The following is a 71,710-nucleotide window of genomic DNA, read 5'->3' as shown; positions in this document are numbered from 1 at the left end:
TGGACAGGTTAGATGCAGGAAGAATGTTCCCAATGTTGGGGAAGTCCAGAACCAGGGGTCACAGTCTAAGGATAAGGGGTAAGCCATTTAGGACTGAGATGAGGAGAAACTTTTTCACCCAGAGAATTGTGAACCTGTGGAATTCTCTACCACAGAAAGTTGTTGAGGCCAGTTAGTTGGATATATTCAAAAGGGAGTTAGATATGACCCTTACGGCTAAAGAGACCAGGGGGTATGGAGAGAAGGCAGGAGTGGGGTACTGAGGTGAATGATCAGCCATGATCATATTGAATGGTGGTGCAGGCTTGAAGGACCAAATGGCCTACTCCTGCACCTATTTTCTATGTTTCTATGTATCTGCGTACTAACTTTTTGTGTTTCATGCACAAGGACCCCCAGGTCCCTCTGTACTGCAGCACTTTGCAATCATAATTTGCTTTTCTATTTTTTCTGCCAAAGTGGATAACCTCACACTTTCCAACATTATACTCCATCTGCCAAATTTTTGCCCACTCACTTAGCCTGTCTATATCCCTTTGCAGAATTTTTGTGTCCTCCTCACAACTTGCTTTCCCATTCATCAGCAAACTTGGCTACATTACACTTGGTCCCTTCATCCAAGTCATTAATATAGATTGTAAATAGTTGAGGACCCAGCACTGATCCCTGCGGCACCCCACTAGTCACTGTTTGCCAACCGGGAAATGACCCATTTATTGCGACTCTGTGTTTTCTGTTAGTTAACTAATCCTCTATCCCTACTAATATATTACCCCCAACCCCGTAAACTTTTATCTTGTGCAGAAACCTCTTATGTGGCAGCTTATTGAATGCCTTCTGGAAATCCAAATACACCACATCCACTGGTTCCCCCTTATCCACTCTGCTCGTTACATCCTCAAAGAACTCCAGCAAATTTGTCAAACGTGATTTTCATTTCATAAAACCATGCTGGCTCTGCTTGATTGAAACATGCTTTTACAAATGTCCTGCTACTGCTTCCTAACAATGGACTCCGGCATTTTCATAATGACAGATATTAGGCTAACTGGTCTATAGTTTCCTGCTTTTTGTCTGCCTCCTTTTTTAAATAGGGGCATTACAATCACTGCCTGAAAGGGTTGTAAGAGGCAGGAACTATCACATTTAAAAAGTACTTGGATGTGCACTTATAGAGCCTCAACCTACAGGGCTATGTACCCAGTGCTGGAAGGTGGGATTAGGCTGGGTCATTCTTTTTCGACTGGCACGGACATCCGAAAGACGGCACCTCCGACAGCGCAGCACTGCCTCAGCACTGCACTGGGAGTGTCAGCCTGGACTTTGCACTCGAATCTCTGGTGTGGGACTTGAACCCACAGCACCTAAATCTAGGCTGACACTGCAGTGCAGTGCTGAGGGAGTGCCGCACTGTCGGAGGTGCCTTCTTTCGGATGAGACGTTAAACCGAGGCCCCGTCTGCCCTCTCAGGTGGATGTAAAAGATCCCACGGCACTATTTTGAAGAGGAGCAGTGTGTCCCCAGTGTCCTGGGGCCAATATTTATCCCTCAATCAACATCACTAAAACCGATTATCCGGTCATCATCACGTTGCTGTTTGCAGGCGCTTGCTTGTGCACAAATTGGCTGCCGCGTTTCCCGCAATACAACAGTGACTGCACTCCAAAAGTAATTTGTTGGCTGTGAAGCACTTTGAGACGTCGGGTGGTCGTGAAAGGCGCTATATAAATGCAAGTTTTTCTTTTAACCTTCTGATTCAGAGGCGAGAAGTACAGGACTGGGTTGACTGGACTGTCATACCTGCTGAATGCCTGAGAGATGAGAGTGCTACCATTGATCCAGACCTGATACCTGCACTGGGCTGCAATGGCCAAGCGCCTCCCCCCACTTTGCTGCCTTTCACCGCAAGGGCCGGGGCCCCCTGAAGTGTCAAACCCAACTGATATGCCTTTAGCCCTGCAGCAGTGCTTGCAAATGGTCTCTCACTCCCCCACAGGCCCCCTTGCCTGCTACTCTGGCTAAAATTTCCGCATGCATTAACCAGAGCCGGTTGCATTGACTCACCTGCAGGCACCAGCGGCTGCTGCAGCAGGACGAGAGCCGGCAAGCAGCCGTACACCAGCGGCCACATCCTCGCTCCTGCAGCCCCTGTCAATCAGCCGACGGGCTCCCGGGGTCGCAGGGCCCGCCCCCAGCCCGCTCCCCATTGGTCGCCTTCTCTGTCCATCAGCCCCGCGCCTCTCCTCATTGGCCAGCTCAAAGGAGAGCCCCCCCACCATTGGTCAACACGGCTGCCAATCATGTGTAGGGCGTTCTGTTCCTGTGCCAGACCCTGATTGGTCCAGTGACAGGCAGTGGGGCTGAATTCTGATTGGTCACTCTGCTCTGTTTGGGATTGGATAGTACATATATGACAATGGCAGCAAGTGATTGGCTGGTTGAGCTGTCAGTCACACCAGACTCTTAACAATCTAGCCACTGGTTGCCTGAGGATACAAGGTACCTGGGCCCTTGTTCCGCCCACTGACCCACAGGACCAGGTACGCCTTCACCTGGGCTACATATACAGACCCCCGCCCCACTCGCCAATGACCCTGTCCCCTCAAGCTTAGGTCCCAACCCTAGCCTAGTCCGCCAATGCCTCGTACAATCATAAAAATTTACAGCACGGAAGGAGGCCATTTCGGCCCATCATGTCCGCGCCGGCCGCCCAATCATTATAGGCAGTCCCTCAGAATCGAGGAAGACTTGCTTCCACTCTAAATATGAGTCGTTTGGTGGCTGAACAGCCCAATACGAGAACCACAGTCCCTGTCACAGGTGGGACAGACAGTGGTTGAAGGAAAGGGTGGGTGGGACTGGTTTGCCGCACGCTCCTTCCGCTGCCTGCGTTTGCTTTCTGCATGCTCTCGGCGACAAGACTCGAGGTGCTCAGCGCCCTCCCGGATGCACTTCCTCCACTTAGGGCGGTCTTTGGCCAGGGACTCCCAGGTGTCGGTGGGGATGTTGCATTTTATCAGGGAGGCTTTGAGGGTGTCCTTGCAACATTTCCTGTGCCCACCTGGGGCTCGCTTGCCGTGGAGGAGTTCCGAGTAGAGAGCTTGCTTTGGGAGTCTCGTGTCTGGCATGCAGACAATGTGGCCCGCCCTGCGGAGCTGATCGAGTGTGGTCAGTGCTTCGATGCTGGAGATGTTGGCCTGGTCGAGGACGCAAATATTGATGCGTCTGTCCTCCCAGGGGATTTGCAGAATCTTGCGGAGACATCGTTGGTGGTATTTCTCCAGCGACTTGAGGCGTATACTATACATACAGAGCATATGTATACAGTAGACACCTCAAATCTCCCCCCCCCCCACACACCCCCAACAGTCAACACATTTTTAATAACAATAATAACAACAACCCCGCCAACGGATAAAATTTAATAACAAAAACAAGAATAAGGCACCTGTCCCCCCTCCTCGCCCCCTACCTGCGGCCATGCTTCCCTCTGCCTCCACCCCCCATTGGTCTGAAACCCCCCCCCCTCCCTTTGCCACTTACACTCCACCTTCTACCCGCATTGACATCTTGCAACAGGGCACCCCGAGCGCTGCTGCTGTGGGGGTGGGGGGGGGACAGGAGGGGTAACAGTGGCAGAAGCAACTGCTTCCTGCTGACTCGCACCTGTTGGCATGGGTGGTCATCATCGGCGGTCCCTCGGAGTCGAGGAAGACTTGCTTCCACTCTAACAGTGAGTTCTCAGGTGACTGAACAGTCCAATACGGGAATTGCAGTCTCTGTCACAGGTGGGACAGACAGTGGTTGGAGGAAAGGATGGGTGGGACTGGTTTGCCGCATGGGTGCCTAGGGGTGCAGCGCCGAATCTCGAGACCACCGTCTGCCGCATGGCCTCGACGGAATTGGCCATTCTCCGCATTGCCACGACCATCTGCCCCACGTCCTCCGAGATACGCGCAGTCAGTGCGGCAATGCTATTGGTCAATCCACCCAGCGCCTGGAGGAGCTCTCGACCAATGTCGACGCTCGCCCTCGACAGTGAAACCCTGTCCAGGTTGGACATCCGCCTGTCGTTGCGCGTGCCTACCTCGCCGAGCCAACCTCCGCGGGGTCAGCGTCGGCACTGGACCACTCGGGGTGCCCCGCTGCAAGAGGCTTGGCCCTGCTACTTCCTCAGTTGGCGAGGATGTGGCCGCAGGAACGTTAGACCCTTGAGTTGAGCAGCACGCTTGAGGTTTGTCATCCTCCTCGGCTGTCTCTCCTCCATGGTCAACACGGCCTGCACCAGAAGTGACGAGGCTCCACGTTCCTGCATTGCTCCTGGGCAGCCTGGGGAGCTAGAAAACATCATTGAGGTTAGTAGAAGCGAAGGGGAGGCCAGGGTGACAGGAGACTGCTTGCAGGCATATGTAGGAGGAGCCACACTACTGCAATAAATATCACCGACAGATGTCACTTATAATTAACATCATGAGTATCCAGAAGCTGCATGGCATTACAATGAGATTTCATGATCCCATCATTAATTACATCAATCATATATTATACTGAAATGGCATTAAATTACTTGAAATTACCACTGGTTTATACATATTACTCACATGGCGCAACAATGGGATCTGCACCACCACGGGTGGCCGAGCGATTATGAGTACCGACAAGTCCTGAGGCCCGCTTCTCCGGGTCGGTTAATTGGTATAGGTCCGTAGGCCCTCCTCCTGTGTGCCTGCACTCAGCCCGATTCTTAGATATCTTCCTCTGCAAAGATGACAAGAGCATGGCATAAGCTAATTGCCCAGGTACTATTACAGATATTACTAGATAATAATGTACATAATATTGTGTTGGCTTATGTTGCTTTAATTCAAAAAATAATGTGCAGGATTCTGGTTAAATTTTAACAATAATTAGGTTTATTAAACATTTGTACAGTTGTACTTAACATAAATAAAATATTTTGTATCAAACTTTAAACTTTTCAATGAAGAAAATGAATGAAAGGATGTACTTGCTTTGGAGGCAGTTCAGAGAAGGTTCACTGGGTTGATTCCGGAGATGAGGGGGTTGACTTGTGAGGAAAGGTTGAGTAGGTTGGGCCTCTACTCATTGGAATTCAGAAGAATTAGAGGTGATCTTATCGAAACGTATCAGATTATGAGGGGGCTTGACAAGGTGGATGCAGAGAGGATGTTTCCACTGATGGGGGAGACTAGAACTAGAGGGCATGATCTTAGAATAAGGGGCCGCCCATTTAAAACTGAGATGAGGAGGAATTTCTTCTCTCAGAGGGTTGTAAATCTGTGGAATTTGCTGCCTCAGAGAGCTGTGGAAGCTGGGACATTGAATAAATTTAAGACAGAAATAGACAGTTTCTTGAACGCTAAGGGGATAAGGGAAGAGGGCGGGGAAGTGGACCTGAGTCCATGATCAGATCAGCCATGATCTTATTAAATGGCGGAGCAGGCTCAAGTGGCCAGGTGGCCTACTCCTGCTCCTATTTCTTATGTTCTTATGTCCTTTTTACAGAACACACAGATATTATAATCCACAATTAGTCATCGCCCATGCTATTCAGCGTTAACGTTATACACTAATCCGTTTTGCATGCAATTGATGCATGGTTATATCTACGGTCGGAGAATACATTTAACAAGATTGTGGTTGGGAACTAATGCATGACACCAAGATTACCCAGCTTAATTACAATCTGGCAGATTTACATTTTAATTAATGAGTCATTGAATCATTACAATCATAAATTTAATCATTTGATACTTACTCTTGCAGACCCAACCAGGTCGTTCCAGCGCTTGCAGCACTGGTTTCGCTCTCGGTCATCGTGGGCCACTGATGATACAACCTCAGCGACCTCTGCCCACATTCTGTGGTGCATGTGGGGGGTGGGGGGGGGGGTTCCCACGACCACCCTGGGTTAATTTGCCTCACCGAGTTTCTACCTCATGTACAAGGGCAGCATTTGCTTCGTCTGAAAAGCATTTTGATTCCCTTCTCCCTGTAACCTCCTCCAGTCCTATTTTTTTACACAGCATGTTGTCACGATTTGTAGGGCTCTGGGGAAAGAGCAGGGGAAGTGGGTCTAATTGGATAGCCCTGCCAAACAGCCGGCACTGGCATGTTGGACCAAATGGCCTCCTTCTGTGCTATATAGTGGGTACGGTAGCATAGTGGTTACGTTACTGGACTAGCATGCCAGAGGCCTGGACTATTGATCTGGAGATGTGAGTTCAAATCCCACCACGGCATTTGTGGAATTTAAATTCAGTTAATAAATAAATCTGGAATAAAAGGCTAGTATCAGTAATGGTGATCGTGAAACTATAGGATTGTCGTAAAAACACATCTGGTTCACTAATGTCCTTCAGGGAAGGAAATCTGCCGCCCTTACCCAGTCTGGCCTCTATGTGACTCCAGACCCAATGTGACTCCAATGTGGTTGACTCTTAACTGCCCTCTGAAATGGCGGCTCACCACCTCCTTCTCAAGGGCAATTAGGGATGAACATAAATGCTGACCTTGAATGAATACATTAAAAAAAACTACTAATTATAGGCTCCTTTCCTGACCGACCAGCCCCAGCCCTCCATCCTCATCTCCAATGCCAAGTTTCATAGAATTACGTTGAAATTACACGGCAATAGGCCACCGACCCAAACAATTCCACATCTTCCACATGAGCAGCAGTCTGAATCCCATGTGCCCCCATTGTTCCAACACTCCCTTTCCGTCAACCGTCTCTCTAACCTAATCTTAAATGTCAACGTCAGCTCCTGCGATCCAGCAGCTCGCCCCCTGCCTCACCAGCACCATCTCGGCACCCAGAGCGGGAGCAACAGCGAGGGGAGTGCGGCTGAAGAAAGTGCAAAAACTTTTCTCAAACTTTGGGGAACGTTTCAGCCAAACACTTCTCCTGTTTCCTACCAGCGTGATTCAGGGCAAGGAACCGCTCAATGCTGGGCAGTGGCCATTTATATTTCTAACATAGATTGAGTAGATTGAGTAGAATGGTCCTATACTCTCTGGAGTTTAGAAGAATGAGCGGGGATCTCATTGAAACCTATAAGATTCTGAAGGGGGTTGTCAGGGTGGATGCTGAGAGGTTGTTTCCCCCAGGCTGGAGAGTCTAGAACCAGGGGCCTCAGTCTCAGAATAAGGGGTCAGCCATTTAAGACCGAGATGAGGAGAAATTTTGAAGAGGAGCAGGGGAGTTATCCCCCGTGTCCTGGACAATATTTATCCCTCAATCAACATAACAAAAACAGATTATCTGGTCATTATCACATTTCTGTGTGTGGGAGCTTGCTGTGCGCAAATTGGCCACTGCATTTCCCACATTACAACAGTGACTACACTCCAAAAGTACTTCATTGGCTGTAAAGCACTTTGAGACGTCCAGTGGTTGTGAAAGGCGCTATATAAATGCAAGTCTTTTCTTTTTGTTTTCACTCAGAGGGTGGTGAATCTTTGGAATTCTCACCCAGAGGGCTGTGGATGCTGAGTCGTTGAGTATATTCAAGGCCGAAATCGATAGATTTCTGGACTCTAGCAGAATCAAAGGGATATGGGGATCGGGCGGGAAAGTGGAGTTGAGGTCGAAGATCAGCCATGATTTTATTGAATGGCGGAACAGGCTCGAGGGGCTGTATGAGGGGTGACCTAATAGAATATAAGAGCAGCTGGGTTATGCTTGAACTGTATAAAACACGAGTTAGGCCACAGCTGGAGTACTGCATGCAGTTCTGGTCACCACATTTCAGGAAGGACGTGATTGCACTGGAGAGGGTACAGAGGAGGTTTACGAGGATGTTGCCTGGACTGGAGAATTTTAGCTATGAGGACAGATTGGATAGGCTGGGTTTGTTTTCCTTGGAACAGAGGAGGCTGAGGTGTATAAAATTATGTGGGGCCTGAATATAGTGGATAGAAAAGGCCTATTTTCCTTAGCAGAGGGGTCAACAACCAGGGGGCATAAATTTAAAGTAATTGGTAGAAGGTTTAGAGGGGATTTGAGGGGAAATGTCTTCACCCAGAGGGTGATGGGGGTCTGGAACTCACTGCCTGAAAGGGTGGTAGAGGCAGAAACACTCACCACATTTAAAAAGTACTTGGATGTGCACTTGAATTGTCGTAACCTACAGGACTACAGACCGAGAGCTGGAAAGTGGGATTAGGCTGGATAGCCTCTTGTCGGCCGGAACGGACACGCTGGGTCGAAATGGCCTCCTTCCGTGCTGTAAATTTCTGTGATTCTATGAAGTCTAAGAAATGATGAAAGGTTTTGATAGAGTGGTTACAGAGAGAATGTTTCCCCTTGTGGGGATGGGCACAACCAGAGGCCATCAATATACGATAGACACCAAGAAATCCGATGGGGAATTCAGGAGAAGCTTCCCAGAGAGTGGTGAGAATGTGGAACTCGCTGCCACAGGGAGTGGTTGAGGCGAATAGTATGGATGCATTTAAGGGGAGACTGGACAAGAAAATGAGGGAGAAGGGAATAGAGGGTTATGCTGACAGATTTAGATGAGGAAAGACGGGAGGAGGATCGAATGGAGCATAAACACCGGCATGGACTGGTTGGGCCACATGGCCTGTTTCTGTGTTGTTTATCCTAATTCTTATGTTCTAATGTTCCACTCATTTCCACTTAATTAATTAAATTGAATTGCCCTATTTAAGATGATTGGCAAAAGAACCAGAGGGTTGATGAGGAGATTTATTTTTACTCAGTGAGTTACGATTTAAAAGGGTGGTGGAAGCAGATTCAAAAGGGAGTTGCATATAACTTGAATAGGGAAAAAAATACAGGGCTATGGGGAAAAGCAGAGTAATGGGGCTAATTGCATAGCACTTTCAAGGAGCCGGTACAGGCATGATGGTCTGAATGGCTTCCTGATTCCATGAATTCTTAATCTAGTAGTGATTCAAAATGGATGGGCTAAAAATGGCTTTTAAAAAAATCATCAAAGAAAAGAAAGAAGGACTTGCATTTATATAGCGCCTTTCACAACTTCAGGGCGTCCCAAAGCGCTTTACAGCCAACTAAGTACTTTTCGAAGTGTGTTCACTATTGTACTGTCGGAAACACAGCAGCCAACTTGTGCACAGCAAGCTCCCACAAAGCATCGTTGGGGTCAAAATCCTGGAACTCCCTCCCTAACAGCACTGTGGGAGCACCTTCACCACACGGACTGCAGAGGTTCAAGAAGGCGGCTCACCACCATCTTCTCACGGGCAATTAGGGATGGGCAATAAATGCCGGCCTTGCCAGCAATGCCCACATCAAGAGAATGAGTTAAAAAAAATACCCATAAATTCTAGGGTCATAAATTCATAAATTCTTAGAGGGCTGGACAGGGTAGATGCAGGGAGGATGTTTCTCCTGACTGGGGAGTCTAGAACCAGGGGTCACAGTCTCAGGATAAGGGGCCGACCATTTAGGACTGAGATGAGGAGAAACTTCTTCACTCAGAGAGTGGTGAATCTTTGGAATTCTCTACCTCAGACAGCTGTGAAAGCTCAGTCTTTGAGTCTATTCAAGATAGAGATCGATAGATTTTTGGATATTAAGGGAATTGAGGGATATGGGGACAGTGCAGGAAAGTAGAGTTGAGGTCAAAGATCAGCCATGATCTCACTGAATGGTGGAGCAGGCTTGAGGGGCCGAATGGCCAACTCCTGCTCCTAATTCTTGTGTTCTTGTGTCCTTGCTAGTTGGCACACTGTTTCCGTGACAAACTGGGACCGATGACAGATTCTGCTTTAAGCATTCAGGAAAGTTTCCAGACTTTCCACTATGTCCATTTATTCAACGGCAACATCATTTGTAGGCTATTATGTCGAAGTTGACTTGAAAAAATGAGCCAATTTCATTAGAACACAGCATGGGTGATTTGATAGAGGCGTTTAAAACTATAAAGGAATGGGAGACAATGGATAAAACTGAGTGTTGCAGTGATTCAGGGACCATAGAGACAAGACTAAATGTGAGAGATTTAGGATGGAGGACAGGAGAACCTGGTGCACACCAAGGGCTAGACTTTCGGCACATCCTCGTCCATTTAGCGCCCATATAAGCATTGAGATTCAGTTTATCGCCCATGTTTGATGATAAATGGAAACTAGCGCCCAATAATCGCCGAGCGCTACTTTTGGCATTTCGCCCATAATTCGCCCAAATGGTCGCTCGCCCAAAAAGAGGCTCAAGAAAAGCTGCGCTCACCTGACCTTAACCCAGGGGTATGGACGCATTTTGTAAATCGGAGGAAGTTTAATAAAATGCTGCTTGACGTGGATGGGAGCATTGAAGTAATTTATGAGTGATTTTAAGGACGTTTTTGAATCTTGCCAATCATCTAATTACATTGTGGTTAATTTCCAGTTTATATTGTATTTGTTGAGGACAATTTAAGAAGACAGATTAGGGCATTTATAGTGACGGGGTCTGTAATTTCTCAACCAGTATTAGTCACTAATCACGTGCTGCAGACTGAAGATGGGAGAAGGTTCATTGAAGAGCATTATGTGCCCGATCAAAGAGATGGCAGACAGCTGAGGAGGAGGAGACCTTACACCCAACGCATTTACAGGGATAAGCGATCATACCTGTACTTGTCCGATAACACGTGCTTTAGGAGGCTGAGCTTCTGAAAGGAGGTCATCAGTGAGATACGGCAGCTAATTAAGGGAGATCTGAAGCCTGCCAGCACCATCAGGACCGCACTGCCCGTTGAGGTCAAGGTTACTGCGGCACTTTCCTTCCACGCATCGGACTCCTTTCAGGCCTCAGCTGGTGATATTTGTTGCATCTCTCAGCACGCCCGCCACACATTGTTGCATTCGACAGGTGACTGAAGCCCTTTACGCACGCAGGATGGACTTCATAAACTTCCCTATGACTGTGTCCCCTGGTTCTGGACTTCCCCAACATCGGGAACATTCTTCCTGCATCTAACCTGTCCAGTCCTGTCAGAATTTTATGTTTCCACGAGATCCCCTCTCATCCTTCTAAACTCTAGTGTATAAAGGCCCAGTCGATCCAGTCTCTCCTCATATGTCAGTCCTGCCATCCCTGGAATCAGTCTGGTGAACCTTCGCTGCACTCCCTCAATAGCAAGAACGTCCTTCCTCAGATTAGGAGACCAAAACTGAACATAATATTCCAGGTGAGGCCTCACCAAGGCCCTGTACAACTGCAGTAAGATAATGCGGCAATGTTGCCAGTCAACCCACCAATCGCTTGGAGGAGCTCTCGACCAATGTCGACGCTCGCCCTCGACACGGACACCATGTCCTGGTTCACATCCGCCCGTCTCAGCGCGTGCCTACCTCACCGGCCCAACCTCCGCGGTGTCGGCGTGGGCACTGGACGACTCGGAGTGGCCTGCTGCAAGCCGCTTGGCCCCGCTACTTCATCCGTTGAGGATGTCGTGGCCACAGGTACCACAGACGACCCATCAGGCTCATCCTCCTCCTCCTCGGTCATATCTTATTCTTCCCCCGTGGTCAGCACGACCTGCAGCGATTGGGGTCATGCTCCAGGGGCCTCCCGGTGCGCCTGGGGAGCTGGAAAACAAAACTGAGGTGAGTAGAAGAGAAGGGGAGACATGAGAAGGCATATGTACGAGGAGCAAAACTACTGCAAGGAATGTGAACGAGAGACGTTACATATCATTAACATGAGAGTACAGAAGAGCACAGAAGCTGCATGGAGAACATTAATCATTCATATATTATAATAATCAAATGGCATTAAATTACTTTAAATTACCACTACTTTACACATTACTCACATGGTGCAACAACGGGATCTGCACCACCAAGGGTGGCAGAATTATTATGCCTGCCCACTAAGGCTGCAGTACGCTCCTCCAGATCAGTCAGAGGGTGCAGGTCAGCAGGCCCTCCTCCGGTCTGCCTCCACTCCGCCTGATTCTTAGATATCTTACTCTGCAAATGTGACAAGAGCATGGCATCAGCTAATTGCCTAGATACTATTACGGAAACACAACAGATATTGTAATCCACAATTAGTCATCGCACGTGCTGTTCATCGTTAACGTTAACGTAATATGTTAATATGGTTTGTATCCAATGGATGCATTGTTATAACATCAGAGAGAATATTTAATAAGATCGTGTTTATGAACATATGCTTAACACCCTCCCTCTCACGTACAATCCCCAGGAAGGGCCCCACCACGGGCCGTGCCATTTAGTGCCTGAGGGGAGGGAGACAGTTTATTTGAATCGATGGAGGTCCCCAAGGTTGGGGGGGGGGGGGGAGGAGGGTGGGAATCAGGACCGCTGGTAAGCTCGGCAATGACAGGACTGTAATGGGAGGGGGCACCGTGTCCATGGGCTGTGCTCAGAGACCTCCGTGTGGCCGGAGCTAATGTCTCAAAGTGTCCCAAGGCAGACAGTGAGCCAGGGCCGTTCTCCTCCAGTCCAGGCTGGGTCACTGTGTGACTGACAGCAGCCGGAGAGACTCGCACAGTCTGGGGAAAGATGACCAGACCCCCCCAGTGTTCAGTCGTGCCCCCATCCATCAACATCACCAAAAAGGAGACGGTGCCCAAGTTAAGGAGTTGTGCCTGGCACACAAGCAGCGATATAATTTAATAATTCTCCTTCTAAACTAAAGTAGCAATTCCGAGTGTTTGCGGTCTGTCTGCTTACAGTCATTTCTTTTATTATGTCTGTAGTGTACCTATGAATGAGGCAATGTGTTGTACTCAAACTGTAGTGACCTCGGTCCTTTACTCGTAACTCCAGAGTGAGGCAGCCTCATGGTGGCTCCCCTTTTATACAGCCCCTGTCACCAGGGCAGGAAACCCCGGTCTCCACCAGTTGCACCCTCTGGTGGTGCCAGCATAGTATATACACAGTGTAAACCTTATTGATAGTGCATCAGGTAAACAAGTCTCCATCTTATGTAACTATACAGTGACTACACAGAGAGTATATCTATAGTCTGCATATATAACATCACTCACCCCCAAGTCCTTTGTGCCAATTACCTTTGCACTATGTGCTCTGGCTTAGCTCTCCCCAGACCTAAGTACCAATAGCCCTTGCACCTTGGCTGTGCTTTGGCTTGGCTCTCTCCCTGTTAACCCCCAAGTCCTTTTGCCACAACGTCGGGTAGTGGTTATCAGTTTGGATGGTTCATTGATGCAGTGGAGGTTCCAGTGGGTTCTGGGTGTGATCCATGTGTGATACACCCATTCCTCACCCCGCCCCTCCCCCATAGTGAGATCATGAAGCTGGCCCGTTACATTAACATACAGGATCAGACACAGTGCAAGTACAAAGAAAGGAAGAAATAAAATTGTTTTTTTAACAGTTTGTACCGTGACACCATGGCTCAGTGATTTACATTTGTTATGTTTTATGGTCGTGCGCCAGGATTGGGTCGATAGCATTCATGGTTCAGTCATGGTCAGTACTGAGGTAGCAGTACAGGTATGCGAGGACGCTAGTTCCAGAGCAACCGGACAGAGTCTAAATCATCTGATGGCAGCGTTGCGCCCCCTGCTAGCGGGGTGGGCTTGGTTCGCTCACCTTGCCAGGACTCAGGGCCTTTGCCGTTGCCTAGGGGTGGCCAGAGCTACAGATGTGTGTGGCCTCCCTGTCCTCCTTTGAGGGCTGCTGAATCTTCTGCCTGTTCTCTAACAGTGTTGGGAACCTGGCTGTTCCAGGTCCCGTTTGGGGAACTCGTTGGTTCTGACCTTTCGCTCCCAGACATGGCCGAGGTAGTGACTGGGTCTGGGGGCTGCACCGTCTCCAACTGGGGGGTGGGTAACGGCGGCCAACTGCGCGTATTGGCGCCGTTTTCATTTCCGGGTCTGTGGCGAATACTGCCATCGGGTGCCTGCAGCGTGGGATAGACCTGGGGCAGGGTATCAGGATCAGTGCCTTCACCCTCCTGAGGTCACTTCGATGGTATGAGACGTGAATTGGCTAGCATAGACTGGTGAATGATACTTAAAGATTGACGGTGGATAGGCAATGGCAAACATTTAAAGATGAACTTCAACAATTGTACATCCTTGTCTGGTGTAAAAATAAAATGGGCAAGGTGGCTCAACCGTAGTGAACAAGGGAAATTAGGGATAGGGTTAAATCCAAGAAAGAGGCTTATAAAGCACCAAACCTGAGGACTGGGAGAAATTTAGAATTCAGCAGAGGAGGGCAAAGGGTTTAATTAGGAGGGGGAAAATAGAGTATGAGAGGAAGCTTGCAGGGAACATAAAAACTGACTGCAATAGCTTCTATAGATATGTGAAGAGAAAAAGATTAGTGAAGACAAATGTAGGTCTCTTGCAGTCAGATTCAGATGAATTTGTAATGGGGAACAAAGAAATGGCAGACCAATTGAACAAATACTTTGGTTCTGTCTTCACGAAGGTAGACACAAATAACTTTCCGGAAATACTAGGGGACCGAGGGTCTAGTGAGAAGGAAGAACTGAAGGAAATCCTTATTAGTCAGGAAATTGTGTTAGGGAAATTGATGGGATTGAAGGCCGATAAATCCCCAGGGCTTGGTAGTCTGCATCCAGAGTACTTAAGGAAGTGGCCCTAGAAATAGCGGATGCATTGGTGGTCATTTTCCAACATTCCATAGACTCTGGATCAGTTCCTATGGATTGGAGGGTAGCTAATGTAACACTACTTTTTAAAAAAGGAGGGAGAGAGAAAACAGGGAATTATAGACCAGTTAGCCTGACATCGGTAGTGGGGAAAATGTTGGAATCAATTATTAAGGATGTCATAGCAGCGCATTTGGAAAGCAGTGACAGGATCAGTTCAAGTCAACATGGATTTATGAAAGGGAAATCATGCTTGACAAATCTTCTAGAACTTTTTGAGGATGTAACTAGTAAAGTGTACAAGGGAGAATCAGTGGATGTGGTGTATTTGGACTTTCAAAAGGTTTTTGACAAGGTCCCACACAAGAGATTAGTGTGCAAAATTCGAGTACATGGTATTGGGGGTAATGTATTGACATGGATAGAGAATTGATTGGCAGACAGGAAGCAAAGAGTAGGAATAAACGGGTCCTTTTCAGAATGGCAGGCAGTGACTAGTGGGGTACCGCAAGGTTCAGTGCTGGATCCCAGCTATTTACAATATATATTAATGATTTAGACAAAGGACTTGAATGTAATTGTTGTGTATCTGTAAAGCATGCGCTCCCATGTTCCGCCACCAGGGAGCTCATCCCCTGAAGTCCCAAGGGATCCCAGCATCCCTTGGGAGCACTGTATATAAGCCGGCCCCTAAGGCCTGTTCCTCACTCTGGAGTGTCTTATTAAAGACTGAGGTCACTGTTACTTTAACCTCCCTGTGTGCAGCCTCATCTGTGTTAGGAACACAATAGTAATATCTCCAAGTTTTCAGATGACACTAAGCTGGGTGGCAGTGTGAGCTGTGAGGAGGATGCTAAAGGCTGCAGGGTGATTTGGACAGGTTAGGTGAGTGGGCAAATGCATGGCAGATGCAGTATAATATAGATAAATGTGAGGTTGTCCACTTTGGTGGAAAAAACAGGAAGGCAGAATATTATCTGAATGGTGACAGGTTCGGAAAAGGGGAGGTGCAACGAGTCCTGGTGTCATGGTACAACAGTCATTGAAAGTGGGCATGCAGGTACAGCAGGCGGTGAAGAAGGGAAATGGTATGTTGGCCTTCATAGCGAGAGGATTTGAGTATAGGAGCAGGGAGGTCTTACTGCAGTTGTACAGGGCCTTGGTGAGGTCATACCTTGAATATTGTGTTCAGTTTTGATCTCCTAATCTGAGGAAGGACACTCTTGCTATTGAGGGAGTGCAACGATGGTTCGCCAGAATGATTCCTGGGATGGCAGGACTGACATATGAAGAAAAATTGGATCGACTAGGATTATATTCACTGGAATTTAGAAGAATAAGAGGGGATCCCATAGAAACATATAAAATTCTGAAGAGATTGGACAGGTTAGATGCAGGAAGAATGTTCCCAATGTTGGTGAAGTCCAGAACCAGGGGTCACAGTCTAAAGATAAGGGGTAAGCCATTTAGGACCGAGATGAGGAGAAACTTCTTCACTCAGAGAGTTGTGAACCTGTGGAATTCTCTACCACAGAAAGTTGTTGCAGCCAGTTCGTTAGATATATTCAAAAGGGAGTTAGATGTGACCCTTATGGCTAAAGGGATCAAGGGGTATGGAGAGAAAGCAAGAATGGGGTACTGAAGTTGCATGTTCAGCCATGATCATATTGAATGGCGGTGCAGGCTCGAAGGGTCGAATGGTCCTGCACCTATTTTCTATGTTTTTATGTTTCTATGTTTTAGGTTGTTCCGGTCGGATCATTGCCACACAGTCGTGATGGATGGTCTGTGCCTCAGGTGCTGCACTGGTCTGTTGTCTGGTGCCTGGCCCAAGCGAAGGTGAGATTTTGCTTTGCCTCTGAGCATGGGGGACATCGATTGCTGGAGTGAAGAGGTCTTCCTATTTCCACTGGATCTTCCCCATCCACTTTCTTCCGAGTAGCGTTGGACCATCACCTGCAACAATCCACAGAGGTAACTTGTGCACCGCGCCATTATGGATTACACTTACTTCTGCACTACCCAGGACTGGGATCAGCTCCTTGGTGCAGGTGCACAACTTTTCTTTATTGGAACCAGCTCGGGTCGTATTTCGTTCCATAGCCTCTCAAATGTATCCTGGCTCATCACTGACTGGCTCGCTCCCGTGTCCACTTTAATGAAGACTGGAACGTCGTTTATCTCGACTTCCATCTTCACTGGAGGACAATCGGTGGTGCAGGTATACACTCCATACACTTCTTCTTGGGGCTGAGCTGCCTCTCTGGCCAAATCATTATATTCCCCGCTGGATTCAAAGTCATCTACCGACTCCTCTGCTAGACGGTGAGTCATATTTCTTTTACACATATGCTGGAGGTGGCCCTTCGTGTTACAGGCTTTGCATACGTACTCAGCAAACCGACACTGGTGAGCCCTATGGTTTCCTCTGCAACGCCAGCATGGTGCTACTCGATTAGCACCCCTCGACGGACTCTGAGTTCTGGAACCCTGAGCTCTGTGCTCTCTGCCCTGGGCAAAGCTACATTCTACAGTCTTGCCTGTGAAAGGCACCATTCTGTGTCCAGTACTTGCCGGGTTTAAGTCCAAAGGATGAATAATTTGCTTGGTGTTGCAGGTCGAGGTCATGAACACCTGACTGATGCTGATGGCCTTCTGCAGGTTGACTGTGGTGTCGGCAGATAATAGCTTGTGAAGGAGGCCCTCGAGGCCAATTCCTATAACGATGATGTCTCGCAATGCTTCGTTGAAGTGTGTGCCAAAATCACACGGTGCCGCAAGTCTCCTGAGGTCGTCAGCATATTTTGCAATCTCCTGGCCCTCAGGTCTGCGGTGAGTGTAGAATCTGTGCCTGGCCGTGAGGATGCTCTGTTTTGGTTTTAGTTGGTTGTGAATTAGTTCAGTCAGCTCATCCTATGTCTTATCCTTGGCCTTCGTGGGTGCCAGCAAATCCCTGACGAGGCGGTAGACCTCGGGTCCACAACTGGTCAGCAGTACAGCCTTGTGCTTCACTGCCAATGTGTCCGTCTCCCCTGCCAGGTCTTTTGCTACGAAATATAGCTCGAGTCTTTCCATGAAGGCATCCCAATCATCACCCTCTGCGAAGTCTTTTAGTGTGCCAAAGGTAGCCATAATCTCGTGAAAGTCCATATTCTCGTCGGCAGTTATTATGTCTGTAATGTACCTATGAATGACTCCACGAGGCAATGTGTTGTACTCAAACTGTAGTGACCTTGGTCCTTTACTCGTAACTCCAGAGTGAGGCAGCTGCATGGTGGCTCCCCTTTTATAAAGCCCCTGCCACCAGGGCAGGAAACCCCGGTCTCCACCAGTTGCACCCTCTAGTGGTGCCAGTATAGTATATACACAGCGTAAACCTTATTGATAGTACATCAGGTAAACAAGTCTCCATCTTATGCAACTATACAGTGACTACACAGAGAGTATATCTATAGTCTGCATATATAACACCTTTGGCCCCAATTTTCAATCAAAGTGTTTAAATAGTAATTAATACCGTTGATTAAGTTTAAGGCATCTCAGCAACATTAGAGGAAAAGGGCGCAGGTTCCGCCAGTCCAAATCTTACAGGGAAGATACCTAAGATTACCCAGTTTAATGGCAATCCAGCAGATTTACATTGTAATTAATGAGTGAGTGCATCATTACAATTATAAATGTAATAATTTAATACTTACTCTTGCCGATGCAACAAGTCTGTTCCAGCACTTGCGTCACTGGTCTGGCTCTCTTCTATCGTGGGCTACCGATGAGACTATCGCGGCAATATCCGCCCATATTCACTGGTATACTCTTGGGGAGCTGGGGAGGGGGGGTTGGTTTCCCATGCTCACCTCGGGTTAATTGGACTCACTGAGTCTCCACCTCGTGGACTAAGGCCTCGTTCGCCTCTTCGGAGAAGGCTTTCGCCCTCCTTCTCCCTGCAACCTTCTCAACACTCTCTCGACTCCTCATGCTCCAGCTCCATGGTAGCTGATTATTCTTTGTATCAATTCCTTCAAACGCAAGACTCTACAAACCTTCCTTTTCTCTCTTCCTCCCTTTGCCTTCTGAGCATGCGCAGATGACCCCTGACCTCCCGAATAGCAGGAAAAGTTCTTTGCCTGAACAAAAAGCGCATTCGCAGAACGGCCATTGCTATTGACGCCAGCCTTGCATGACTCAATACATCGCTATCACCCATTTCACATCGCTACTGCTATCGCCCAAATTAAAAAGGCAAAACTAGCGGTCTTTAAAATTGGCGATATTCCAGCGATCCTGAAAAATAAAAAAAAGCACTAACGCCGGAAATCATAGAACCATAGAGGTTTACAGCACGGAAGGAGGCCATTTTGGCCGGCCAACAAGAGGCTATCCAGCCTAATCCCACTTTCCAGCTCTAGGTCCATAACCCTGCAGGTTATGGCACTTCAAGTGCACATCCAGGTACTTTTTAAATGTGGTGAGGGTTTCTGCCTCTACCACCCTTTCAGGCAGTGAGTTCCAGACCCCCACTACCCTCTGGGTGAAGACATTTCCCCTCAAATCCCCTCTTACCAATGACTTTAAATTTATGCCCCCTGGTTGTTGACCCTTCGGCTAAGGAAAATAGGCCCTTTCTATCCACTATATCCAGGCCCCTCATAATTTTATACACCTCAATCAGGTCTCCCGTCAGCCTCCTCTGTTCCAAGGAAAACAAACGCAGCCTATCCAATCTGTCCTCATAGCTAAGATTCTCCACTCCTGGCAACATCCTCGTAAATCTCCTCTGTACCCTCTCCAGTGCAAATATCGCCCATTTTTGGGCAATAGCGATCATAGTGGAATGTCTAGCCCCCAAAGGTACTGAGGCTGTGGCTATTGAAGTTTCCTGTTCCCCTTGTGTACAGATCCCTATTGCCCAGTGTACAGATCCCTATAAATTGATATGAGTTGGTGCTCAAGCACTCGGGAAGGGAAATTTATCAGAAGTTTAAGGATAGAAAGAAAAAGGGGAAACAAAAAGGAGACAAAAACAAAAGACAGAAAAGAGATGAGTAAAAGTGGAGGGCAAAGAAACCAAAGGCAAGAAACAAAAAGGGCCACTGAATATAATGGGGCTGCAGGAGGGGTAAAAACTAAAAATCATGGTTTAAAAAGTAGGATGAAAACACTCTACCTAAATGCACGCAGCATTAGAAATAAAGTAAATAAGTTGACGGCACAAATCATTACAAATGGGTATGATTTGGTGACCATTACAGAGACATGGTTGCAAGGTGGCCAGGACTGGGAATTAAATGTACAGGGGTATCTGACGATTCGGAAAGATAGGCAGGAAGGGAAGGGAGGTGGGGTAGCTCTGTTAATAAGGGATGATATCAGGGCAGTTGTGAGGGATGATATTGGCTCCAATGAACAAAATGTTGAATCATTGTGGGTGGAGATTAGAGATAGTAAGGGGAAAAAGTCACTGGTCGGCGTAGTTTATAGGCCCCCAAATAATAACTTCATGGTGGGGCGGGAAATAATCAAGGGAATAATGGAGGCATGTGAAAAAGGAACAGCAGTAGTTATGGGGGATTTTAACCTACATATCGATTGGTCAAATCAAATCGCAGGGGGTAGCCTTGAGGAGGAATTCATAGAATGCATACGGGATTGTTTCTTAGAACAGTATGTAACAGAGCCTACAAGGGAGCATTTTGGATCTGGTCCTGTGTAACGAGACAGGAAAAATAAACGATCTCCTCGTAAAAGATCCTCTCAGAATGAGTGATCACAATATGGTTGAATTTGTAATACAGATTGAGGATGAGGAAGTTGTGTCAGAAACGAGCGTACTATGCTTAAACAAAGGGGACTACAGTGGGATGAGGGCAGAGTTGGCTAAAGTAGACTGGAAACAAGGACTAAACGGTGGCACAATTGAGGAACAGTGGAGGACTTTTAAGGAGCTCTTTCAAAATGCGCAACAAAAATATATTCCAGTGAAAAAGAAGGGCGGCAAGAGAAGAGATGACCAGCCGTGGATAACCAAGGAAATAAAGAAAAGTATCAAATCAAAGACCAATGCGTATAAGGTGGCCAAGGTTAGTGGGAAACTAAGCAACAGCAAAGAATGACTAAAAAAGCAATAAAGAAAGGGAAGATAGATTACGAAGGTAAACTTGCGCAAAACATAAAAACAGATAGTAAAAGCTTTTACAGATATATAAAACGGAAAAGAGTGACTAAAGTAAATGTTGGTCCCTTCGAAGATGAAAAGGGGGATTTAATAATGGGAAATGTGGAAATGGCTGAGACCTTAAACAATTATTTTGCTTTGGTCTTCACAGTGGAAGACACAAAAACCATGCCAAAAATTGCTGGTCATAGGAATGTGGGAAGGGAGGTCCTTGAGATGATCACTATCACTAGGGAGGTAGTGCTGGACAGACTAATGGGATTGAAGGTAGACAAGTCCCCTGGTCCTGATGAAATGCATCCCAGGGTATTAAAAGAGATGGCGGAAGTTATAGCAGATGCATTTGTTATAATCTACCAAAATTCTCTGGACTCTGGGGAGGTACCAGCGGATTGGAGAGCAGCTAATGTGATGCCTCTGTTTAAAAAAGGGGGCAGGCAAAAGGCAGGTAACTATAGGCCAGTTAATTTAACATCTGTAGTGGGGAAAATGCTTGAAACTATCATTAAGGAAGAAATAGCGGGACATCTGGATAGGAATAGTGCAATCAAGCAGACGCAGCATGGATTCATGAAAGGGAAATCATGTTTAACTAACTTACTGGAATTCTTTGAGGATATAACGAGCATGGTGGATAGAGGTGTACCGATGGATGTGGTGTATTTAGATTTCCAAAAGGCATTCGATAAGGTGCCACACAAAAGGTTATTGCAGAAGATAAAGGTACGCGGAGTCAGAGGAAATGTATTAGCATGGATAGAGAATTGGCTGGCGAACAGAAAGCAGAGAGTCGGGATAAATGGGTCCTTTTCCGGTTGGAAATCGGTGGTTAGTGGTGAGCCACAGGGATCGGTGCTGGGACCACAACTGTTTACAATATACATAGATGACCTAGAGGAGGGGACAGAGTGTAGTGCAACAAAATTTGCAGATGACACTAAGATTAGTGGGAAAGCGGGTTGTGTAGAGGACTCAGAGAGGCTACAAGGAGATTTGGATAGGTTAAGCGAATGGGCTAAGATTTGGCAGATGGAATACAATGTCAGAAAGTGTGAGGTCATCCACCTTGGGAAAAAAACAGTAAAAGGGAATATTATTTGAATGGGGAGAAATTACAACATGCTGTGGTGCAGAGGGACCTGGGGGTCCTTGTGCATGAATCCCAAAAGATTAGTTTGCAGGTGCAGCAGGTAATCAGGAAGGCGAATGGAATGTTGGCCTTCATTGCGAGAGGGATGGAGTACAAAAGCAGGGAGGTCCTGCTGCAACTGTATAAGGTATTGGTAAGGCCGCACCTGGAGTACTGCGTGCAGTTTTGGTCACCTTACTTAAGGAAGGATATACTAGCTTTGGAGGGAGTACAGAGATGATTCACTAGGCTGATTCCGGAGATGAGGGGGTTACCTTATGATGATAGGTTAAGCGAATGGGCTAAGATTTGGCAGATGGAATACAATGTCAGAAAGTGTGAGGTCATCCACCTTGGGAAAAAAAACAGTAAAAGGGAATATTATTTGAATGGGGAGAAATTACAACATGCTGTACAATGTAAACAGCTGGGGCCCCAGCACAGAACCCTGCGGTACCCCACTAGTCACTGCCTGCCATTCCGAAAAGTACCCATTTACTCCTACTCTTTGCTTCCTGTCTGACAACCAGTTCTCAATCCACGTCAGCACACTACCCCCAATCCCATGTGCTTTAACTTTGCACATTAATCTCCTGTGTGGGACCTTGTCGAAAGCCTTCTGAAAGTCCAAATATACCACATCAACTGGTACTCCTTTGTCCACTTTATTGGAAACATCCTCAAAAAATTCCAGAAGATTTGTCAAGCATGATCTCCCTTTCACAAATCCATGCTGACTTGGACCTATCATGTCACCATTTTCCAAATGCGCTGCTATGACATCCTTAATAATTGATTCCATCATTTTACCCACTACTGAGGTCAGGCTGACCGGTCTATAATTCCCTGCTTTCTCTCTCCCTCCTTTTTTAAAAAGTGGGGTTACATTGGCTACCCTCCACTCGATAGGAACTGATCCAGAGTCAATGGAATGTTGGAAAATGACTGTCAATGCATCCGCTATTTCCAAGGCCACCTCCTTAAGTACTCTGGGATGCAGTCCATCAGGCCCTGGGGATTTATCGGCCTTCAATCCCATCAATTTCCCCAACACAATTTCCCGACTAATAAAGATTTCCCTCAGTTCCTCCTCCTTAATAGACCCTCTGACCACTTTTATATCCGGAAGGTTGTTTGTGTCCTCCTTAGTGAATACTGAACCAAAGTACTTGTTCAATTGGTCTGCCATTTCTTTGTTCCCCGTTATGAAACGTTTAAAATTCTGACGGGTTTGGACAGGTTGGATGCAGGAAGAATGTTCCCAATGTTGGGGAAGTCCAGAACCAGGGGCCACAGTCTAAGGATAAGGGGTAAGCCATTTAGGACCGAGATAAGGAGAAACTTCTTCACCCAGAGAGTGGTGAACCTGTGGAATTCTCTACCACAGGAAGTAGTTAAGGCCAATTCACTAAATATATTCAAAAGGGAGTTAGATGAAGTCCTTACTACTCGGGGGATCAAGGGGTATGGCGTGAAAGCAGGAAGTGGGTACTGAAGTTTCATGTTCAGCCATGAACTCATTGAATGGCGGTGCAGGCTAGAAGGGCTGAATGGCCTGCTCCTGCACCTATTTTCTATGTTTCTATGTTTCTATGATAGATTGAGTAGACTGGGTCTTTACTCGTTGGAGTTCAGAAGGATGAGGGGTGATCTTATAGAAACATTTAAAATCATGAAAGGGATAGACAAGATAGAGGCGGAGAGGTTGTTTCCACTGGTAGGGGAGACTAGAACTAGGTGGCACAGCCTCAAAATAAGGAGGAGCCAATTTAAAACCGAGTTGAGAAAGAATTTCTTCTCCCAGAGGGTTGTGAATCTGTGGAATTCTCTGCCCAAGGAAGCAGCTGAGGCTAGCTCATTGAATGTTTTCAAGTCACAGATAGATAGATTTTTAAGCAATAAGGGAATTAAGGGTTATGGGGAGCGGGCGGGTAAGTGGAGCTGAGTCCACGACCAGATCAGCCATGATCTTATTGAATGGCGGAGCAGGCTCGAGGGGCTAGATGGCCTACTCCTGTTCCTAATTCCTATGTTCCTATTTTCCTGTACGGTGATTGTAGCCGTACGAAAGCATGGGCCTTACACTAAACATGCGTAAGACAAAGTTCCTCCACCAACCTGACCCCGCCACACAGCACTACTCCCCAGTCATCAAGATCCACGGCGCGGCCCTGGACAACGTGGACCACTTCCCATACCTCGCGAGCCTATTATCAGCAAGGGCAGACATTGACGGCAAGGTTCAACATCGCCTCCAGTGCGCCAACGCAGCCTTCGGCCACCTGAGGAAAAGAGCGTTTGAAGACCAGGCCCTCAAATCTGGCACCAAGCTCATGGTCTACAGGGCTGTAATAATATCCGCCATACTGTTTGGCTCAGAGATGTAGAGGAGCACGTGTGCACTAGGTCCGTGCAGCAGATTTGGTCTCCTGTTGTCTTAGTTAATCCTTGCCACTGGATCAAGACCTAGCTCTGTCAAGCCCGTGTGGTGGCTGGTGTGCAACGGTCACCCCACGTTAAAAGAATCCAGGCACAGGCATCTTCCACCCTTCAGCATGTAGTTCGGGATCTGGAATGTCAGGTCCTTCATTGAAACACCTGTGAACTCATCCTTTTTTGGTGTGGAACCAAGTCATCCTCGCTTCGAGGGACTGCCAAATACTATACTATTGCCCAGTGTACAGATCCCTATTTCCCAGTGTACAGATCCCTGTTTCCCTATGTACAGATCCCTATTTCCATATGTACAGATCCCTCTTTTCCAGTATACAGATCCCTATTTCCCAGTGTACAGATCCCTATTGCCCAGTGTACTGATCCCTATTTCCCAGTGTACAGATCACTATAGCCCAGTGTACAGATCCCTATTGCCCAGTGTACAGAGTCCTATTTCTCTATGTACAGATCCCTATTGCCCAGTGTACAGATCCCTATTTCCCAGTGTACAGATCCGAATTTCCCTATGTACAGATCCCTATTTCCCAGTGTACAGATCCCTATTTCATAGAAACATAGAAACATAGAAAATAGGTGCAGGAGTAGGCCATTCGGCCCTTCGAGCCTGCACCGCCATTCAATAAGATCATGACTGATCATTCCCTCAGTACCCCTTTCCTGCTTTCTCTCCATACCCCTTGATCCCCTTAACCGTAAGGGTCATATCTAACTCCCTCTTGAATATATCCAGTGAACTGGCATTAACAACTCTCGCGATAGGGAATTCCACAGGTTAGCAACTCTCTGAGTGAAGAAGTTTCTCCTCATCTCAGTCCTAAATGGCCTACCCCTTATCCTAAGACTCTGTCCCCTGGTTCTGGACTTCCCCAACATTGGGAACATTCTTCCCGCATCTATCCTGTCCAGTCGCGACAGAATCTTTAATGTTTCTATGAGATCCCCTCTCATCCTTCTAAACTCCAGTGAATAAAGGCCTAGTCGATCCAGTCTCTCCTCATATGTCAGTCCTGTCATCCTGGGAATCAGTCTGGTGAACCTTCGCTGCACTCCCTCAATAGCAAGAACGTCCTTCCTCAGACTAGGAGACCAAAACTGAACACAATATTCCAGATGAGGCCTCACTAAGGCCCTGTACAGCTGCATTAAGACCTCCCTGCCTCTATATTAAAATCCCCTAGCTATGAAGGCCAACATACCATTTGCCTTCTTTACCGCCTGCTGTACCTGCATGCCAACTTTCAGTGACTGATGAACCATGACACCCAGGTCTCGTTGCACCTCCCCTTTTCTTAGTCTGCCGCCGTTCAGATAATATTCTGCCTTCGTGTTTTTGCCCCCAAAATGGATAACCTCACATTTATCCACATTATACTGCATCTGCCATGTATTTGCCCACTCACCTAACTTGTCCAAGTCACCCAGCAGCCTCTTAGCGTCCTCCTCACAGCTCACACCGCCAGCCAGTTTAGTGTCATCCGCAAACTTGGAGATATTACACTCAATTCCTTCATCTAAATCGTTAATGTACATTGTAAAGAGCTGGGGTCCCAGCACTGAGCCCTGCGGCACTCCACTAGTCACTGCCTGCCATTCTGAAAAGGACCCGTTTATCCCGACTCTCTGCTTCCTGTCTGCCAACCAGTTCTCTATCCACGTCAGTACATTACCCCCAATACCATGTGCTTTGATTTTGCACACTAATCTCTTGTGTGGGACCTTGTCAAAAGTCTTTTGAAAGTCCAAATACACCACATCCACTGGTTCTCCCTTGTCCACTCTACTAGTTACATCCTCAAAAAATTCCAGAAGATTCGTCAAGCATGATTTGCCCTTCATAAATCCATGCGGACTTGGACCGATCCTGTCACTGCTTTCCAAATGCGCTGCTATTTCATCCTTAATGATTGATTTCAACATTTTTCCCACTACTGATGTCAGGCTAACCGGTCTATTATTATCCGTTTTCTCTCTCCCTCCTTTTAAAAAAATGGTGTTACTTTAGCTACCCTCCATCAGAACTGATCCAGAGTCGATAGACTGTTGGAAAATGATCACCAATGCATCCACTATTTCTAGGGCCACTTCCTTGAGTACTCTGGGATGCAGACTATCAGGCCCCAGGGATTTATCGGCCTTCAATCCCATCAATTTTCCTGATACAATTTCCCGCCGAATAAGGATATCCTTCAGTTACTCCTTCTCACTAGACCCACTGTCCGATAGTACCTTCGGAAGGTTATTTGTATCTTCCTTCGTGAAGACAGAACCGAAGTATTGGTTCAATTGGTCTGCCATTTCTTTGTTCCCCATTATAAATTCACCTAACTCCGACTGCAAGGGACCTACGTTTGTCTTCACTAATCGTTTTCTCTTCACATATTTATAGAAGCTTTTGCAGTCAGTTTTTATATTCCCTGCAAGCTTCCTCTCATACTCTATTTTCCCCTCCAAATTAAACCCTTACTCCTCCTCTGTTGAATTCTAAATTCCTCCCAGTTCTCAGGTTTGTTGCTTTTTCTAACCAATTTATATGCCTCTTCCTTGGCTTTAACACTATCCTTAATTTCCTTTGTTAGCCAAGGTTGAGCCACCTTCCCAGTTTTATTTTTACTCCTAAGTACAAATTCCTATTTCTCAGTGTACAGATCCCTATTTCCCTATGTAAGGATCCTTATTGCCCAGTGTACAGATTCCTATTTACAGATCCCTATTGCCCAGTGTACACATCCCATTTCCCTATGTACAGATCCCTATTTCCCTGTGTACAGATCCCTATTTCCCTATTTACAGATCCCTATTGCCCAGTGTACACATCCCATTTCCCGATGTATGGATCCCTATTTCCCTATGTACAGATCCCTATTGCCCAGTGTACAGATCCCTATTGCCCAGTGTACGGATCCCTATTTCCCTATGTACAGATCCCTATTGCCCACTGTACAAATCCCTATTTCCCTATGTACAGATCCCTATTTCCCTGTGTACAGATCCCTATTTCCCAGTGTACAGATCCCTATCTCCCTATGTACAGATCCCTATTTCCCACTGTACAGATCCCTATTTCCCTGTGTCCAGATCCGTATTTTCCAGTGTATAGATCCCTATTTTCCAGTGTACAGATCCCTATTTCCCTATATACAGATCCCTATTGCCCAGTGTACAGATCCCTATTTCCGTATGTACAGATCCCTATTTCCCAAACACAGATCCCTATTTCCCTGTGTTCAGATCCCTATTTCCCTGTGTTCAGATCCCTATTTCCCAGTGTAAAGATCCCTATTGCCCAGTGTACAGATCCCTATTTCCCAGTGTATAGATCCCTATTGCTCAGTATACAGATCCCTATTTCCCAGTGTACAGATCCCTATTTTCCAGTGTATAGATCCCTATTGCCCAATGTACAGATCCCTATTTCCGTATGTACTGATCCCTATTTCCCAGACACAGATCCCTATTTCCTTGTGGACAGATCCCTATTTCCCAGTGTATAGATCCCTATTTTTCAGTGTACAGATCCCTATTTTCCAGTGTACAGATCCCTATTGCCCAGTGTACAGATCCCTATTTCCATATGTACAGATCCCTATTTCCCAGACACAGATCCCTATTTCCTTATGTACAGATCCCTATTTCCCTGTGTTCAGATTCCTATTTCCAGTTTATAGATCCCTATTGCCCAATGTACAGATCCCTATTTCCCAGTGTATAGATCCCTATTTCCCTTCGTACAGATCCCTATTTCCCAGTGTATAGATCCCTATTGCCCAGTGTACAGATCCCTATTTCCCACTGTATAGATCCCTATTGCCCAATGTACAGATCCCTATTTCCCTTTGTACAGATCCCTATTTCCCAGTGTATAGATCCCTATTGCCCAGTGTACAGATCCCTATTTCCCTTTGTACAGATCCCTATTTCCCTTTGTACAGATCCCTATTGCCCAGTGTACAGATCCCTATTTCCCAGTGTATAGGTCCCTATTTCCCTTTGTACAGATCCCTATTGCCCAGTGTACAGATCCCTATTTCCCTTTGTACAGATCCCTATTTCCCTTTGTACAGATCCCTATTGCCCAGTGTACAGATCCCTATTTCCCTTTGTACAGATCCCTATTGCCCAGTGTACAGATCCCTATTTCCCTTTGTACAGATCCCTATTGCCCAATGTACAGATCCCTATTTCCCAGTGTATAGATCCCTATTTCCCTTTGTACAGATCCCTATTTCCCTTTGTACAGATTCTCTATTGCCCAGTGTACAGATCCCTATTTCCGTATGTACAGATCCCTATTTCCCAGACACAGATCCCTATTTCCTTGTGTACAGATCCCTATTTCCCTGTATTCAAATCCCTATTTCCCAGTGTATAGATCCCTATTGCTCAGTGTACAGATCCCTATTTCCCAGTGTATCGATCCCTATTGCTCAGTGTACAGATCCCTATTTCCCAGTGTATAGATCCCTATTTTCCAGTGTACAGATCCCTATTTCCGTATGTACTGATCCCTATTTCCCAGACACAGATCCCTATTTCCTTGTGGACAGATCCCTATTTCCCAGTGTATAGATCCCTATTGCCCAATGTACAGATCCCTATTTCCCAGTGTATAGATCCCTATTTCCCTTTGTACAGATCCCTATTTCCCAGTGTATAGATCCCTATTGCCCAGTGTACAGATCCCTATTTCCCACTGTATAGATCCCTATTGCCCAATGTACAGATCCCTATTTCCCTTTGTACAGATCCCTATTTCCCAGTGTATAGATCCCTATTGCCCAGTGTACAGATCCCTATTTTCCAGTGTACAGATCCCTATTTCCCTTTGTACAGATCCCTATTTCCCAGTGTACAGATCCCTATTTCCCTTTGTACAGATCCCTATTGCCCAGTGTACAGATCCCTATTTCCCAGTGTATAGATCCCTATTTCCCTTTGTACAGATCCCTATTGCCCAGTGTACAGATCCCTATTTCCCTTTGTACAGATCCCAATTTCCCTTTGTACAGATCCCTATTGCCCAGTGTACAGAACCTATTTCCCTTTGTACAGATCCCTATTTCCCAGTGTACAGATCCCTATTTCCCTTTGTACCGATCCCTATTGCCCAATGTACAGATCCCTCTTTCCCTTTGTACAGATCCCTATTGCCCAATGTACAGATCCCTATTTCCCAGTGTATAGATCCCTATTTCCATTTGTACAGATCCCTATTTCCCTTTGCACAGATTCTCTATTGCCCAGTGTACATATCCCTATTTCCGTATGTACAGATCTCTATTTCCCAGACACAGATCCCTATTTCCTTGTGTACAGATCCCTATTTCCCTGTGTTCAGATCCCTATTTCCCAGTGTATAGATCCCTATTGCCCAATGTACAGATCCCTATTTCTCAGTGTATAGATCCCTATTGCCCAGTATACAGATCCCTATTTCCCAGTGTATAGATCCCTATTTCCCTTTGTACAGATCCCTAATTCCCTTTGTACAGATCCCTATTGCCCAGTGTACAGATCCCTATTTCCCTTTGTACAGATCCCTATTGCCAAGTGTACAGATCCCTATTTCCCTTTGTACAGATCCCTATTGCCCAGTGTACAGATCCCTATTTCACAGTGTATAGATCCCTATTGCCCAATGTACAGATCCCTATTTCCCTTTGTACAGATCCCTATTTCCCAGTGTATAGATCCCTATTGCCCAGTGTACAGATCCCTATTTTCCAGTGTACAGATCCCTATTTCCCTTTGTACAGATCCCTATTGCCCAGTGTACAGATCCCTATTTCCCTTTGTACAGATCCCTATTGCCCAGTGTACAGATCCCTATTTCCCAGTGTATAGATCCCTATTTCCCTTTGTACAGATCCCTATTGCCCAGTGTACAGATCCCTATTTCCCTTTGTACAGATCCCTATTGCCCAGTGTACAGATCCCTATTTCCCTTTGTACAGATCCCTATTTCCCAGTGTACAGATCCCTATTTCCCTTTGTACCGATCCCTATTGCCCAGTGTACAGATCCCTATTTCCCTTTGTACAGATCCCTATTGCCCAATGTACAGATCCCTATTTCCCAGTGTATAGATCCCTATTTCCCTTTGTACAGATCCCTATTTCCCTTTGTACAGATTCCCTATTGCCCAGTGTACAGATCCCTATTTCCATATGTACAGATCACTATTTCCCAGACACAGATCCCTATTTCCTTGTGTACAGATCCCTATTTCCCTGTGTTCAGATCCCTATTTCCTTGTGTACAGATCCCTATGTCCCTGTGTTCAGATCCCTATTTCCCAGTGTATAGATCCCTATTGCCCAATGTACAGATCCCTATTTCTCAGTGTATAGATCCCTATTGTCCAGTATACAGATCCCTATTTCTCAGTGTATAGATCCCTATTTCCCTTTGTACAGATCCCTATTTCCCTTTGTACAGATCCCTATTGCCCAGTGTACAGATCCCTATTTCCCTTTGTACAGATCCCTATTGCCCAGTGTACAGATCCCTATTTCCCTTTGTACAGATCCCTATTGCCCAGTGTACAGATCCCTATTTCCCTTTGTACAGATCCCTATTGCCCTTTGTACAGATCCCTATTTCCCAGTGTACAGATCCCTATTTCTCTTTGTACCGATCCATATTGCCCAGTGTACAGATCCCTATTTCCCTTTGTACAGATCCCTATTGCCCAGTGTACAGATCCCTATTTCCCTTTGTACAGATCCCTATCGCCCAGTGTACAGATCCCTATTTCCCAATGTATAGATCCCTATTTCCCTTTGTACAGATCCCTATTGCCCAGTGTACAGATCCCTATTTCCCAGTGTACAGATCCCTATTGCCCAGTGTACAGATTCCCATTCTGAAGTGCGAAGACGCCATCTTTGTTGCTGGCACCGCAGCGTCCCCCTGTTGCCATGGCGAGCGCGGGCCGCGGCGGCGGCGCGTGACGTCAGCACGCAGGGGCTGTTGCTGGAAGGTTCGGCGGCGGCAGCAAGAGAGGAAGGAGAACAGCAAGATGATGGTGGGTGAGGGCCGCGGGCAATCCGGCGCCATCCGCCCACTCAGGCCGGCTCCATCGGCGCGATGGGGCAGCGGGCGGATCGGGAAGGGTGCGGGATTGCGGATAATGGCGATATTAGGGCGGGATTCGCGGTTTGTCTCTGTCTTTCGGGCCGGTGTGGGGGCAGGAGGCGCGGCGCTGGGGTCGGTGCTCGCGGGCCCATTTCACGGGCGACAGGAGTCGGCGAGCCCCGGGGGATTAACGGCGCCCGGCCCGCTTAAAGGGGGCGGGGACCACGAGGCGGCTGTTGGGGCCCACACACTCACACTGAGGGGCAGTACTGAGGGAGTGCCGCACTGTCGGAGGGGCAGTACTGAGGGAGTGCCGCACTGTCGGAGGGGCAGTACTGAGGGAGTGCCGCACTGTCGGAGGGGCAGTACTGAGGGAGTGCCGCACTGTCGGAGGGGCAGTACTGAGGGAGTGCCGCACTGTCGAAGGGCAGTACTGAGGGAGAACTGTCGGAGGGGCAGTACTGAGGGAGTGCCGCACTGTCGGAGGGGCAGTACTGAGGGAGTGCCGCACTGTCGGAGGGGCAGTACTGAGGGAGTGCCGCACTGTCGAAGGGCAGTACTGAGGGAGAACTGTCGGAGGGGCAGTACTGAGGGAGTGCCGCACTGTCGGAGGGGCAGTACTGAGGGAGCGCCGCACTGTCGGAGGGGCAGTACTGAGGGAGTGCCGCACTGTCGGAGGGGCAGTACTGAGGGAGCCCCGCACTGTCGGAGGGGCAGTACTGAGGGAGTGCCGCACTGTCGGAGGGGCAGTACTGAGGGAGTGCCGCACTGTCGGAGGGGCAGTACTGAGGGAGTGCCGCACTGTCGAAGGGCAATACTGAGGGAGAACTGTCGGAGGGGCAGTACTGAGGGAGTGCCGCACTGTCGGAGGGGCAGTACTGAGGGAGTGCCGCACTGTCGGAGGGGCAGTACTGAGGGAGTGCCGCACTGTCGAAGGGCAATACTGAGGGAGAACTGTCGGAGGGGCAGTACTGAGGGAGTGCCGCACTGTTGGAGGGGCGGTACAGAGGGCGTGCCGCACTGTCGGAGGGGCAGTACAGAGGGAGTGCCGCACTGTCGGAGGGGCAGTACAGAGGGAGTGCCGCACTGTCGGAGGGGCAGTACAGAGGGAGTGCCGCACTGTCGGAGGGGCAGTACAGAGGGAGTGCCGCACTGTCGGTGGGGCAATATTGAGGGGGAACTGTCGGAGGGTCAGTACTGAGGGAGGGGGCGATACTGAGGGAGAGCCGCACTGTCGGAGGGGCAGTACTGAGGGAGCGCCGCGCTGTCGGAGGGGCAATATTGAGGGAGAACTGTCGGAGGGTCAGTACTGTTGGAGGGGCAGTACTGAGGGAGCACCACACTGTCGGAGGGGCAGTACTGAGGGAGCACCACACTGTCGGAGGGGCAGTACTGAGGGAGCGCCGCACTGTCGGAGGGGCAGTACTGAGGGAGCGCCGCACTGAGGGAGCGCCGCACTGTCGGAGGGGCAGTACTGAGGGAGTGCCGCACTGTCGGAGGGGCAGTACTGAGGGAGTGCCGCACTGTCGAAGGGCAATACTGAGGGAGAACTGTCGGAGGGGCAGTACTGAGGGAGTGCCGCACTGTCGGAGGGGCAGTACAGAGGGAGTGCCGCACTGTCGGAGGGGCAGTACAGAGGGAGTGCCGCACTGTCGGAGGGGCAGTACAGAGGGAGTGCCGCACTGTCGGTGGGGCAATATTGAGGGGGAACTGTCGGAGGGTCAGTACTGAGGGAGGGGGCGATACTGAGGGAGAGCCGCACTGTCGGAGGGGCAGTACTGAGTTAGCACCGCGCTGTCGGAGGGGCAATATTGAGGGAGAACTGTCGGAGGGTCAGTACTGTTGGAGGGGCAGTACTGAGGGAGCACCACACTGTCGGAGGGGCAGTACTGAGGGAGCACCACACTGTCGGAGGGGCAGTACTGAGGGAGCGCCGCACTGTCGGAGGGACAGTACTGAGGGAGCGCCGCACTGAGGGAGCGCCGCACTGTCGGAGGGGCAGTACTGAGGGAGCGCCGCACTGTCGGAGGGGCAGTACTGAGGGAGTGCCGCACTGTCGGAGGGGCAGTACTGAGGGAGTGCCGCACTGTCAGAGGGGCAGTACAGAGGGAGTGCCGCACTGTCGGAGGGGCAGTACAGAGGGAGTGCCGCACTGTCGGAGGGGCAGTACTGAGGGAGCGCCGCACTGTTGGAGGGGCAGTACTGAGGGAGTGCTACACTATGGGAGGGGCGGTACTGACATCTGTAAAAAGGAAAATACTACAATCTACAATAGGATTTATGAGGGGAAATCATGTTTGACAAATTGGTTTTTTGAGGTTGTAACTAGCAGAATAGATAAGGGGGAGCCAGTGGATGTGGTGTATTTGGATTTTCAGAAGGCATTCGATAAGGTGCCACACAAGAGGTTATTAAACAGAATTGGGGCTCAATGGATTGGGAGTAATATACTAGCATGGATTGAGAATTGATTAACGGACAGAAAACAGAGTAGGAATAAACGGGTCATTTTTCGGTTGACAGGCTGTAACTAGTGGGGTGCCACAAGGATCAGTGCTTGGCCCCAGCTATTCACAATCTATATCAATAGTTTGGTTGAGGGGATCAAATGTAATATATCCAAGTTTGCTGATGATACAAAGCTAGGTGGGAATGTAAATTGAGAGAAGGATTCAAAGGCACTTCAAGGGGATATAGACAGACTAAGTGAGTGGGCAAGAACATGGCAAATGGAATATAATGTGGTAGAAAAAATAGGGAAGAGAGTATTTTTTAAATGGTGAGAGATTGGGAAATGTTGGTGTTCAGAGGAACCTGGGTGTCCTTGTACACGAATCACTGAAAGGTAACATGGAGGTACAGCAAGCAGTTAAGAAAGCAAATGGTATGTTGGCTTTTATTACAAGAGGATTTGAGTATAAGAGTAAAGACGTCTTATATAGGGTCCTGGTGAGACTGCACCTGTGAGTATTAACGTAAGAAGCAGAAATAGGCCATTTGACCCTTTGAGCCTACTCCATTTAATAAGATCATGGCTGATCTGATCATGGACTCAGCTTCACTTCCCTGCCCGCTCCCCATAACCCTTTACTCCCTTATCGCTCAAAAATCTATCTCAGCCTTAAATATATTCAAAGACCCAGCCCCCATAGCTCTCTGGGCAGAGAATTATACACATTTGTGACCCTCAGAAGAAATTCCTCCTCCTATCAGTTCTAAATGGGCGACCTCGTATTCTTAAACTATGCCCCCTATTTTGTACAGTTTTGGTCTCCTTACTCAAGAAAGGATATACTTGTCATAGAGGGAGTGCAACGAAGGTTCACCAGACTGATTCCTGGGATGGGGTGAATGTCCTATGAGGAGAGATTGAGTTGACTCTGCCTATATTCTCGAGTTTAGGAGAATGAGAGGTGATCTCATTGAAACATACAACATTTTTACAGGACTTTACAGGGTAGATGCAGGGAGGATGTTTCCTCTGGCTGGGGAGTCTAGACCAGGAGTCACAGTCTCAGAATAAGGGGTCGGCCATTTAGGATTGAGACGAGGAGACATTTCTTCAACAACAACTTGTATTTATATAGCGCCTTTAACGTAGTGAAACATCTCGAAGCGCCTCACAGGAGTATTATGAGATAAAAATTTGACACCGAGCCGCATAAGTAGAAATTAGCGCAGGTGACCAAAAGCTTGGTCAAAGAGGTAGGTTTTAAGGAGCGCCTTGAAGGAGGAAAGGGAGGTAGAGAGGTTTAGGGAGGGAGGTCCAGAGCTTGGGGCCTAGGCAACAGAAGACCACCAATGGTTGAGTGATTATAATCAGTGGTGCTCAAAGAGGGCAGAATTTGAAGAGCGCAGATATCTCGGACAGCGGGGAGGTTTGTCAGGCTGGAGGAAATTACAGAGATAGCGAGGGGCGAGGCATGGAGAGATTTGAAAACACAGATGAGAATTTTGCAATCGAAGCGCTGGTTAACCGGGAGCTAATGTAGGTCAGCGAGCACAGGGGTGATGGGTGAACGGGACTTGGTGCGAGTTAGGACACGGGCAGCTGTGTTTTGGATCACATCTAGTTTACATAATGTAGAATGTGGGAGGCCAGCCAGGAGTGTGTTGGAATAATCAAGTCTACAGGTAACGGAGGCACGGATGAGGGCTTCAGCAACGGATGAGCTGAGGCAAGGGCGAAAACAAGCGATGTTACGGAGGTGGAAGTAGGCAGTCTTAGTTATGCTGCGGATATATGGTCGAAAGTTCATTTCCGGGTCAAATATGACACCAATGTTGTGAACCGTGTGGTTCAGCCTCAGATTGATGCTCGGGAGAGGGATGGTGCCAGTGGCAGGGACCGAAAACAATGGCTTTGGTCTTCCCAATATTCAATTGGGAGAAAATTTCTGCTCATCCAGAACTGGACAAGCAGTCTGACAATTTAGAGACCGTGGAGGGGTCGAGAAAAGTGGTAATGAGGTAGAGCTGTGTGTCGTCAGTGTACATGTGGAAACTGACGCTGTGTTTCTGGATGATGTTGCCAAGGGGCAACATGTATATGAGAAATAGGAGGGGGCCAAGGATAGATACTTGGGGGACACCAGAGGTAACATAGAAACATAGAAACATAGAAAATAGGTGCAGGAGCAGGCCATTCAGCCCTTCTAGCCTGCACGGCAATTCAATGAGTTCATGGCTGAACATGAAACTTCAGTACCCCCTTCCTGCTTTCTCGCCATAACCCTTGATCCCCCGAGTAGTAAGGACTTCATCTAACTCCCTTTTGAATATATTTAGTGAATTGGCCTCAACTACTTTCTGTGGTAGAGAATTCCACAGGTTCACCACTCTCTGGGTGAAGAAGTTTCTCCTCATCTCGGTCCTAAATGGCTTACCCCTTATCCTCAGACTGTGACCCCTGGTTCTGGACTTCCCCAACATTGGGAACATTCTTTCTGCATCTAACCTGTCTAAACCCGTCAGAATTTTAAACGTTTCTATGAGGTCCCCTCTCATTCTTCTGAACTCCAGTGAATACAAGCCCAATTGATCCAATCTTTCTTGATAGGTCAGTCCCGCCATCCCGGGAATCAGTCTGGTGAACCTTCGCTGCACTCCCTCAATAGCAAGAATGTCCTTCCTCAAGTTAGGAGACCAAAACTGTACACAATACTCCAGGTGTGGCCTCACCAAGGCCCTGTACAACTGTAGCAACACCTCCCTGCCCCTGTATTCAAATCCCCTCGCTATGAAGGCCAACATGCCATTTGCTTTCTTAACCGCCTGCTGTACCTGCATGCCAACCTTCAATGACTGATGTACCATGACACCCAGGTCTCGTTGCACCTTCCCTTTTCCTAATCTGTCACCATTCAGATAATAGTCTGTCTCTCTGTTTTTACCACCAACGATGTGGGGGGCGGGAAGAGAAGCCGTTGCAGGAGATTCTCTGGCTACGGTTAGATGGATAAGAATGGAACCAGGCGAGTGCAGTCCCACCCAGCTGGACGGTGGTGGAGAGGTGTTGGAGGAGGATAGAGTGATCAACTGTGTCAAAAGCTGCAGATAGATTCTCTTCCTGCCGCCCACATCGTTACCTCTGGTGTCCCCCAAGGATCTATCCTTGACCCCCTCCTATTTCTCATCTACGTGTTGCACCTTGGCGACATCATCCAGAAACACAGCATCAGTTTGCACATGTGGCTGATGACACCCAGCTCTACCTCACTACCACTTCTCTTGACCCCTCCTCAGTTTGCCTTTGTCACAGTCACAAAGAATGTCATTTGTGACTTTGATGAGAGCTGTTTTGGTACTGTGGCAGATGTGGAAACCTGATTGGAGGGATTCAAACATGGAATTGCATGAAACATAAACTAAGTGGTACAATTTTAAAGGGGGTGCAGGAATACAGAGACCATTTTGTATGTACACAAATTTAAGGTGCAGGACAAGTTGAGAAGGAAAAAAATCATATGGGACCCTTGGCTTTATTAATACGAATACAAAAGCAACAAATTTATGCTAAACCTTTATAAAATGCAGGTTCGGCATCAGCTGGAGTGTTGTTCAATTTTGGGCACCGCACTTTAGGAAGACTGTCAAGGCCCTGAGAATGCAGGAGAGATTTACTAGACTGGTATCAATGATGAGAGACTTAAGTTACATACATGGAGAGTCTAAAGAAGTTGGGGTTGTTCTCCTTGGAGCAGCGAAGGTTAGGAGGAGCTTTAATAGGGGTGATGAAAATCATGAACAGTTTTGATAAGAGGGCAGGAGGGTTGGTAACCAGAGGGTATAGAAACATAGGAAATAGGTGCAGGAGTAGGCCCTTTGAGACTGCACCACCATTCAATAAGATCATGTCTGATCATTCCCTCAGTACCCCTTTCCTGCTTTGTCTCCATACCTCTTGATCCCCTTAGCCGTTACGGCCATATCTAACTCCCTCTTGAATATATCCAATGAACTGGCATCAACAACTTTCTGTGGCAGGGAATTCCACAGGTTAACAACTCTGAGTGAAGAAGTTTCTCCTCATCTCAGTTCTAAATGGCCTACCCCTTATCCTAAGACTGTGTCCCCTGGTTCTGGACTTCCACAACATTGGGAACATTCTACCCATATCTAACCTGTCCCGTCCCGTCAGAATCTTTTATGTTTCCATGGGATCCCCTCTCATCCTTCTAAACTCCAATGTATAAAGGCCCAGTTGATCCAGTCTCTCCTCATACGTCAGTCCAACCATCCCGGGAATCAGTCTGGTGAACCTTCGCTGAACTCCCTCAATAGCAAGAACGTCCTTCCTCAGATTAGGAGATCAAAACTGAACACAATATTCCAGGTGAGGCCTCACCAAGGCCCTGTACAACTGCGGTAAGACCTCCCTGCTCCTATACTCAAATCCCCGAGCTATGAAGACCAACATACCATTTGCCGCCTTCACCGCCTGCTGTATCTGTATGCCAACTTTCAGTGACTGATGAACCATGATATCCAGGTCTCAATGCACCTCCCCTTTTCCTAATCTGATGCCATTCAGATAATATTCTGCCTTCGTGTTTTTGCCCCCAAAGTGGATAACCTCACATTTATCCACATTATACTGCATCTGCCATGCATTTTCCCACTCGCCTAACCTGTCCAAGTCACCCTGCAGCATCTTAGCGTCCCCTTCACAGCTCACACCACCACCCAGTTTAGTGTCATCTACAAACTTGGAGATATTACACTCAATTCTTTCATCTAAACTATTGATGTATATTGTAAAGAGCTGGGGTCCCAGCACTGAGCCCTGCGGCACTCTACAAGTCACTGGCTGCCATTCTGAAAAGGACCCGTTTATCCCGACTCTCTGCTTCCTGTCTGCCAGCCAGTTCTCTATCCACGTCAGTATATTACCCCCAATACCATGTGCTTTGATTTTGCAAACCAATCTCTTGTGTGGGATCTTGTCAAAAGCCTTTTGAAAGTCCAAATACACCACATCCACTGGTTCTCCCTTGTCCACTCTACTAGTTACATCCTCAAAAAATTCCAGAAGATTTGTCAAGCATGATTTCCCTTTCATAAATCCATGCTGACTTGGACCGATCCTATGACTGCTTTCCAAATGCGCTGCTATTTCATCCTTAATAATTGATTCCAATATTTTCCCCACTACTGATGTCAAGCTAACCGGTCTATAATTACCCGCTTTCTCTCTCCCTCCCTTTTTAAAAAATGGTGTTACATTAGCTACCCTCCAGTCCATTGGAACTGATCCAGAGTCGATAGACTGTTGGAAAATGATCACCAATGCATCCACTATTTCTAGGGCCACTTCCTTAAGTACTCTGGGATGCAGACTATCAGGCCCTGGGGATTTATCGGCCTTCAATCCCATCAATTTCCCTAACACAATTTCCCGTCCAATAAGGATATCCTTCAGTTCCTCCTTCTCACTAGACCCTCGGTCCCCTTGTACTTCCGGAAGGTTATTTGTGTCTTTCGTGAAGACAGAGCCAAAGTATTTGTTCAATTGGTCTGCCATTTCTTTGTTCCCCATTATAAATTCACCTGAATCTGACTGCAAGGGACCTACGTTTGTCTTCACTAATCTTTTTCTCTTCACATATCTATAGAAGCTTTTGCAGTCAGTTTTTATGTTCCCGGCAAGCTTCTTCTCGTACTCTATTTTCCCCCTCTTAATTAAACCCTTTGTCCTCCTCTGCTGAATTCTAAATTTCTCCCAGTCCTCAGGTTTGCTGCTTTTTCTGGCCAAGTTATATGCCTCTTCCTTGGATTTAACACTTTCCTTAATTTCCCTTGTTAGCCACGGTTGAGCCACCTTCCCTGTTTTATTTTTACCCCAGACAGGGATGTGCAAATGCTGAAGTTCATCCATGTGATCTTTAAATGTTTGCCATTGCCTATCCACCGTCAACCCTCTAAGTATAATTTGTCAGTCTATTCTAGCCAATTCACGCCTCAAACCATCAAAGTTACCTTTCCTTAAGTTTAGGACCCTAGTTTCTGAATTAACTCTGTCACTCTCCATCTTAATAAAGAATTCTACCATGTTATGGTCACTCTTCCCCAAGGGGTCTCGCACAACAAGATTGCTAATTAGTCCTTTCTCATTACACATCACCCAGTCTTGGATGGCCAGCTCCCTAGTTGGTTCCTCGACATATTGGTCTAGAAAACCATCCCTAATACACTGCAGGAAATCCTCCTCCACTGCATTGCTACCAGTTTGGTTATCCTAATCAATATGTAGATTAAAGTCACCCATGATAACTGCTGTACCTTTATTGCATGCATCCCAAATTTCTTGTTTGATGCTGTCCCCAATCTCACTACTACTGTTTGGTGGTCTGTACACAACTCCCACTAGTATTTTCTGCCCTTTGGTATTCCGTAGCTCCACTCATACCAATTCCACATCATCCAACTAATGTCCTTTCTTACTATTGAATTAATTTCCTCTTTAACCAGCAATGCCACCCCGCCTCATTTTCCTTTCTGGCTATCCTTTCTAAATGTTGAATACCCCTGGATGTTGAGTTCCTAGCCTTGGTCACCCTGGAGCCATTTCTCCGTGATGCCAATTACATCATAACCATTAACTGCTATCTGCGCAGTTAATTCGTCCACCTTATTCCGAATACTCCTCGTATTGAGACACACAGCCTTCAGGCTTGTCTTTCTAACACACTTTGCCCCTTTAGAATTTTGCCGTAATGTGGCCCTTTTTGCTTTTTGCCTTAGGTTTCTCTGCCCTTCACTTTTTCTTTTCTTTTTTCTATCTTTTGCTTCTGCCCCCATTCTACTTCCCTCAGTCTCCCTGCATAAGTTCCCATCCCCCTGCCATATTAGTTTAACTCCTCCCCAACAGCACTAGCAAACACTCCCACTCGGACATTGGGTCCGGTCCTGCCCAGGTGCAGACCGTCCAGTTTGTACTGGTCCCACCTCCCCCAGAACCGGTTCCAATGTTCCAGGAATTTGAATCCCTCCCTTCTGCACAACTCCTCAAGCCACGTATTCATCTGAGCTACCCCGGGATTCCTACTCTGACTAGCACGTGGCACTGGTAGCAATCCTGAGATTATTACTTTTGAGGTCCTACTTTTTAATTTAGCTCCTAGCTCCCTAAATTCGTCTCGTAGGACCGTATCCCATTTTTTACCTATATCGTTGGTATCTATATGCACCACGACAACTGGCTGTTCACCCTCCCTTTTCAGAATGCCCTGCACCCGCTCCGAGACATCCTTGACCCTTGCACCAGGGAGGCAACAAACCAACCTGGAGTGTCGGTTGCAGCTGCAGAAATGTCTGTCTATTCCCCTTACAATTGAATCCCCTATGACAATAGCTCTCCCACTCTTTTTCCTGCCCTCCTGTGCAGCAGAGCCACCAGTGGTGCCATGAACTTGGCTGCTGCTGCTCTCCCCTGATAAGTCATCCCCCCCCAACAGTACCCAAAGTGGTGTATCTATTTTGCAGGGGGATGACCCTGCACTACCTTCCTTGCACTGCTCTTCCTGTTGGTCACCCATTCCCTATCTGGCTGTGTACCCTTTACCTGCGGTGTGGGCAACTCACTAAAAGTGCTGTTCACGTCATCTTCAGCATCGCACATCTCCAGAGTAAATCCACCCGCAGCTCCAGTGCCGCAAAGCGGTCTGTCAGGAGCTGCAGGCAGATGCACTTCCCGCACACGTCGTCATCAGGGACACCAGAACCGGAGGGGACATGAGGGAACATTTTTTTACGCAGCGAGTTGTTGTGGTCGGGAACGCGCTGCTTGAAAGGGCGTTGGGAGCAGATTCAATAATAACTTTCAAAAGGGAATTAGATAAATACTTGAAGGGGAAATATTTACAGGGGGAAGAGCAGGGCAGTGGGATTAATTGAATAGCTCTTTCAAAGAGCATCACAGGTATGATTCTGTGAAATGGGGCAGAATTAATTTCTCTCACTTGAGGTAACTAGGGGACCTAAATTTAAGATTATCAAAGCAACAGAGAAATTAGGTCAATGAAACACTGGTGAAAGTGGAATTCATAATAGCTTTTGAAATGGTTGTGGATAAATATATATTTTTTAAGTTTAAAAGAATTGGGCAGAAGAATGGCAGAAAGTGGATAGCTCTTTCAAAAATCCAGCACAGACGCAATGGGCCAAATGCCCTCCTTTAAATAAAATTCTACGATTCTAACATCAATTTCTTGGTTTACGCAGTTAAAGAAAGAAAGACTTTAATTTAAACATCGCCTTTCACAACCACACGTGTAGTCACTGTTGTTATGTAGGAAACGCGGCAGCCTATTCGCGCACGACAGTTTACGCTCCCACAAACAGCAATGTGTTAATGACCAGATAATCTGTTAGTGATATTGATTGAGGGATAAATATTGGCCAGGACACCGGGGAGAACTACCCTGTTTTTCTTCGAAATAGTGGCCATGGGATCTTTCACGTCCACCTGAGAGAGCAGACGGGGCCTTGGTTTACCGTCTCATCCGAAAGGCGGCACCTCTGACAGTGCGGCGCTCCCTCAGCACTGGGAGTGTCGGCCTAGATTCTTGTGCTCAAGTCTCTGAGTGGGACTTTGAACCCACAATCTTCTGACTTGGAGGACATAAGAAATAGGAGCAGGAGTAGGCCATTTGACCCCTCGAGCCTGCTCCGCCATTCAATACGATCATGGCTGATCTGATCATGGACTCAGTTCCACTTCCCTGCCCACTCCCCATAACCCATTACTCCCTTATCGCTCACAAATCTGTCTATCTCAGCCTCCACAGCTCTCTGGGGCAGAGAATTCCACAGATTTACAACCCTCAGAGAAGAAATTCCTCCTCATCTCAGTTTTAAATGGGCGACCCCTTATTCTGAAACTATGCCCCCCTAGTTCTAGATTCGCCCATGAGTGGAAATATCCTCACTGCATCCACCTTGTCGAGCGCCCTCATTATCTTATGTTTCAATAAGATCGCCTCTCATTCTTCTGAACTCCAGTGAGTACAGGCCCAACCTGCTCAAACTTTTTCATAAGTCAATCCCTTCATCTCAGGAATCAACCTAGTGAACCTTCTCTGAACTGTGCCCAATGCAAGTATATCCCTCCTTAAATACGGAGACCAAAACTGTACGCAGAACTCCAGGTGTGGCCTCACCAATACCCTGTACAGTTGCAGCAGGACTTCTCTGCTTTTATACTCTATGCCCCTTGCAATAAAGGCCAATATTCCATTTGCATCCCTGATTACTTGTTGTACTTGCATACTAACTTTTTGTGTTTCATGCACAAGGACCCCCAGGTCCCTCTGTACTGTAGCACTTTGCAATTTTTCTCCATTTAAATAATTTTCTTATTTTTTCTGCCAAAATGGATAATCTCATGCTTTCCCACATTATATGCCATCTGCCAAATTTTTGCCCACTCAGCCTGTCTATATTCCTTTACAAATTTTTTGTGTCCTCCTCACAACTTGCTTTCCTATCCATCTTTGTATCATCAGCAAACTTGGCTACATTACACTTGGTCCCTTCATCCAAGGCATTAATATCGATTGTAAATAGTTGAGGACCCAGCACCGATCCAGGTGGCACCCCACTAGTCACTGTTTGCCAACCGGAAAATTACCCATTTATCCCGGCTCTCTGTTTTCTGTTAGTTAGCCAATCCTCTATCAATGCTAATATATTACCCCCAACTCCGTGAACTTTTATCTTGTGCAGTAAACTTTTATGTGGCAGCTTATCGAATACCTTCTGGAAATCCAAATACACCACATCCACTGATTCCCCCTTATCCACCCTGCTCATTACATCCTCAAAGAACTCCAGCAAATTTGTCAAACATAATTTTCCTTTCATAAACCATGCTGACTCTGCTTGAATGAATTATGCTTTTCCAAATGTCCCGCTACTGCTTCCCTAATATTGGACTCCAGCATTTTTCCAACGACAGATGTTGGGCTAACTGGTCTATAGTTTCCTGTTTTCTGTCTGTCTCCTTTTTTAAATAGAGGCGTTATATTTGTGGTTTTCCAATCGGCTGTGACCTCCCCAGAATCCTGGGAATTTTGGTAGATTACACCCAATGCATCCACTATCTCTGCAGCCACTTCTTTTAAGACTCTAGGATGCAGGCCATCAGGTCCAGGGGACTTGTCCACCTTTAGTTCCATTATTTTACCAAGTACTAGTTCTTTAGTGATTGTTTTAAGTTCCTCCCTTGCTATAGCTCCTTGATTATCCATTATTGGGATGTTTTTGGGTGGCAAGAGTGCCTCCTACTGAGCCATGACTAACACGCTGTCGTCTTGTCTTTTCAACTGTGGTAGAATGTTGTACTCTGGACTTTATTCTTCAAAAGGTGGCTCATTAAAGCCGCAGTGTTTAATCTGAATTTGCTTTTCTTTCCCAGTCCACACCAGTTATCCTCCTCAAGGAGGGGACAGACACTTCCCAAGGAACTCCACAGCTCGTCAGTAACATTAATGCCTGCCAGGTTATCGCTGAGGCTGTTCGGACCACACTGGGGCCACGTGGGATGGACAAGCTCATCGTGGATGACAGAGGTAGGGGCAGTGGGCACTTTGTCCCAATATTTCTATCCTCTCCACTACAAAAGTGTGTAATAACAGAACGGAAATATTCTCAAAGGTGCTGTGTAGCTGCTATCATTGAACTTGTTTTACTGTTTCTGTTTCATTGTGGTAGATGTGGGTGCATTTCATCCGTTGAATAGACTGTGGCACTTTATGAAGTATCTGGAGTGGGTTACTGTCATTGTTGCCCCCAAGGTGCTCGACTGCATCAGTCAGGAGGTCCTGCGCAGGCTGCTCACAGGCTGTTGCTGATGGAAGATACCGAGCATGTGTGGCCACCAGTGTTCTCTCTAATGTTGTTTGTTCCCTATGCTGCCCCTCCAACATTCAACATTCAACATTCCACACACGCACTCTTTTCCTATTTAAAAACCGTCTCACTGTCTTTGTGGGACCTGGAGCGCTGCGCAGCTTAAAGGGAACATTAGCGGCCTTTCTGCAAATTTAAAGGGAACACGACGGAAAACAAAATTAGAGGGAACATTGGTTACTGTGGCTTCAAATAACCGTGCCCCTCCATTTTAATTTGGAAAATTTAAATACTCGTGTCGGGGTGTCGTTAGTTCCCCCCCCACATACAGTCCTGCTGCTTGCCGACACCCCTTGCTACTGTAGCCATTCTTCGTGGATGCCGAGTGTTGCGAGCTGTTTGACCATGAGAGTCATCACTACTGGACACGGTGCTGTTACCAAGTGACCTCTGCACATATACCTTGCAGCAGGGGTCACCAAATCCAATCAGGAGTGGGAACTGATTCCGCTCCCGGTACCGGTGCACGGTGCTGATGTCAGTTGTGCATCCACTACCGCCCAGCTAATCCAACACAGAACGAGGATCAGGCAAGACACCTTTTGCTCTGTGTGACTGACAGTTAGAAGGCCCCTGGTATATTGCTACTATTTCCCATCTTGGCGGTTTTCCCCATGTGTCACGTACTCTCACCTTTAACCATGTATGTGTTTTTTTTAGGAAAAGCTACCGTTTCAAATGATGGAGCCACCATCTTGAAGCTTCTCGATGTTGTTCACCCAGCTGCAAAAACCCTTGTGGACATCGCAAAATCACAAGATGCTGAGGTGAAGTGAATGATTGCACTTTTATTTGCTCTTTTCCCCCAAAAATCTCCAAGTGATACCTTTCACACTCTGGGACAGTGGGTCACACACTGACCTTTCATACTCTGGGACACTGGGTCACACACTGACCTTTCACACTCTGGGACACTGGGTCACACACTGACCTTTCACACTCTGGGACACTGGGTCACACACTGACCTTTCACACTCTGGGACACTGGGTCACACACTGACCTTTCACACTCTGGGACACTGGGTCACACACTGACCTTTCACACTCTGGGACACTGGGTCACACACTGACCTTTCACACTCTGGGACACTGGGTCACACACTGACCTTTCACACTCTGGGACACTGAGTCACACACTGACCTTTCACACTCTGGGACACTGGGTCACACACTGACCTTTCACACTCTGGGACACTGGGTCACACACTGACCTTTCACACTCTGGGACAGTGGGTCACACACTGACCTTTCACACTCTTGGACACTGGGTCACACACTGACCTTTCACACTCTGGGACACTGGGTCACACACTCCTTTTACATGAGGTTGAGTGCTTAATAGTTGTAAGAATTAAGTTTAAAATGTATATCATGTTAATATGTTCTTGTTTCTGTTTCCAGGTGGGCGATGGGACCACTTCCGTTACCCTACTGGCTGCGGAGTTCCTGAGACAGATCAAATCCTATGTGGAAGAGGGGCTTCACCCCCAGATTATCATCCGATCTTTCCGTACGGCCACACAGCTGGTAATATGGCTCTTCATTGATTTTTCTAAAGGGCTGGGTTACGATTAAATGGATGTTCATCGCAATCTTGTGCTTCTATGAAGAAGCATTTAGAAACCAGTCCGTCAAAGTCTAAAAGCCATTTTCATACATTAATATGGTTTCCAGAAAAGTAATCCACCAGATAGACGCTCATCTTACTGACTTGTGATCCGTTTGTCCCTCTTTATCCCGTCCCCAGAGTGTGGGTTGATATTTTGTGACGTATGTATTAACCAGTGAGCAGGAGTGTTCACTCCAAATGCATAGTTTGAGCCAGTCTTGGTGGTATGGGCTTGTTGATGTGTTCTGAATGTTTCCATTGGTACATCTTTATATCAAACGCTTAGGGCTTTGATGATTTGGCATCTATGTGTTATCCACTCTTCAAGCCTTGAAGTATGATCTAAACTAAGCCACAAATTACATCCTATGTGACTGACAGTGGTAAACTATCCCTCCACATCCTTCTCCGTCTCTGAAGTCTTTGACTCAGCTGACCACACCGTCCTCCTCCAACCAAGTTTAGAAGAATGGGAGGTGATCTCATTGAAACATATAACATTCTTAAGGAGCTTGACCGGGTAGATGCAGGGAGGATGTTTCTCCTGGCTGGGGAGTCTAGATCTAGGGGTCACAGATTGAAGAATAAGGGGTCGGCTATTTAGGACTGAGATGAGGAGAAATTCCTTCACTCAGAGGCTGGTGAATCTTTGGAATTCTCCTCCCCAGAGGGCTGTGGAGGCTCAGGCGTTGAGTATATTCAAAACAGAGATCGATAGATTTTTGAATATTATGGGGATAGTGCAGGAAAGTGGAGTTGAGGTCGATGATCAGCCATGATCTTATTGAATGGCGGAGCAGGCTCGAGGGGCCGAATGGTCGAGTCATGCCTCTAATTCTTACGTTCTTATTAACCCCGCTCTGTTGTCCAGGTCAGTGGGACTGCCCTTGCTTGGTTCTGCTCTTACCTATCCAGTCGTAGTCAGAGAATGTCTTGCAGTGGCTCTCGCCATTGCACCCCTGGAGTCCCCCAAAGGAATCTATCCTTGGAGGGCGGGGGGAAGGGGGGGGTAATTTCTCATCTACAAGCTGCCCCTCAAATCATACGAAAACATGTCCAGCTGCACATGTCCAGTGTTCCCTGTAATGTTTATTTTCACCCACGGCCCCTTGAATTGGTTGTGCGGCCCATTCAAATTTTTGCGGCGTGTGCGGTTTCTCCCATGTAAAAGCTGGTAAGTGGCCTGTGTGGGATCTTCAGACTGCTGTGCAGCTTAACAGGAATGTTACACACATGTGCGTAGCTCTACCACCACCATGTCTCTCACAGCCAGTCCTGGATGAACTGAAACTTATTTCAAATAAACAGTGGGAGACTGAAGCCATTGTTTTCGGCTCCCAATACAAACTTGGTTTCTTTGCCACTGGTTCCGCCCCCCTCCATAGCCTCTGTCTCAGGCTGAACCACTCTCTTCTCAAGCTTGGTGTCCTATTTGTCCCTGAGCTGAGCATCCAACGTCATATCCTCATCACCAAGCTCGCCTACTGTCACCTCCACAACATGGCCTGTCACTGCCCATGGCTCAGCCCATCTGCCGAAACACTAATCTGTGCCGATGTTACCTCTGAACTCAGCTATTCCAACACACTCCTGGCTGGCCTCCCATCTTCCACCCTCTATAAACTTCAGCTTATCCAAAACTCTGCTGCCTGTGCTGACGCGCTCGCCCATCACCCCTGTGCTCGCTGACCTACATTGACTCCAGTTCCAGTAACATCTCAGATTTAAAATTCTCATCCCTCCATGGCCTCGCCTCTTCCTACCTCTAACCTACAGCCCTCCAAGAACTCTACGTTCTTTCAACTCTGGCCTCTTGCACATTCTCTTCCCCGCCCCCCCGTGTCTTCAGCCGTCTAGGCCCTACATCCTGGAATTCCCTCCCTCTGCTTCTCCACCTCTTCTCCTTTCACACTTTCCTTAAAACCTACCTTTTGACCAAGCTTTTCACCACCCCTCCCAGTGTCTCCTCCTTGGCTTGGTGTGGACTTTTGTCTGAATACACCACTATGAAGAGCTTTGGGATGTTTTACTACATTAAAGGTGCTATATAAATGTAAGTAGTTGTGGTTTCTAGGAGCTACTGATAATACCAGGGGCGATTCAGTGATTGTTACATTTGATTCACAGTCCCAGATATGGCCTCCACTATCCCCGATGTTAAGCAGCACTCATTGTATGTTAACACTTTGGCTCTGGCAACAGCTCAGTGGATACTGCCCGGTAACGGAGTGTAACGGAGCCTTACAGACCGGAAACCCTCAGGATATTTTCTTTAACCATGTAGTTGATTCTGATTTTTGTTTCCTGGAATAGGCTGTGGAAAAAATCAAAGCCATTGCTATAACTGTGAAAAAAGACAACAAGGAGTAAGTATAAAGTATACTATAATCCCACACTGCTTCCTGTAAGGACTCTTTTCATTCTCCCAGTTTCTGCGACTCTGTCGCATCTGTTCTGACGATGTCACCTTCCATACTAGTAATTCCGATATGTCTTCCTTTTCCTCAACCAAGGATTCCCCATCACCATAGTTGACATGGCCCTCGACTGTGCATGTTCCATTTCCTACACCTCTACTCTCACCCCTTCCCCTCCCTCTCAGAACCACGATGGGTGTTGGGTGTTCCCCTTGTCCTCACCTTCCACCCCACCAGCCTCCACATTCAACGGATCATCCTCTGTCATTTCCGCCACCTCCAGCGTGATGCCACCACCAAACATATCTTCCCCCTCCCCTTTCAGCATTCCAAAGGGACCGTTCCCTCCGTGACACCCTGGTCCACTCTTCAATAAACCGCCGCCACCTTGAGCCGCTGCAGTCCGCGAGGCTCCCACGATGTTGTTGGGTCAGGATTGCAGGATTTGGCTCAGCGGCAATGTATGTCCCAAGTCAGAATGGTGTGTGACTTGGAGGTGTTGGTGTTTCCATTCATCTTCTGGCCTCGTCCTTCTATATGGTTGAGGTCGCGGATTTGGGAGGTGCTGCCGAAGAAGCCTTGGCGAGTCGCTGCGGTACATCCTGTAGATGCTACACACTGCAGCCACGGTGCGCTGGTGGGAGCAGGCTCGAGGGGCCAAATGGCCTACTCCTGCTCCTATTTCTTATGTTAATGTTCTTTATGGTGGTGGCCGGGCTGCTGATCAAGTGGGCTGCTTTGTAATTCTAGATGTAGGATGAACTTGTCTTGTAGTTTTACTGCTGGTCCTGTCAACGTGCACTGATTGTTCTCTCGTGTCCCAGGCATCAGAGAGAGCTCTTGGAGAAATGTGCCGCTACTGCGCTCAGCTCCAAGCTGATTGCTCGGCAAAAAGGCTTCTTCTCCAAGATGGTGGTGGATGCAGTCATGATGCTGGATGACCTTCTTCCACTGAAAATGATTGGGATAAAGAAAGTTCAAGGAGGCGGTCTGGAGGTTAGCATTAATCCTAACCGCTATCATTTGTATGCATTCAATTCTTTGAGGGGCCCTATAGTCTACTCCTGCTCCCAATTCTTATGTTCCCAATTCTTATGCCTTTATAAAGCCATATGCTTTATTAACAGCTTTATCAACTTGATATGTCGCCAGCAAAGATTTGTGTGCGTGATCCCCCAGGTTTCTTTGTCGCTGCACCCCATTTACAATTCTGCCTCATCATTTCTCATTCTAAAACGTATCACTTTATATTTCTCCATTAGATTTCATCCACCATGCCTATTTCACCAGTCTATGTTCTCCTGAAGTCTGCTACTAGCCTCCTTACTGCTTACTACATTTCCAAGCTTTGTGTCATCTGAAACTTTAAAAAATGATGCCCTGAATTCTCATAGTCCAGGTCATTAATATATATCAACAAGGGCAGTGGTCCTAATTCCGACCCCTGGGACATCCCTGTCTACTTCCCTCTGGTCTGAAAAAGCAACCGTTCACCACTACTCTCTGCTTTCTGTCTTGATCAATTTTGTAATCACGCTGCCACTGTCCCTTTACTTTCATGAGCTGGGCGGGGAGGGGGGAGAATCCCAGGGAATGTGTTTACAGTTGCAGCTGGTCTTGCACACAGTGACATGTGAAAACCATCAGCCTGTGTACAAGCGCTGCAGGATCGTACACCGACTATCTCACCTCAATCTCTTATAAAAGGGCAGCAGGAAAATTGAACCCAAAGGTTATTTTCTTTTAGAAATTACTGTTTCAGTGAATTCCTCGGGTATTTTCTTACACATGCTCTGTCCATCGCAGGAATCTGAGCTGATAGCTGGCGTCGCCTTCAAGAAAACCTTCTCTTATGCTGGCTTCGAAATGCAGTCCAAGAAATACGAAAAGCCTAAGATTGCACTGCTGAATGTGGAACTGGAGCTGAAAGCCGAGAAGGATAACGCAGAGGTCCGGGTGAACAACGTTGAGGTCAGTACTCTTGAAGACAGAACAATAAATGTCACTGCACTGGCATGGGTTTTAATTCCGTTCTGAGTTTGTGCAGAGTGGGTGGGCGGGAGGGGGCTCTTGTCCAGGGTTGCTGCTCCTGTTTGCTGCTTAGTGACTCCTGCTGCACGGTGCTGGTGCACCCTGAACCTTGCTGCTAGTCACTGTCTGGGCTCACAGTGAAGAACTGGTACTCTGTTGCAATATCGGAGAGCTGTTAGTACCTGCTGCACTGCACCAAGGGGAAGACATTTCAGTCAGACGGAGGGATCGAAATTGGTGGATGTAGGCTATTGGGAGCTCGTATCCTCCAGCCCGAGAGTGAGGTGTGGCACAGATTTCTAACTGTTCCCATATAACTAATCAAAGCACATGCCTGATTGAGTGATCGAACCAGTATTGGCTTCTCCCATCCTGGGATACCCAAAACCTATGTCATACTCCGTACCCGCACAATGGAAGTGATTAAGTGCTCGGTATCTTGAACCTGTCCCATTGTTTTTCCTCATTGTAATTTGTCGGGAGTCAACAATTCTGAAATCCTTCCGACAAACACACAGCTCACCACCACCACCTACTCGAGGGCAATTGGGGATTGGCAATAAATGCTGGCCTTGTCAGCATTGCCCACATCCCAGGAACGAATATTTTTTTTATAAGTACAAGACAGTCCCATCAGGCCAGTCTCAATAACTAATGCCTCTTAATTGCTCACTTCCACAATATCTCTCCAATTAACTCATCATTTTTCACGATCAGCCTTGCAGCAGTTTGTTAATCCCCATACATTGCACTGCTTGCATATTCCTTCTGTGTGCATGGTGTGAAATGCATGGGGGTTAACAGCTACAGGTAAATGGGAAGCTCTGTGTTAATGTCGGCTGACTTGATTCTGTCCATCCTCGGTAGCTGGTCGACCCGTTCAGCCCATCTTCTTTGCTGACTCACTGTTTTTAAAAAAAAAAATTAGAAATACTGTCTGGCTCAGGGAGTTGGACCCATTTCTTCAGTCTGAGAAGCTGGGTGATGGGATGGAAAGTATCCTTTCCCTGCGAACTGCAAGAGTCCTCTGTGGAATGACTTTAGGTAGTGACAGTATAGATGCTAGTGGGCACAGGCCCACCACAAAACGCCACTAATTGGCAGCCTTGTGGGGAGGCCACAAGATGTCTGGTGGGGGGGAATTGGGAAATACAGCAGTGAGTGCTTGATGCCAAGTCTGGAGCATTGCATTCACCAGCCCCCTACCCTCGCTCCTTCAGCGCCAAGTTCTGTATTTGTTGGAAGTGGTGCTGCTCCCGTGCTCCCAATAGCCAGCGTATGAACCCAACGAAGCTGGAACTGAGCCATAATTCCAAGAGGAAACGTTGTGACTATGTTCGCTGACGGGTTGAGAATGAGCGCCCCGGCATTGACCAGGGATCAGACAGTGGGTGTGCGGCTTAGCTTTAGCTGGTTTGAGACCCGGGCTGTACGGTAATGAAGAGCAGTGTGCTAATCGGTTTACCCACCACGGACTGGGTCCACTATTTGCACGCTCTGGCCATTAATTACTCCGCTCTTTGTTTCTAGGACTATCAGGCCATTGTTGATGCAGAGTGGAATATCCTTTATGATAAGCTGGAGAAGATCCACCTGTCCGGGGCCAAAGTGGTGCTGTCCAAGCTTCCCATTGGAGATGTGGCCACCCAGTTCTTTGCAGACAGGGACATGTTCTGCGCTGGCAGGGTGCCAGAGGAGGATCTCAAGCGGACTATGAAGGTCAGTGAATCTGCAGAGTCTTGGCAAAATGTTTGACTGGAAATGAGCTGCCAGAAGTGTTAACTCATTGCGTTTTTGCTGTTGATGATAATCCAGCAGATCTGGGAATGGGAACTGCTACTGATGGTGATGCTAACTGACAGTCAGTGGCCAGTATTTGCTGAGCGAATACACCCGAACTAATAATACAATGTCAGTCCGTGCTGCGGTCTGTCACCTATAGATAGGTGCTCATCACTGTGATGGCTTATTAATAAAAATGAGAGAGATATTGAAACGACTACTGGCACAATCTCCTTTCAGCAAATGCTCAGTTATAGGCCGAGAATACGTGGGTTTGAGTTGTGCAGGGCAGAAAATGTTAAATGAGATTCTCTTGCAGAACTCCTTTCCTCTCTTGCCCCTGGTTTCCCATCGAGAGGCTAATCCTTGCTGCAGTCTGCTTTCATGGACACCCAGCAGCCGTTCAGAGCCTCTCCCCAGTTCCACGTCAGCAGCGCCATTGCTCGGCTATTCGACCACGAGGAGCATCAGAGCCGAGCCTGACCGGGCCCATTCGTCAACAGTGGCCAATAAAAGTCTCCGGGGCGGGTGTGTGGCAGAATCTCCTTCCTCCACCCTCCCAAAATGCAATGGACAGTTGCAGCGGCCCTGGCTGTAAGCCAGAAGCTATTGCTGTTCAGACTGTGGGCCATTAACTGCACTGACCAGGAATCCAATCTGGTCCACACCACGTATCGTGCAGTGCGTGTGGCCATCGGGGCGAGTGTCGGGACAGTTGGGGATCCAGGAAGTTTGATGGTTGAGTATGATTGCACGATACCGCTCGATGTTACATGTGTTGATTCTCTGCGATCATTTTTGTGTCTTTGCCTTTCATGCCCTTCAGGCCTGTGGTGGTTCCATTCAGACCAGTGTTAATGCCATGGCGGATGATGTGTTGGGACTGTGCTTGCTGTTTGAGGAGGTCCAGGTTGGCAGTGAAAGGTATAAGCAATACTAGGTGCTCTGTCTACCCTTCTTGTTCAATTCACCAGCTCGCCTATGCCTCACTCTCACAAGCATAAGAACATAAGAAATAGGAGCAGGAGTAGGCCATTTGACCCCTCGAGCCTTCTCCGCCATTCAATAAGATCATGGTTGATCTGATCGTGGTCTCAGCTCCACTTCCCTGTCCGCTCCCCATAATCCTTTACTCCCTTATCGTTCAAAAACCTGTCTATCTCCACCTTAAATTCATTAATGACCCAGCTTCCACAGCTCTCTGAGGCAGAGAATTCCATAGATTTGCAACCCTCAGAGAAGAAATTCCTCCTCATCTCAATTTTAAATGGGCGGCCCCTAATTCTGAGACTTCAGTCCCCTAGTTTTAGTTTCCCCAATGAGTGGAAATATCCTCTCTGCATCCACCTTGTCGAGCCTCTTCATTATCTTACGTTTCAATAAGATCACCTCTCATTCTTCTGAACTCCATTGTGTTTGGCTCAACCTACTCAACCTATCTTCATAAGTTAGCCCCCTCATCTCCGGAATCAACCTAGTGAACCTTCTCTGAACAGCCTCCAATGCAAGTATATCCTTCCTTAAATACGGAGATGAAAACTGTACGCAGTACTCCAGGTGTGGCCTCACCAATACCCTGTACAGTTGTAGCAGGACTTCCCTGCTTTTATACTCTATCCCCCTTGCAATAAAGGCCAACATTCCATTTGCCTTCCTGATCACTTGCTGTACCTGCTTACTAACTTTTCGTTACCAAGCGCAGCATATATATTCTGAAAGATGTTTTCTAAGCTTTCAGCCGGTGTGACGGTTTCTGTTCGTAACAGAGAATTGTGACCTTTTCATTTACCTCCCCTCCCCAGATACAACTTCTTCACCGGGTGCCCCAAGGCCAAGACCTGCACCATCATCCTTCGAGGGGGCTCCGAGCAGTTCATGGAAGAGACGGAGCGCTCCCTTCACGATGCAATAATGATCGTTAGGCGGGCCATCAAGGTGAGGAACTAAGCAGCAATGGGGGAGGCAAGCCACCCGATTTTCAGGCTCTGAGTGTTGAGAGGAAGCCGTTGGCTTCATTCCTGTTAAATGGTGCAGGCGGGTTATGATCGAAAATAGTGCGGCTGTGCGATATTTCTGGGCCAGCTGTGACACCCACGACTATATACGAGTGGAACCGTGCCTGACTGAATCTGGGGCCATGTCTCGTGCTTGCAGAGCAATGGCATGCTGTGGCTGATGCGGATCCAGCTGTGTTGGGATCAGAACGATGTGCGGGGAATTTCCTACAGAAGCCGCTGAGAGGGGTGGACGGGGGGGAAAACTACCGTCAGTTCAATTCCACATTTGGTGTCCCCCCACTTCGGAGCAGCCCAGCCTGAGAGTACAGTAAAGATCGGGCACGGAGCTGATTATTGAATCCAGCTCTGGTAGCCGAGCCAAAGGTTCCTCTCTGCGTGCACTTTGCTAATTCTTTTCCTGAATGCAGCCTCCTTCCACGTGCTTCTAAAGAATCACAGCATGATACAACACACAAGGAGGCTATTCAGTCTATTGTGCCTGTGCCAGCTCTGAAGGAGTGATCAAATTAGTCCCGCTCTCCTGTTCTCTTCCCCATATTAGTCCTGCTCTCCTGCTCTTTTCCCCAAATTAGTCCTGCTCTCCTGCTCTTTTCCCCAAATTAGTCCTGCTCTCCTGTTCTCTTCCCCAAATTAGTCCTGCTCTCCTGCTCTTTTCCCCAAATTAGTCCTGCTCTCCTGTTCTCTTCCCCAAATTAGTCCCGCTCTCCTGCTGTCTTCCCCATAGCCCTGCAAAAAAAAATTCCTTCAAGTATTTCTCCAATTCCTCTTTGAAAGTTACTATTGAATCTGCTTCGATCACCCTTTCAGGCAGCGCGTTCCCGATCATCATAACTCTGTCTGTTCTTTTGCCAGTCACCTTAAATCTGTGTTCTCTGGTTCCCGACCCTTCCCCATTCAGAGCAGTTTCTCCTTATTTACTCTTTCAAGGCCCTTCATGATTTTAAACACCTCAGCCATGATCATATTGAATGGTGGTGTAGGCTCGCAGGGCCAAATGACCTACTCCTGCACCTACTTTCTATGTTTCTGTCAGCTCTCCTCTTAAACCTTCTCTGCTCCAAGGAGAACAACCCCAGCTTCTCCAGTCTCTCCACGTAACTGAAGTCCCTCATCCCTGGAACAATTCTTGTAAATCTCCTCTGCACCCTCTCGAAGGCCTTCACATCCTTCCTAAAGTGCGGTGCCCAGAATTGAACACAATACTCCAGCTGGGGCCGAACCATTAATTTATAAAGGTTTAGCATAAACTTACTTGCTTTTGTTTTCTATGCCTCTATTAATAAAGCCAAGGATCCCGCATCCTTTTTGTTAAAACAGCCTTCTCAACCTTCAAAGATTTGTGTACATACACCCGCAGGTTCCTCTGTTCCTGCACCCCCTTTAAAATTATTCCATTTAGTTTGGTTCCTAATTCATGCAAGCTTATGGCACAGAACCAGCCTTAGCTAGCATTGCGGTTATTGGTGGTAATGATGCCTGTCTTGTGTTTGCGTTATTCTTTGGAGCTCCCTTGCGTGTCCGGGGTGTCAGTGCGGCTCTCGGCTGTCGAGGGCAGTATTGTGCCGAGTGCTGGGCGCTCAGACGGTTAAATGACTTCCTTGCTGTGTGTTTGCAGAACGACTCTGTTGTTGCTGGGGGAGGCGCCATTGAGATGGAAATCTCCAAGTACCTGCGGGATTATTCCAGAACCATCCCCGGCAAACAGCAGCTGCTGATTGGGGCCTACGCCAAGGCCCTGGAGATCATCCCACGGCAGCTGTGTGACAACGCTGGCTTCGACGCCACCAACATACTCAACAAACTGCGAGCCAAACACGCTCAGGTAAGGGCCGCTTCTCGGGCCACCCCCTCCCCACACTGCTGTCACTCTTTGTCGAGAGGGAGCAGACTTCTAAGTGGCTAACTAAGGAAGTTTAGGATGGTATCAAATTGAAAGAAAAAGCATACAATGTTGCGAAGATTAGTGGTAGACCAGAAGATTAGGAAACTTTTAGAAACCAGCAAAGGATGACTCAAAAAACAATAAAGATAGATTGAGAGAGTAAACTAGCAAGAAATATAACAGACAGTAAGAGCTTCTATAAAGGAAGAAAGGTATATAAAAAGGAAGAGAGTAGTTAAAGTAAACGTTGGTCCCTTAGAGGATGAGACTGCAAAATTAATAATGGGAAACAGGGAAATGGCAGAGGCTGAACAAATATTTTGTACTGGTCTTCACGTTGGAAGACACTGAAAGCCTCCCAATAATAATAGATAATCAAGGGGCTATAAGGAGGGAGGAACTTAAAGCAATCACTATCACTTGGGGGAAAAAGTACCAGGCAAACTAATGGGACTAAAGGTGGACAAGTCCCCTGGACCTGATGGCCTGCATCCTAGTGTCTTAAAAGAAGTGACGGCAGAGATAGTGGATGCATTGGTTGTAATCTACCAAAATTCCCTGGATTCTGGAGGGGTCCCAGTGGATTGGAAAACTGCAAATGTAATGGCCCTGTTCAAGAAAGGAGGGAGACAGAAAGCAGGAAACTATAGACTAGTTAGCCTAACATCTGTCGTTGGGAAAATGCTGGAGTCCTTATTAAGGAAGCAGTAGTGGGACATTTAGAAAATCATAATACAATAAAGCAGAGTCAGCATGGTTTTATGAAAGGGAAATCATGTTTGACAAATTTGCTGGAGTTCGGATGTAACGAGCAGGGTGGATAAAGGGGAACCAGTGGATATGGTGTATTTGGACTTCCAGAAGGCATTCGATAAGGTGCCACATCAAAGGTTACTGCACAAGATAAGAGCTCACGGGGTTGGGGTACTATATTAGCATGGATAGAGGATTGGCTAACTAACAGAAAACAGAGTCGGGATAAATGGGTCATTTTCAGGTTGGCAAACTGTAACTAGTGGGGTGCCACAAGGATCAATGCTGGGACCTCAACTATTTACAATTTATATTAGTGACTTGGCTGAAGTGACCGAGTCTATTGCAGTTACATTTGCTGCTGATACAAAGATGTTGCAAGGGAAAGCAAGTTGTGAGGGCACAAAGAATCTTAAAGGGATATAAATGGGTTAAGTGAGTGGGCAAAAATTTGGGCGCTTCCAAACTTCACTTTGTTTCCCCACCCCACCTGTCCCGTGCTGGTGTTGTGTCCCACAGGACCTGAGCATCCCAAGACATTACCACGGGACACTGCTCACTTGTACCATCGGTGCAGGGTGACATGACCAGAACAAACGTGTACTGGAGCCTGGTCTTGTCTTGCTTAATACCCACTGGTGCCCACTTTCAGCAAGGGCCACCGGGTTGTGATCAGAAGCACCGACGGAGCCCCATTGGCCGCCATCCTGCTCAAGGCGCATCAACGCCAGAGTGAAGATTGAGCCTTCGATATCCCCAACCATTTGGGCATGCGCTGGGGGAGGAGCAGGGCTGGGCTGGGGGACGTGGGTGGGGGAGTGGGGCAGGGCCGGGGGACGTGGTGGGCGGCGGGGCTGGCCGGGGAAGTGGGGTTGGACTGTGGGGGGGGTAGGTACGTAATGTTTTGAATAGCAATCAGTTCACCAATAGTGCAATGTTGGTTGATGAATGGGATGCTGTTTCCCCGGGTGTGGTTCTGACGACCTCTCCGGTGTTTCCAGGGCGGAGTGTGGTACGGAGTCGATGTCAACAACGAAGACATTGCGGATAATTTCGACGCCTGCGTCTGGGAGCCGGCCGTGGTGCGGATCAACGCCCTCACTGCTGCCTCCGAGGCTGCCTGCCTGATCCTGTCCGTTGACGAGACCATCAAGAACCCGCGCTCCACAGTGGACGCTCCAGCCATGCCCAAGGGTCGAGGCAGAGGCAGGCCGCACGCCCACTGAGGCAGTCTGGCATCAGTTGCTGCTCGGTCTGACTTCGCATCCGTTTCAGTCCGTAGACCTCTGAGCGGCCAGCTGCAGTGCACAGTAACCACGCCTGAAGCTGCAGTGTGTGGCTGGCACGTGGCTCCGTCTAATACCCTGTGTATGTCCCTGGGCTTGGGCATTCTCTGCAGGCAGCCTCCCTCACACTGTTAACCTCCAGGGTCAGACCCAAGGAATGGCAACCTGCAGCTCTATTTATTATTTTAATCATTTTGATTTGCGCACAGAAATGTTTCTGAAAAAAATAAAATTCCAGTTGACTTGCAGCAGTAAGTTGTCTTGTCCCTCCTTTTGTGTGGTGAGATCCTTGTTTTGTGTATCGTTAGCTTTGAGTCAGTGGGTAGCACACTCGCCTCTGAGTCAGTAGATTGTGCGTTCAAGTCCCACTCTAGAGATTTGAACACAAAAATCTAGGCTGACACTCCAGTGTGGTGCTGAGGGAGTGCTGCACTGTCGAAGGTGCCGTCTTTCAGATGAGACGTGAAACCGAGGCCCCGTCTGCTGTCTCAGGTGGATGTAAAAGATCCCACAGCACTATTTCGAAGAAGAGCAGGGGAGTTATCCCCGGTGTCCTGGCCAATATTTATTCCTCAATTAATATAACAAAAACAGCTTATCTGGTCATTATCACATTGCTGTTTGTGGGAGCTTGCTGTGCGCAAGTTGGCTGCCGTGCTTCCCGCATTGCATGCAGTTTTGGTTTCCATATTTATGAAAGGAAATACTTGCTTTGGAGGCAGTTCAGAGAAGGTTCACTAGGTTGATTCTGGGGATGAGGGGGTTGACTTATGAGGAAAGGTTGAGCAGGTTGGACCTCTACTCATTGGAATTCAGAAGAATGAGGTGATCTTATTGAAACTTGGAGACTAGAACTAGAGGGCATGATCTTAGAATAAGGGGCCGCCCATTTAAAACTGAGATGAGGAGGAATTTCTTTGAGGGTTGTAAATCTGGAATTCGCTGCCTCAGCGGTCTGTGGAAGCTGGGACATTGAATAAATTTATGACAGAAATAGACAGTTTCTTAAACGATAAGGGGTTATGGGGAGTGGGCAGGGAAGTGGAGCTGAGTCCATGATCAGATCAGCCATGATCTTATTGAATGGCGGAGCAGGCTCGAGGGGCCAAATGGCCTACTCCTGTTCCTACTTATGTTCTTATCACAGTGACTACGCTCCAGAAGTACTTCATTGTCAGTAAAACGTTTTGAGATGTCCGGTGGTCGTGAAAGGTGCTATATAAATGCAAGTCTTTTTCTTTTATTGCACAGAAATATGCCTTTCGCCCGAACTAGTCTGCCTGTATTTATGCTCCACACAAGCCTCCTCCCACCCTATGTCATCTCATCCTATCAGCATATCCATCCATTCCTTTCTCCCTGAAGTACTTACTTACCTAGCTTCCCCGGGCTGGAGAATCTCTAACTAGGGGGGCACAGTCTCAGGATAAGGGGTCACCATTTAGGACTGAGATGAGGAGGAATTTCTTCACTCAGAGGGTGGTGAATCTTTGGAATTCTCTACCCCAGAGGCCTGTGGATGCTCAGTCGTTGAGTATATTCAAGGCAGAGCTCCTAATCTCCCATATCTTGGGAGCCTCCAATCAACAAGAGCAGGCATTGATGATGAGATCCAACACCGCCTCCAGTACGCCAATGCAGCCTTCGGCCGCCTGAGGAAAAGTATTTGAAGATCAGTCCCTCAAAACTCACTAAGCTCATGGTTTACAGGGCCGTAGTAATACCTGCCCTCCTGTATGGCTCAGAGACATGGACCATGTACAGTAGATACCTCAAGTCGCTGAAGAAATACCACGAGCGATGTCTGCAAGATCCTGCAAATCCCCTGGGAGGACAGATGCAAACATTAGCATCCTTGTCAAGGCCAACATCCCCAGCATTGAAGCACTGACCACACTTGATCAGCTCCGCTGGGCAGGCCACATAGTTCGCATGCCAGACACGAGACTCCCAAAGCAAGCGCTCTACTCGGAATTTGTCCATGGCAAAAGAGCCAAAGGCTGGCAGAGGAAACGTTACAAGGATGCCCTCAAAGCCTCCCTGATAAAGTGCGACATACCCACTGACACCTGGGAGTCCTTGGCCATAGACCGCCCTAAGTGGAGGAAGTGCATTCAGGAGGGCGCTGAACTGCTTGAGTACATAAGAACATAAGAATTCGGAACGGGAGTAGGCCATCGAGCCCCTCGAGCCTGCTCTGCCATTCAACAAGATCATGGCTGATCTGGCTGTGGACTCAGCTCCAGTTACCCACCCGCTCCCCATAACCCTTAATTCCCTTATTGGTTAAAAATCTATTTATTTGTGATTTGAATACATTCAATGAGCTAGCCTCAACTGCTTCCTTGGGCAGAGAATTCCACAGATTTACAACCCTCTGGGAGAAGAAATTCCTTCTCAACTCGATTTTAAATTGGCTCCCTCGTATTTTGAGGCTGTGCCCCCTAGTTCTAGTCTCCCCGACCAGTGGAAACAACCTCTCTGCCTCTATCTTGTCTATCCCTTTCATTATTTTAAATGTTTCTATAAGATCACCCCTCATCCTTCTGAACTTCAACGAGTAAAGACCCAGTCTACTCAATCTATCATCATAAGGTAACCCCCTCATCTCTGGAATCAGCCTAGTGAATCGTCTCTGTACCCCCTCCAAAGCCAGTATACCCTTCCTTAAGTAAGGTGACCAAAACTGCACGCAGTATTCCAGGTGCGGCCTCACCAATACCCTGTACAGTTGCAGCAGGACCTCCCTGCTTTTGTACTCCATCCCTCTCGCAATGAAGACCGACATTCCATTTGCCTTCCTGATTACCTGCTGCACCTGCAAACTAACTTTTTGGGATTCATGCACAAGGACCCCCAGGTCCCTCTGCACCGCAGCATGTTGTAATTTCTCCCCATTCAAATAATAATCCCTTTTACTGTTTTTTTTTTCCCCCAAGGTGGATGACCTCACATTTTCCAACATTGTATTCCATCTGCCAAACCTTAGCCCATTCGCTTAACCGATCTAAATCTTTTTGCAGCCTCTCTGTGTCCTCTACACAACCTGCTTTCCCACTAATCTTTGTGTCATCTTCAAATTTTGTTACACTACACTCTGTCTCCTCTTCCAGGTCATCTATGTATATTGTAAACAGTTGTGGTTCCAGCACCCATCCCTGTGGCACACCACTAACCACCGATTTCCAACCCGAAAAGGACCCATTTATCCCGACTCTGCTTTCTGTTAGCCAGTCAATTCTCTATCCATGCTAATATATTTCCTCTGACTCCGCGTACCTTTATCTTCTGCAGTAACCTTTTGTGTGGCACCTTATCGAATGCCTTTTGGAAATCTAAATCCACCACATCCATCGGTACACCTCTATCCACCATGCTCGTTATATCCTCAAAAATTCCAGTAAATTAGTTAAACATGATTTCCCCTTCATGAATCCATGTTGCATCTGCTTGATTGCACTATTCCTATCTAGATGTCCCGTTATTCCTTAATGATAGCTTCAAGCATTTTCCCCACTACTGATGTTAAACTAACCGGCCTATAGTTACCTGCCTTTTGTCTGCCCCCTTTTTTAAACGGGCATTACATTAGCTGCTTTCCAATCCGCTGGTACCTCCCCAGAGTCCAGAGAATTTTAGTAGATTATAACGAATGCATCTGCTATAACTTCCGCCATCTGTTTTAATACCCTGGGATGCATTTCATCAGGACCAGGGGACTTGTCTACCTTGAGTCCCATTAGCCTGTCCAGCGCTACCCCCCTAGTGATAGTGATTATCTCAAGGTCCTCCCTTCCCACATTCCCGTGATTAGCAATTTTTGGCATGGTTTTGTGTCTTCTACTGTGAAGACCGAAGCACAATAATTGTTTAAGGTCTCAGCCATTTCCACATTTCCCATTATTAAATCCCCCTTCTCATCTTCTAAGGGACCAACATTTATTTTAGTCACACTTTTCCGTTTTATATATCGGTAAAAGCTTTTACTATCTCTTTTTATGTTTTGCGCAAGTTTAATTTCGTAATCTATCTTTCCTTTATTGTTTTTTTAGTCATTTTTTGCTGACGTTTAAAATTTTCCCAATCTTCTAGTTTCCCACTAACCTTGGCCACCTTATACGCATTGGTTTTTAATTTGATACTCTCCTTTATTTCCTTGTTTATCCATGGCTGGTTATCCCTTCTCTTACCGTCCTTCTTTTTCACTGGAATATATTTTTGTTGAGCACTATGAAAGAGCTCCTTAAAAGTCCTCCACTGTTCCTCAATTGTGCCACCGTTTAGTCTGTGTTTCCAGTCTACTTTAGCCAACTCTGCTCTCATTCCACTGTAGTCCCCTTTGTTTAAGCATAGTACGCTCGTTTGAGACACTACTTCTTCACCCTCAATCTGTATTACAAATTCAACCATACTCTGATCAATCATTCCGAGAGGATCTTTTACGAGGAGATCATTTATTATTCCTGTCTCATTACACAGGACCAGATCTAAGATAGCTTGCTCCCTTGTAGGTTCTGTAACATACTGTTCTAAGAAACAATCCTGTATGCATTCTTTGAATTCCTCCTCCAGGCTACCCCGTGCGATTTGATTTGACCAATCGATATGTAGGTTAAAATCCCCCAATGATTACTGCCGTTCCTTTTTCACATGCCTCCATTGTTCCTTTGATTATTGTCCGCCCCACCGTGAAGTTATTATTTGGGGGCCTATAAACTACACCCACCAGTGACTTTTTCCCCTTACTATCTCTAATCTCACCCACAATGATTCAACATTTTGTTGAGTATCGTTGTCGAGAGCATGCAGTGGAAGGAGCGTGCGGCAAACCAGGTTCTCTGCCCACCCTTTCCCTCAACGCCTATCTGTCCCACCTGTGACAGAAACTGTGGTTCTCGTATTGGACTGTACAGCCACTTAAGAACTCATGCTAAGAGTGGAAGCAAGTCTTCCTCGATCCTGACGGACTGCCTATGATGATGGTATTCAAGACAGAGCCCCTAATTCTTGTTTCGTAAATGGATCTGTGCTATTTGCCATGACCACTCATTGTAGCGAATTCCAAATTCTGAAGTAAACGGCAAGCGGACTGACTCGGTCAATCAGTGCAAAGTTTTGCACAAGTTGTTTAATCGTACAGTGCTCGGCCAAGCTTCTGTTTTTGACCCTTTACCACCCAGAGCAGATAGAAAAGGTAGCTTGATGTTGTGCATCCTGCAGCACGCTGCCCGAGTGTCCGTTGCTCATGTGGATGTAGGCTGGACTGTGAAGCGTGTGAGAGAACTCTTGACGAGGAAGCTTTCCGCTATTAAACGGTGGCTAGATCTCGTCTCCGATGTGCTGTGTGGCACTGCTACTGTGCTAAGTGGCACATACTATGGGCTGTTGTAGCAGCCCAAAAACTAGGCATGCGTGTGGGCCTGTCAGCTGCCGAATCATATACCACCATAGTCTGTTAGGCCGTGAGTGTGCCACATCCCTTAGTCCTGGAGCAGCATCATAAGCGGTCCCTCAAAATGAGGATGACTTGCTTTCACACCAATAAAGGAAGAGTTCGCAGGTGTTTCAATGAAGGACCCGCACTACATCCTGAAGGGTGGAAGATGCCTGTGCGTGGATTTTTTTAACGTGTAGTGACTGTTGCACACCAGCCACCACGCGGGCTTGACAGAGCTAGGTCTTGGTCCAGTGGCATGGATTACCCAAGACGACTGGAGACCAGCTCTGCTGCACTGACCTAGTGCGCACACATATCGCAGTGTGGGCTGGCCCATGCTGTCCCTGGACCCCTAACACTTTGGAGCGATTATGGTGAAATTTAATGGGGAGGCAGGTTGCAAGCAGGACGGTGGGGGGGAGGGGAGGGGAGAGGGCTGTGGAAAAATTGTCGGCCTCGTGGAGGGTGTCTCCGATTGCCGGGGGGGGGGGGGCGTAGGGGAGGGGTACTGGGGAAAAATTGTCTGCCTCGTGGAGGGTGTCTCCGATTGCGGTGGGTGGGTTATGTAGGGACACTGGATCTAGCCAGTAAGACACCATGAAGCCAGTAGACCAAATCCTGGTTCACTGGGGAGTGCAGACGTGCAAACTAGACCCACCACCAAGCATGTCGTCGAATGCGGTACGAATATCTTGAAGCTGCTGCACAGAGCACCCTACAAAGTAACCAGCCGGTATAGATAGAACTGAGTGGAACAGAGCTAAGCTTCAGACGCCATTCCCACATGCAGTTGGGAATGGTGAGGACAACCAGGCAACGAACGGGAGGCAGCTCCGCAAACATCCAACCTCCTCAACAGTTGACCCCGGCACTTGAGTGAAAGGCAAGGGGGAAGCATTGGCAAGTTTCTTCAGGCAGGTGTGTGTGTGGGAGGGGGGATGGGGGTGTGTGTGAGAGAGGGGATGTGTGTGTGTGTGTGAGAGAGGGGATGTGTGTGTGTGTGTGAGAGAGGGGATGTGTGTGTGTGTGTGAGAGAGGGGATGTGTGTGTGTGTGAGAGAGGGGATGTGTGTGTGTGTGTGAGAGAGGGGATGTGTGTGTGTGTGTGAGAGAGGGGATGTGTGTGTGTGTGTGAGAGAGGGGATGTGTGTGTGTGTGTGAGAGAGGGGATGTGTGTGTGTGTGTGAGAGAGGGGATGTGTGTGTGTGTGTGAGAGAGGGGATGAGTGTGTGTGAGAGAGGGGATGTGTGTGTGTGTGTGTGTGAGGGGGGATGTGTGTGTGTGTGTGTGTGTGAGAGAGGGGATGTGTGTGTGTGTGAGAGGATGTGTGTGTGTGGGAGCGAGAGGGGATGTGTGTGTGTGTGAGAGAGGGGATGAGTGTGTGTGAGAGAGGGGATGTGTGTGTGTGTGAGAGAGGGGATGTGTGTGTGTGTGTGAGAGAGGGGATGTGTGTGTGTGTGTGAGAGAGGGGATGTGTGTGTGTGTGTGAGAGAGGGGATGTGTGTGTGTGTGTGAGAGAGGGGATGTGTGTGTGTGTGAGAGAGGGGATGTGTGAGAGAGGGAGCATGTGTGTGTGTGGGAGAGAGAGGGGATGTGTGTGTGTGTGTGAGAGAGGGGATGTGTGTGTGGGAGAGAGAGGGGATGTGTGTGTGTGAGAGGGGATGTGTGTGTGAGAGAGGGGATGTGTGTGTATGTGAGAGAGGGTGTGTGTATGTGAGAGAGGGTGTGTGTATGTGAGAGAGGGTGTGTGTATGTGAGAGGGTGTGTGTATGTGAGAGAGGGTGTGTGTATGTGAGAGGGTGTGTGTATGTGAGAGAGGGTGTGTGTATGTGAGAGAGGGTGTGTGTATGTGAGAGAGGGTGTGTGTATGTGAGAGAGGGTGTGTGTATGTGAGAGGGTGTGTGTATGTGAGAGGGTGTGTGTATGTGAGAGGGTGTGTGTATGTGAGAGAGGGTGTGTGTATGTGAGAGAGGGTGTGTGTATGTGAGAGAGGGTGTGTGTATGTGAGAGAGGGTGTGTGTATGTGAGAGAGGGTGTGTGTATGTGAGAGAGGGTGTGTGTGTGTATGTGAGAGAGGGTTGTGTATGTGAGAGAGGGTGTGTGTATGTGAGAGGAGATGTGTGTGTGTGTGTGAGGAGATGTGTGTGTGTGTGTGAGGAGATGTGTGTGAGTTAGAGGAGGTGTGTGTGTGAGAGGAGATTTGTGTGTGTGAGAGGAGGTGTGTGTGTGTGTGAGAGGAGGTGTGTGTGTGTGAGAGGAGGTGTGTGTGTGTGTGAGAGGAGGTGTGTGTGTGTGTGAGAGGAGGTGTGTGTGTGTGTGAGAGGAGGTGTGTGTGTGTGAGGGGATGTGTGTGTGTGTGTGAGGGGATGTGTGTGTGTGTGTGAGGGGATGTGTGTGTGTGTGTGAGGGGATGTGTGTGTGTGTGTGAGGGGATGTGTGTGTGTGTGAGGGGATGTGTGAGAGAGGGGGTGTGTGTGAGAGAGGGGATGTGTGTGTGTGTGAGAGAGGGGATGTGTGTGTGTGTGAGAGAGGGGATGTGTGTGTGTGAGAGAGGGGATGTGTGTGTGAGAGAGGGGATGTGTGTGAGAGAGGGGATGTGTGTGTGAGAGAGGGGATGTGTGTGTGAGAGAGGGGATGTGTGTGTGAGAGAGGGTGTGTGTATGTGAGAGAGGGTGTGTGTATGTGAGAGAGGGTGTGTGTATGTGAGAGAGGGTGTGTGTATGTGAGAGAGGGTGTGTGTATGTGAGAGAGGGTGTGTGTGTGTATGTGAGAGGGTGTGTGTGTGTATGTGAGAGAGGGTGTGTGTGTGTATGTGAGAGAGGGTGTGTGTGTGTATGTGAGAGAGGGTGTGTGTGTGTATGTGAGAGAGGGTGTGTGTATGTGAGAGAAGAGTGTGTGTGTGTGTGAGGAGATGTGTGTGTGTGTGTGAGGAGATGTGTGTGTGTGTGTGAGGAGATGTGTGTGTGTGTGTGAGGAGATGTGTGTGAGAGGAGATGTGTGTGTGTGAGAGGAGATGTGTGTGTGTTAGAGGAGGTGTGTGTGTTAGAGGAGGTGTGTGTGTGAGAGGAGGTGTGTGTGTGAGAGGAGGTTTGTGTGTGTGAGAGGAGTTTGTGTGTGTGAGAGGAGGTGTGTGTGTGTGTGAGAGGAGGTGTGTGTGTGTGTGAGAGGAGGTGTGTGTGTGTGTGAGAGGAGGTGTGTGTGTGTGTGAGAAGAGGTGTGTGTGTGTTGTGAGGAGGTGTGTGTGTGTGTGAGAGGAGGTGTGTGTGTGTGTGTGTGAGGGGGTGTGTGTGTGTGTGTGAGGGGGATGTGTGTGTGTGTGTGAGGGGATGTGTGTGTGTGTGTGTGGGGATGTGTGTGTGTGTGAGGGGATGTGTGTGTGTGTGAGGGGATGTGTGAGAGAGGGGATGTGTGTGTGTGAGAGAGGGGATGTGTGTGTGTGAGAGAGGGGATGTGTGTGTGTGAGAGAGGGGATGTGTGTGTGTGAGAGAGGGGATGTGTGTGTGAGGAGGGGATGTGTGTGTGAGAGAGGGGATGTGTGTGTGAGAGAGGGGATGTGTGTGTGAGAGAGGGGATGTGTGTGTGAGAGGGGATGTGTGTGTGAGAGAGGGGATGTGTGTGTGAGAGAGGGGATGTGTGTGTGAGAGAGGGGATGTGTGTGTGAGAGAGGGGATGTGTGTGTGAGAGAGGGGATGTGTGTGTGTATGTGAGAGAGGGGATGTGTGTGTGTATGTGAGAGAGGGGATGTGTGTGTGTATGTGAGAGAGAGGGATGTGTGTGTGTATGTGAGAGAGGGGATGTGTGTGTGTATGTGAGAGAGGGGATGTGTGTGTGTATGTGAGAGAGGGGCTGTGTGTGTGTATGTGAGAGAGGGGATGTGTGTGTGTATGTGAGAGAGGGATGTGTGTGTGTATGTGAGAGAGGGGATGTGTGTGTGTATGTGAGAGAGGAGATGTGTGTGTGTATGTGAGAGAGGAGATGTGTGTGTGTATGTGAGAGAGGAGATGTGTGTGTGTATGTGAGAGAGGAGATGTGTGTGTGTATGTGAGAGAGGAGATGTGTGTGTGTATGTGAGAGAGGAGATGTGTGTGTGTGTATGTGAGAGAGGAGATGTGTGTGTGTATGTGAGAGATGGGATGTGTGTGTGTGTGAGGGGATGTGTGTGTGTGTGTGAGGGGGTGTGTGTGTGTGAGGGGATGTGTGTGTGTGTGTGTGTGAGGGGATGTGTGTGTGTGTGTGAGGGGATGTGTGTGTGTGTGTGAGGGGATGTGTGTGTGTGTGTGAGGGGATGTGTGTGTGTGTGAGGGGATGTGTGTGTGAGAGGATGTGTGTATATGTGAGAGAGGATGTGTGTGTGTATGTGAGAGAGGATGTGTGTGTGTATGTGAGAGAGGGTGTGTGTGTATGTGAGAGAGGGTGTGTGTGTATGTGAGAGAGGGTGTGTGTGTATGTGAGAGAGGGTGTGTGTGAGAGAAGATGTGTGTTTGTGTGAGAGGAGATGTGTGTGTGTGTGTGAGAGAGAGGAGATGTGTGTGTGTGTGTGTGTGAGAGGGAGGGGATGTGTGTGTGTGTGTGTGTGAGGAGATGTGTGTGTGTGTGTGTGAGAGGAGATGTGTGTGTGTGTGTGAGAGGAGATGTGTGTGTGAGAGGAGATGTGTATGTGTGTGAGAGGAGATGTGTATGTGTGTAAGAGGAGATGTGTGTGTGTATGTGTGAGAGAGGGGATGTGTGTGTGTTTGTGTGAGAGAGGAGATGTGTGTGTTTGTGTGTGAGAGGAGATGTGTGTGTATGTGTGAGAGGGGATGTGTGTGTGTGTGTGTGTGTGTGTGAGAGGAGGTGTGTGTGTGAGAGGGGGTGTGTGTGTGTGTGAGAGAGGGTGTGTGTGTATGTGAGAGAGGGTGTGTGTGTATGTGAGAGAGGGTATGTGTGTATGTGAGAGAGGGTGTGTGTGTATGTGAGAGAGGGTGTGTGTGTATGTGAGAGAGGGTGTGTGTGTATGTGAGAGAGGGTGTGTGTGTATGTGAGAGAGGGTGTGTGTGTATGTGAGAGAGGGTGTGTGTGTATGTGAGAGAGGGTGTGTGTGTATGTGAGAGAGGGTGTGTGTGTATGTGAGAGAGGGTGTGTGTGTATGTGAGAGAGGGTGTGTGTATGTGAGAGAGGGTGTGTGTGTATGTGAGAGAGGGTGTGTGTGAGAGAAGATGTGTGTTTGTGTGAGAGGAGATGTGTGTGTGTGTGTGAGAGAGAGGAGATGTGTGTGTGTGTGTGTGAGAGAGAGGAGATGTGTGTGTGTGTGTGAGAGAGAGGAGATGTGTGTGTGTGTGTGAGAGAGAGGAGATGTGTGTGTGTGTGTGTGAGAGAGAGGGGATGTGTGTGTGTGTGTGTGAGGAGATGTGTGTGTGTGTGTGTGTGTGTGTGTGAGAGGAGATGTGTATGTGTGTAAGAGGAGATGTGTGTGTGTATGTGTGAGAGAGGGGATGTGTGTGTGTTTGTGTGAGAGAGGAGATGTGTGTGTTTGTGTGTGAGAGGGGATGTGTGTGTGTGAGAGGAGATGTGTGTGTGAGAGGAGATGTGTGTGTGAGAGGAGATGTGTGTGTGTATGTGTGAGAGGGGAGATGTGTGAGAGAGGGTGTGTGTGTGTGTGTGTGTGAGAAAGGGTGTGTGTGAGGAGATGTGTGTGAGAAGGGATGTGTGTGTGAAAAGGGATGTGTGTGTGCGAGGGGATGTGTGTGTGAGAGGGTGTGTGTGTGTGTATGTGAGAGAGGGGCCGTGTGTATGTGAGAGAGGGGCCGTGTGTATGTGAGAGAGGGGCCGTGTGTGTATGTGAGAGAGGGGCCGTGTGTGTATGTGAGAGAGGGGCCGTGTGTGTATGTGAGAGAGGGGCCGTGTGTGTATGTGAGAGAGGGAGTGTGTGTATGTGAGAGAGGGAGTGTGTGTATGTGAGAGAGGGCGTGTGTGTATGTGAGAGAGGGCGTGTGTGTATGTGAGAGAGGGCGTGTGTGTATGTGAGAGAGGGCGTGTGTGTATGTGAGAGAGGGCGTGTGTGTATGTGAGAGAGGGCGTGTGTGTATGTGAGAGAGGGCGTGTGTGTATGTGAGAGAGGGCGTGTGTGTATGTGAGAGAGGGCGTGTGTGTATGTGAGAGAGGGCGTGTGTGTATGTGAGAGAGGGCGTGTGTGTATGTGAGAGAGGGCGTGTGTGTATGTGAGAGAGGGCGTGTGTGTATGTGAGAGAGGGCGTGTGTGTATGTGAGAGAGGGCGTGTGTGTATGTGAGAGAGGGCGTGTGTGTATGTGAGAGAGGGCGTGTGTGTATGTGAGAGAGGGCGTGTGTGTATGTGAGAGAGGGCGTGTGTGTATGTGAGAGAGGGCGTGTGTGTATGTGAGAGAGGGCGTGTGTGTATGTGAGAGAGGGCGTGTGTGTATGTGAGAGAGGGCGTGTGTGTATGTGAGAGAGGGCGTGTGTGTATGTGAGAGAGGGCGTGTGTGTATGTGAGAGAGGGCGTGTGTGAGAGAAGATGTGTGTGTGTGTGAGAGGAGATGTGTATGTGTGTGAGAGGAGATGTGTATGTGTGAGAGGAGATGTGTATGTGTGTAAGAGGAGATGTGTGTGTGTATGTGTGAGAGAGGGGATGTGTGTGTTTGTGTGAGAGAGGAGATGTGTGTGTTTGTGTGTGAGAGGAGATGTGTGTGTATGTGTGAGAGGGGATGTGTGTGTGAGAGGGGATGTGTGTGTGAGAGGAGATGTGTGTGTGAGAGGAGATGTGTGTGTGAGAGGAGATGTGTGTGTGAGAGGAGATGTGTGTGTGAGAGGAGATGTGTGTGTGAGAGGAGATGTGTGTGTGAGAGGAGATGTGTGTGTGAGAGGAGATGTGTGTGTGAGAGGAGATGTGTGTGTGAGAGGAGATGTGTGTGTGAGAGGAGATGTGTGTGTGAGAGGAGATGTGTGTGTGAGAGGAGATGTGTGTGTGAGAGGAGATGTGTGTGTGAGAGGAGATGTGTGTGAGAGGAGATGTGTGTGTGAGAGGAGATGTGTGTGTGAGAGGAGATGTGTGTGTGAGAGGAGATGTGTGTGTGAGAGGAGATGTGTGTGTGAGAGGAGATGTGTGTGTGAGAGGAGATGTGTGTGTGAGAGGAGATGTGTGTGTGAGAGGAGATGTGTGTGTGAGAGGAGATGTGTGTGTGAGAGGAGATGTGTGTGTGAGAGGAGATGTGTGTGTGAGAGGAGATGTGTGTGTGAGAGGAGATGTGTGTGTGAGAGGAGATGTGTGTGTGAGAGGAGATGTGTGTGTGAGAGGAGATGTGTGTGTGAGAGGAGATGTGTGTGTGAGAGGAGATGTGTGTGTGAGAGGAGATGTGTGTGTGAGAGGAGATGTGTGTGTGAGAGGAGATGTGTGTGTGAGAGGAGATGTGTGTGTGAGAGGAGATGTGTGTGTGAGAGGAGATGTGTGTGTGAGAGGAGATGTGTGTGTGAGAGGAGATGTGTGTGTGAGAGGAGATGTGTGTGTGAGAGGAGATGTGTGTGTGAGAGGAGATGTGTGTGTGAGAGGAGATGTGTGTGTGAGAGGAGATGTGTGTGTGAGAGGAGATGTGTGTGTGAGAGGAGATGTGTGTGTGAGAGGAGATGTGTGTGTGTGAGGAGATGTGTGTGT

General features: G+C 47.9%; 2 protein-coding genes across 2 annotated transcripts in view; one reads left to right on the top strand and one right to left on the bottom strand.

The window, feature by feature from the left end:
• Positions 1-2,143, bottom strand: part of LOC139228338 (protease-associated domain-containing protein 1-like) — a 12,831-nt gene extending 10,688 nt beyond the window's left edge. Inside the window, exon 1 of the mRNA XM_070859517.1 lies at positions 2,065-2,143. Within this exon, the coding sequence (XP_070715618.1) occupies positions 2,065-2,131 (67 nt within the window). The 5' untranslated portion in view covers positions 2,132-2,143. The remainder of the gene's footprint in view (positions 1-2,064) is intronic.
• A 29,165-nt stretch (positions 2,144-31,308) lies between these two features.
• cct7 (chaperonin containing TCP1, subunit 7 (eta)) lies at positions 31,309-58,879 on the top strand. The gene is made up of 12 exons (XM_070866677.1): positions 31,309-31,393; positions 44,360-44,513; positions 45,514-45,620; positions 46,255-46,380; positions 48,776-48,828; positions 49,704-49,875; positions 50,686-50,850; positions 52,441-52,629; positions 53,519-53,616; positions 54,495-54,627; positions 56,326-56,532; positions 58,347-58,879. Exons 1-12 carry the CDS (start codon positions 31,388-31,390, stop codon positions 58,569-58,571), a joined length of 1,635 nt encoding a protein of 544 aa, XP_070722778.1. The 5' UTR covers positions 31,309-31,387; the 3' UTR covers positions 58,572-58,879.
• Positions 58,880-71,710: the final 12,831 nt, after the last annotated feature.

Source organism: Pristiophorus japonicus, chromosome 2 (assembly GCF_044704955.1).
Source record: "Pristiophorus japonicus isolate sPriJap1 chromosome 2, sPriJap1.hap1, whole genome shotgun sequence".
Taxonomy (NCBI): Eukaryota; Metazoa; Chordata; class Chondrichthyes; family Pristiophoridae; genus Pristiophorus; species Pristiophorus japonicus.
The sequence above is the reverse complement of the archived record's forward strand: the minus strand, read 5'-3'. Positions and strand labels throughout refer to the sequence as shown.

What these genes read in the sequence shown, in the direction of transcription:
- cct7 (XM_070866677.1), top strand. An exon ending in CAAAATCACAAGATGCTGAG is followed by an intron (nt 45,621 to 46,254) that starts GTGAAGTGAATG and finishes TTCTGTTTCCAG; the next exon opens with GTGGGCGATGGGACCACTTC. An exon ending in TGCGAGCCAAACACGCTCAG is followed by an intron (nt 56,533 to 58,346) that starts GTAAGGGCCGCT and finishes CGGTGTTTCCAG; the next exon opens with GGCGGAGTGTGGTACGGAGT.